The sequence below is a fragment of the Peromyscus leucopus genome, chromosome 5, assembly GCF_004664715.2.
Source record: "Peromyscus leucopus breed LL Stock chromosome 5, UCI_PerLeu_2.1, whole genome shotgun sequence".
NCBI classification, from domain to species: Eukaryota; Metazoa; Chordata; class Mammalia; order Rodentia; family Cricetidae; genus Peromyscus; species Peromyscus leucopus.
Window position 1 is genome coordinate 84318034 of NC_051067.1, and position 65891 is coordinate 84383924.

General features: G+C 46.6%; 1 protein-coding gene across 1 annotated transcript; it reads left to right on the forward strand.

The window, feature by feature from the left end:
• The first annotated feature begins 1257 nt into the window (after positions 1–1257).
• On the forward strand, positions 1258–41278 carry Slc6a2 (solute carrier family 6 member 2). Its single transcript, XM_028871499.2, has 14 exons — positions 1258–1761; positions 11336–11467; positions 13622–13859; positions 22850–22988; positions 29612–29746; positions 30725–30828; positions 31983–32107; positions 33485–33597; positions 34640–34768; positions 35236–35335; positions 36226–36326; positions 36735–36902; positions 37554–37625; positions 38166–41278. The coding sequence occupies exons 1-14, from the start codon at positions 1488–1490 to the stop codon at positions 38187–38189; spliced, it is 1854 nt and encodes a 617-aa protein (XP_028727332.1). The 5' UTR covers positions 1258–1487; the 3' UTR covers positions 38190–41278.
• Positions 41279–65891: the final 24613 nt, after the last annotated feature.

Genomic DNA, 65891 nt, shown 5'->3' on the forward strand with positions numbered 1-65891 from the left:
CCCATACCACACCAGTCTTCTCACCCATCCTATGTGTTTCCTGTTTTCCTCCTGCTTCCGGGACTGAACCAACCAGCTCTATGAAGGTTGTCCCCTTGTGGGAAACTAAAAAAGCTCCCTTTGGCGCTTGGGAGGCATTTGTAAGACAGACGAGTATCAGTGCTCAGCCTTACAGAACAGGGTCACAGCCTCCAAGGAGAACAGGGACATGGCCTCCAAAGCCTGCTAGCCTGCTAGTCACAAACAGAGCCAGGAGTAAAATCCTGGGCCGTGACCTTTCAATAAGCTGAGCTGGCCAAAGAAAACTGCCCAAGGGCCCGGCCCTGCCCAGCCCTACAGCCACCAGTTGCCATACTCATCTTGGAGGGCCAAGTTCCCATTTTGCTGGTGGAGAAAACTCTCATCAAGAAGATTAAGTGGGTGTATGACAGTGCTGGTGTAGCTGGAGTGGTGGCTGCTTCCCCCCCCCCCCCCCCCCCCGCTGCCCCATTCTTTCCAGTCCCACTTTTCTGGGAGTCCGTTGCTCTCTTCTTTTGCTCAGAGATCAGAGCCAGGTGTCTTTGGGAGCCGCGTTCGCTACTCCTGCTGAAGAGAGACACGGAAAGAGTACTTAACCAGGTCTCCACGAGTCCCCGGGAGGGAGTCGGGCTCCCGCCACCTCGGAGCCGGTGGGAGCTGCGCCCCCGCCTCTGCCAGTCCGGGCCACGCTGTCAGTCTGCATTAGCGCTAACAGGCTCCAGACCGAGCGGGCTGGGCGCGGGGCTAATGCAATAGGCGCGTTACCTGGGGCACAGGCTACATTACCAGGTCGGCCTCCTCCGGGCGCGGCCAGAGCCAGCCAGCCCGAGTCCTGCTGGCCGCCCCGCGCCTGCAGAACTCCCGGGGCCCCGCCTGAGTGCCACGCGGCGGAGCTCAGCCCGGGCTGGCGTCTGCGATCCCCGTGCTGCCCACCACGTGAGTGCGCCCTGCGCGCGGGACCGGTAAGTGTGCCGCCTTCCCCGAAGCACATCGCGAGCGGCAGCACCCGCTAGAGTGTCCCGAAGGCTCCCAGGGCTGTTGGGAGCCGTCCCTACTCCCCGGAGCAGGACGGGAGAGGCGAGTCGACTCCGGGCCCCCAACGGCCCGCGAGAAACTTGCCATTTAGGGGTGTGTCGGGGAGAGGGTGGCGCAGAGAATGACCCAGGTAGAGACGACAGGGTCTTTAGCCCGACCCACAGGGCGGCCCGAGGAGGTCCCCACCTATGAGTTCTGTCTCAATCGGATGCACGTCACAACCTCTGTCTCCAAATTTTCCCAACTCATGTGCTCCCTTTTCTAGGAAGCCGGAGTCTGCTCAGCGCACGGATCCCAGCGTCCTGGGTTGCCCTGGGTGGTCTCAGTTAGTGCAAACAGACTGCAAGCCCTGGTGACCACTTTTTTCCCTTTCATACAAGCAGAGCTTCGGTGTGTCCCCAGTGCCTCCGAAGTCCCTCTCTCCGGCCGCACCCATGCTACTGGCGCGAATGAACCCGCAGGTGCAGCCGGAGCTCGGCGGGGCGGACCCGCTGCCTGAGCAGCCCCTGCGGCCCTGCAAAACCGCGGATCTGCTGGTGGTGAAGGAGCGCAACGGGGTCCAGTGCCTCTTGGCGTCCCAGGACGGCGACGCGCAGCCTCGGGAGACTTGGGGCAAGAAGATCGACTTCCTACTCTCTGTGGTCGGCTTCGCAGTGGACCTGGCCAACGTGTGGCGCTTCCCCTATCTCTGCTACAAGAATGGCGGTGGTGAGCGCAGGGTTGGCAGAGGCTTTGGACTTGGGTGGCTGCCTGCTCTCGTGTAGCATCGGCTGGGAAGGGAGCAAGGATACCCATGGAGGAGAAGAGGAGACACACAAACAAATTTAGTGTTCAGGAAAGAACTCTTTAGGGCGCCGGGAAATAGGATCGGAGTGCTCTCCATTAAGGAAATCGAGGCAGGACCTTGGACAGTGTTAGGCACAGGGGCTCCAGGACAGAATAGGGGGCACCTGGTTGGGTGAAGAACTCTTGAGTCAATGCTGCCCCTGCAGCAAAAGGATGTAGATCTTGAAAGGGTTCCCAAAGAGTTTGGGGTGTTCCAGCCAGACATGAGATGAAGGTAATTCCAGCACTGTTAGCCTTGGGGCTCTTTCATTAGGCCAAGTAGAATTACAGCCTTTGGATCCCCAGAGGGCTACAAGGGGAAGTGCACATAGCTCCTGTGAGATTAGGCCACTGGATTCCAAGAGCTGAGCTGGACCTTGAGGCAGGAGGCCTGGGAGACTGGAGTGCCCTCTTCAACTTTACAGGCTCTGACTACATTGTGGAATGGGGTGCAGGTGAGCCTGGAGTAGACATCCAGCAGACAAACTCTTTTGTCCTCTTCTTAATGAACTGCCACTTTACCCATCTGCCCTGGAATGAGAGCACAGAGGTCACATACAGTTAGTTCCATGGAAGCAGCCTCAAGCTCCTTCCTGAAGGGCTTGGAGCCTAAGATGCCCAAGCCACCCCAGTCCCACCCCCTTTACGGAGATGTAAGCTCAGGGGTGCCCTGCACAGAACCTAGGAACATGAGCTTCTAGAGGAACACATTGGGCCACCCCTGATACTACAAGACAAGTCTGACTTGGAATTTACAGGAAGTCAGTTAGAGGCAGGGTGAGAATTTACAGGGGTGTTGCTGGGGGAGCTTGTGGCTTTGTCCCCCCAGAGTGGAAGATGCATAGCTCTTTGTCTCTGGACACTTGCTTTGGGATAAGCAATACCCAGTGTTTGTAAAGAGGGTGTGACCACCAAGGAGAACAGGTGGCCCCAAGATGATCCTGTTGCATACAGAAGCATCAGCTCTCACTGAGAAAGCGAGTCAAAACTAGAGCCAACTGATGAGCAGCCATGTGTTCCCTTCCTGACATGGGTCTGTCTGTCACCATTAGGTACTCCAGATAAGTCAGCTGGGACAAAAGTCCCAAGTGTCAGGAGATGCTGCTTCCTGGTCTCTGGTGGCCCTTGCTACTACTCTTCTGGCTCAGTACTCTGACCCATAGATGCTGGTGGGGGAGAGAGCGAAAGCTAAGAAAGAGGAATACAACCTGAAGGTGAAACTTTTCCATGCTTTGTGGCTGCAGATCTGCCGGGGACTCTGGGCAGACTTGAGCTTTCTGGCCCTTAGGGGCCAATGGTAGCAACAACCAAAAAGGTAGATTTTCTATATTTGCAGCAAGTGGGGAGATAAAGAGTAAATGACAAATTGGGAGCCCTTAGGACAAGTCACATGTCCTTAGTGACTGTCTGAGGCTGCTTGCCCCTAGACACCAGACACTCTGTCATCAATCAACAATATTTCCCTGGGTTAGCTCAGTGTAGGGCATAATGCTAGGCTCCGCAGGGGTCACCTGGATGTATAAGCCACCATTCTGCCTGCTGGGGGCATTGATGCCCAGAAGTCCTCATTGCCATGCTGTGATACGTCCTATCTATTGTTATATGCCCATTGAAACTAAAGCAACACAGATGGCCAACCTGACACATGAACTAAATAGATATTCCAGGGTTCTCATTGACACTATGTCTGCATGGCCACTGTCATGTTGCAGAGAGAACACCTGCTGTGTGCTGGATGATAGATTGGGGTCCTAGGGACAAAGTACAGCAAATTTGTCACAGATGTAGAGTTTTCATTGAAAATGACAGAAGTTCCCTTTCCTGGGTATCCTGGTCGTGGAGTGGCCTATCCTGAGTTGTTCCACAATTTATCTTTTGTGGACCAGTTTTCCAAGCAGGCTGGGGAAAGCTGAGGTCCGTACTCTAGGTTTTTAATCTTCAACAAGGCTCAAATCCTAGGAATGAAGTAGAAGGTTCCTACACACTTGTATTGAACAAATACATTCATAAAAATAACCCAAGTTCTCAGAGATTCATTGCCAATTTCACAAACCATGACAGAAGCACAATGTTGGAGATGTTGTGTGTGTGGCAGGGGGCCGTAGCCTAGACATTGGGAGTCTTAGCTGTCAAGTTATAGGCTCCAGTTTCTAACATGTATGACTTTGGGCAACTCTCCAGGCCTTTGTTTCCTCCTCTGTCCAATAATCTTGTTCATCTAAGAGGACGGCCAAGGACTAAATGCCCTAGTGCATGTGGCGAGCCAGTGTGGCATATGGCGTAGAGAGAGTGAGTGGCTGCTGCTTTTATCAGTGTCATTGGGATGCCATAGGAAAGGGATCAGGGAGTGACTGGTGCCGTAGAGGTTTAAGGAGGGGCTGCTGAGCAGGTGGTAGTGAGGGGCAGTGACTCAGGGGAAGTGAGTTCTGGTTGGAACTCAGCTGCTCCGGGCAGAGAGGACTTGGTCAAACAGTATTTTCGCATCCACCTGGGACAGGCTCCTCAGAAGAGCAACTTCAGCTGGCTAGGGGCAAGCCAGGAGAGATAAGGCTGAGAGGCAAGTCAGGGCTGGGCTGCAGAAGCCTTGGGTGCTAGGCTGAGGGGGAAGGGCCACTACACCAGTGAATTTCCATTGCTGGTTAGGAGGTTGGCATTTGGTCTGGGGATGGGTAGTAGAGCCCTTGGTCTGGAAGAACAAAGCAGTTTGATATTTAGTTCTCCCATCCCTGCTTCCGGGATGGTCGGCTGCCCCTGCAGGCAGGCCTTGATCTCCCCCAAGACCCCTACTGTTCTTTGTGGGCCCATTCTCCTTCAGTAATTCTAAATTCAGCTCCAGGGATGGGCAAGTTTGAATCCCAATCCTGCCACTCACTGTGACCTCAGACATCAAAATTTCTGTTATAAAGTGGCACCATCTTAGATGATCTCCACGATCCATTGCTCCCCAATGCCCCGACTACAGATGGACACAAGCCAGGCCTCATCATCCTGTCCTTTAGCAGCCTGGCTCTGGGTCTTTGTGTTCTTTGGTGCCAGTGTTAACATAGAACTCTCCAAGTCTGAGTGTTTATACTGGCCTAGACTGGAGAATGTTTTGAACTGATGAAGGTTCCAATAGTTTATGCCCCTGGCTAATATTTTATGAATGAATTACTGTCAAAGATCAGCTTGTCTGAACATCTTCCTGAAGACCAGCTGCTGCGGTGACAGGATGTGAGTTCCAGATTGCTCCCTTTGAACCCAAAATTGGGTCTGTGCTGGTTTCTGAGAAGGAACAAATGTGTAGGTGACTGAGTACTCATTTCTGGAGGTGGCCTCTGTAGATTATCCTCTGCGCATGACATTCTGCATTGGGTCTTGTGGCGACTGTGGAGTTTTGGGTTTGAGCATGCCCAGCTTTGAATCAGAGTCTGATATTTGCTAGAGAAGTGGCCTTGTACAACCCATATGGTGTCTCTAAGCGTCAGTTTCCTTGTGCAAAAAAGAAAGCCCTTTCTACAGGGCCAGATAACATCAGACAATATAAAGTACTTGGGATAACGTCACATAACAGGGGCTCAGTAGAAACGAGTCCATTTTGATATTTTTGATGATACTGGTTACGTGCTGAACATAGGTGCAGGATGAAGTCCTAATTCCAAAACAAGTAGAATTTATTCTGAAAAGAAGTTGATGGAGGAGATAAGGTCAAAGAGAACTCCTTAAGCCTGGGGCCATATTGTGGCAGCTTTAGTAGGCAAAAGTTGGGCTTTGTCCATGTCCAGGCAGACTATAGCGTGCCACTGTAGATTGCCCACCTGGACTGTGGGCTTAGCATTCCTGCATGGGGTTCCATGAGGCGCTAGGATTCTACGTTCCCAGTATATTCCCCTCACTGCCCAAATGCCTAGGATCCTCAATACTACTACCGAGAGTGGTGTTTATATAGACATCAGGGATTTACCAACTTGATATCTTCATGTCTAGCTTGGATACAGGGCCATCCACATATGGATCTTGATAGTGTGACACTTATTGTTTAGCTCAGATGCACAAGGAGCCAACCAGCATGGTGCTTGAGCAGTGGAGTCTGTACTCCCCTCCCCCTCGAAGGAGTAAGGTACTGATCTGGGCTTATTATCATCCAAGAGCCCACTACTCGGAGCTAGCCAGAAGGAGCTGAAGGGCTGTTCCCAACCAAGTGGGGTCTAATGGAGAAAAATGCTGTATCTTGTCCTGTAGTCTCAAACCCAATTGCCTAAGTGAGGATTAAATTCTAGGACCAGTGGGGAAGGCCCAGGGCTTTCATTAGTGGCCCCCTCCAGGTGATTCATAGCGGAGACCTGTTTATTCAGCAGAAACTCATTGGCTAATGCCAACCTCTAGTACGGAGATGTTTGGAAGACAATCCCTGCCTCTAAGGAGTTGTAGTCCACTGTAGATAGTCTAGAAGTTCATGATGCATTATACTATATTCCAAGGATGTTCCAAATGGGGAAGGTGAGGTCCTACTCAGTTCTTTGTGGGTCACATTTCCTGTAGTGTACTACAGTTCTGAGCATCAGAGTTGTTCGTCTTAAAGAGACTGGGATGGAGGAGATGGGAACCAGAATCCCCAAAGACAAGTCATATCTTTGGGTGTGCCAGTGCAAAGAGAGGTGCTGCATGAAAAGGAGTAGCCCCCAAACTTGTCTCCCTAAATCCCACCCCCACTGCCTCTGGGAGAAGCTGACTCATTCTGCCAGGGTGGCGTGAGTCTTGTAAGGAGCTGTGCTTGGGTATCAAGGCTCAGGTAAGAGGTCATCTTGAGCCAACACAAAAGTGAGAGAGGGATTGTCCCTCCATCCATCCAAGCCTCAGATACCTGGCTCTGGGTTTTCCTGGGCAAATGACCCCAAACACGTTAAATAATGTGCAAGGCCTTGTTGCCTATAGGGGCCTGGGAACAGAACTCAGACACGGGATAGAAGAGCTCGCCAGCATATACCAGAGACTTCTTATGTGACCAGCGGGGCTGACAATGAGAAGGAGCTAAAGGCCTTGGCCAGCAGAGTTCAATCTAGAGTTCTAAGAGCTGAGAATACCAAATTTGGAGCTTTTACCAGAACTATTGCAAAGGCCTCTTGTCAAAGAAGGAAGAAGATGTGTTTTAATGAGGAGCTGTGCCTGCAGTTGTGATTTTGAGCTATGTCGACAAGAGGCCTGTGTCCCAGGCCTGCAAGAGTTCGGGTAGCTTGCTGAACTTAGATACTAGTCCCCGAGATGCTGCAGGGGGCCGAATCTGGCTATTTTAGGTATTGGCCTAGGCATTGTTGGGCCTGATGGGAGCCTGAGGCAGTGACAGCCCACAGCTGAGCTGCAGGCATCCAGGAAGCTGCTCTTTGCATTTTTACTCCTTGAACACACCAGAGTTTGGCCAGAATGCTGAGGGAAGTCTGTCCTCAGGAGATTGGTCTAGATGACCTTCCTCTCTGGTTGTAGCTTCCAGGGACCACACTCCCTACACCTCATCCTGGTTCCTCAGACTTGGGCCATCATATTCCTCTGGGTGCCCCTTCCTACCCTGGCCCCAACCGCCTTTCCTCAGATCCCCTTTACCTTCCCAGGTGACTATCTAGTGACCTTAGAGGCTGCTGGCTTCTCTTCCTGATGAACCAGTATTTACATGGAAAGTTCCAGAACCTCCTGTGCCAGTGGAGCTCCTCTATAATGGTGGGATATCTGGCAGTGTAAGTGGCCCTGAGAGATGAATCTTTTTTCATTTTTACTAAAATGATGCAAAGGCCCTTTGGCCAGAGTCTCTTTCTCAATGGATACTTCTCTTCCTTGTAAGGTGGTGTGAACATGTGTGTGTGTGTGTGTGTGTGTGTGTGTGTGTGTGTCGCGCGCGCGCGCGCAAAGGTCTAGTCCTAGCATTGCATGAGTATGTATGGGTGTGTGCTGATGTGAAGTCCTATGTTTTGGGGGGACCTCCTATAAGCTGAGCTGAGCTCCGGGGGGGGGGTGTGTGTCCTGCTACAGTTTTCCCAGGTCTGTCTAATGAGCTCTACACTTACACAACACAGGCATTCCAGAGCTGTGACAGGATTCTGGATTTTCAAGGCCTGTGTGAGGCTTGTGGCAATGTACAGCCACACAAGAGACACACAGGGACACAAGGACATGACAGTGATGTCCCTTGCAGACCGGGTGCACTTATAAGCAGCTTTTAACTCCATGATGCTACTGCTAAGCTGGTTATGAAGAGATGTCCTCAGCCCACTGCAGCTACCCTACCTGAAGCCCCTTCCTAACCCTTCAGCCACAGCCCTGTTTCTGCTTTTTGTAAGAGAGCTCACACAGTGTGCTAGTTAATGTTCTCTTTTAGCAGAGATGTTGGGTCATTGGATGTTTTCTGGTTTTCATTCATACTCACCATATATCCATTAAAACATTTAAATTAAAATATAACTTACATGCCGTGTGATGATGACTCACCCCTTTTAATCCTAGCACTACCGAAGCAGAACCAGGTGGATCTCTGTGAGTTCGAGGCCAGCCTGAGCTACAGAGTGAGTTCCAGGAAAGGCACAAAGCTACACAGAGGAAACCTGTCTCAAAAAACATATATTTATATTATTATTTATATTTATTTATATTTATATCACACACTCCATCTATTTCCTCCTCCAACCTCCCATGTGCCCTGTGTCACCGTTCTTGAGTCTTCTGGGATTTGCTTTCCATGAAGCTTCTGTTGGTCACATCAGAGTCACTCACTGTGGAGAGCTGTGGCTCCTGCAGCCCCTTCCATGTCTACACTTGCTCACCTTGCTATGACTTGGAGTCAGCAGCAGGGGAGACGGGCTGCACACTGAGTGATTTACTGCAGTGCTACCATCTGGAAGTTAGAGTTAAGAGCACTGGCTAACGCAGACCTGTGATGAGTTGGCTGGGTCTCTCGCCTCGACCAGGTAGAAGGGAATGTGGGCTGTCTGTTGGCAAATCTTAGAACCAGCATCCAACACTGATATCTGCCTCTTCCCTTCCCCCTTGGGGTACTGACTTCAGTCTTCAGGTCTATCCAACTGTTTAGGACCTAACTTCCTATTCTGCCGATCCAAGCTCCAGGCCCATGGGATGTAGCAAGTGACAGCCAGTGGGACACAGGCCAATCAAGCTTAGAACCTAAGTTGTAAATGTTTACTAGTATGGACAAGCAACTTGATTTTTCTAAGTCTCGGTTTCCTTTCCTGTAAAGCCAGAGTGGTGGTGATTATCTCTCAGGGGTAGTTCTAATAAGTACAACCCGAGTGGCCTGGCACAGACTAGGTTCCCATTAAAGGGCACGTGTGATTTTCACTAAGCCGATGGACTCCGCTCATCAGCACTGTCCTTATCAACACTATCCCAGCCAGCTATGTGAACAAATGCCAGAAGGGCTCTTCCTGTGAGAGAGGGGGCAAGGCAGAAGTTAAATGGAAGAAAGGAGACCTTGATACATGGCATTTCAAAGAATTCCAGCCTGGAGCAGACTTTGGAGTGCTGGGTTAGCCTATGACAAACAGACCAGATAGCTTGGCTTGTCCTCAATCCACAAACACCCCCCCTCCCATATCTTATTCAGACTCATATTTTTTTATTTAAAATATTTTAAATTTATTTATTTTTATTTCACATACATTGGTGTTTTGCCATGGGTGTTGGGTCTCAGGAACTAGAGTTACAAACAGTTGTGAGCTGCCATGTGGGTGCTGAGAATTGAACTGGAAGAGAAGTCAGTGCCCTTAACCACTAAGCCATCTCTCCAGCCCCAGACTCATGTTTTTTATCTGCACTAGAACCCTCTAGAATCTGCAGGGTATGTTGGGAACAGGCCTACGACTCAGAAGCCAGGCATATCTGGGCCCAAATTGTATATCTATAACTCACCAGGTATATAAGCCTGGTCAGCTCACTTGATTTGACCTGACGCCCCAGTCTCCTCTTCTGGAGAGCGATCACAGCACTAATTTGCTGCCAGAGGGGTTCTGGGTTATACAGCTGAACTCAGATACTTGCGACTGCATGATATGTATGATACGAATATGCAGTAGTTTCTGCTAGTCTCCAACCTGGACCTATGTCTAGCTGGAAATCATTTGGGTCTTATAACAACAGGACCAGCACATCGTGCTTTATCCTTGAAAGCCCCAGGCTTTCCATGCAGGAGGCAGACACTGAGTCATTGGGTGAGCTTGCCTTGGATACAGTGTACCTCTGCTCCAGTTCTTTTTAGTGAAGAGCTTCAGTTTCCACTCATAAAATGGAGCTAGCAATGAGCTTAGCTCTGTAGAAATGCCACAAGGATATAGTGAGGTTGCATGGAAGGTGCCCATGCCACAGCAGGGCCTTGGACAGAGTGAGCTGCTGAGCGATGTGTTAAAATCCTCAGTGCCGTCATCTCTACACACTCTCAACGTGGCTCATTTTCCTGGTGTGGATGGGTCAGAGACTGCCACTGTTAGAGCATCTCAGTCAGATGTCCGGGGGAGTCTGGTTTTGTGCTGCCTGTGCTAGGAAAGGAGCTAGCTGCTGTTTTGCTTGGATCCTGTTGGCCTGCCATACATACATCCCTGAGTCATGGCACCAGATAACCCATGAAGCTCGTCAAGGATGTCAGGGCACACAGAGATTTAGCCCTGGCACTGAGACTCCTCTCATTCCACCAGGATTGTCTCCGGTGGCCTAGGACCCCCTTCAGGTTCTACCCCAGGGAATGGGCTTCTTCTGGCCTCTTTGTACCAGCTTTTTCCTCCAGCAGCCTACAGCAGGATACATGTGAGCCCCATGGACAGGAAGGAAGTCGGAAGGAGAATCCTTCTGTCACTTATCAACAATGCCATCAGGAAGCGTTGACTTCTCTCTCTGCCTAGCAATGTCCCCCAGGAGACACACTGACCCTGACTGCATCATTTTCTCATAGGTTGCTGTGGCATTCCAATGGGAAAGCAGTAAAATCAGGATTTGGGAAGCCATGTGAGACCTCTCATGATATTGGTTGTGCTGTCTCTCCGTGTCCGGTCTCCTTCATTTTGCCCGTGAAAGGAAAGGTTGAGCTTGCCTGGAAGGTTCCAGAGTGAAGTTTCATGAAAGGAAAGGTTCTGTGTTTAGACTAGTTTGGTAGAGGCTATATCTTGTGGTGCTTCATGGCAGGTACCATGCACCGAAGTCTATGAGAAGCTGGGGAAACACAGCTCTTCAGCTTTGTTTCACTCAGAATTTCTTTATCTGGCTGTAGATATGCATTATTATGATTATGAACACGATGACTGCCATGTTTGCTGATATATGTATATCAAGTGTTCTTTATAACTCTATTGCCACAAGATGCACCTGCCCTGGGAAACTGCCAGATGAAGCAGATGAACAGGATCCTCACAGCTATTGTAGATTCTTGACTGCAGCCCTTTACGGGGCAGCTATCCTGTAGGTCTAATGCTGTGTCCATGTTTTGCAGGTGCCTTCCTGATCCCATACACGCTGTTCCTCATCATTGCTGGGATGCCACTGTTTTACATGGAGCTGGCTCTGGGCCAGTACAACCGGGAAGGGGCAGCCACGGTGTGGAAGATCTGCCCTTTCTTCAAAGGTAGGGATGATCTGAGGGAAGTCAAATATTTTCTCCAAAGCCTTACTTGGTGCCTTCTGAAGAATCTGCTCCGAAGGGGAGATTTAAGGCAGACCAAGTCTCACATGGGGCTCACAGGCATTGACAAGGTCAAGACTGTCCACCATTTAAATTTACAAAAAGAAATTAGGTTATATCAAGTGTAGCCTTAAACTTGGACTCTAGGCTGGGCCCCACTGTTGAGTGAATGACTACAGAGTATTTTTATATGTGGGAAATACAAAGATAGCAGGGATCTCAGCACACATACCTCTGCTCTCACCTCTTTCTCCAATGGCAGGCATAATAAGTTGATCATGGATGCCTTCAAGTTCAAGCAGAAAGCTGCCTTAGAAAGCTTACAACAGCCATGATGGCTGTAAGATGAACTTGTACTTGAATTTAGAACAGGTCTGTGGGAAGTAACCGTGACAACTGCCAGTCTCCATCCCCTAGACTGTTGGAAGAAGGGTGTGGAGCAAGGCCAGTATCTCTCAAACGCTGGTTAGAAAAATAGTGACACTGAGGACAAATATGTCTCCCATGAGCCTCTTCCTAAGTGGCAAGAGTCTCTTCAGCACCTTGTATATACTCAGTCCATGGTAAGGACAGGTTGACATAACGGTCTTACAAAATACGTGGATTAGCATATTTTCTGTTTAGTTACCTGAAATCCAACTCAATATGGCTTTTAGTACTCTTTATATTTTTACAAATTTTGACTATTTATAAACTTAGCATACAAAGTGATGGCCTTCATTATGGAATTTTCATGTATATGTATATGACTCAAATCAAACCAGTGAAAGCTTCTCGGGGTTCTTTAATGAAGCCATGAATAATATATAATAATATATATATAATGGTATATATATATATATATATATATATATATATATATATATATACACCATTAGACTTTGACTTATTGGCTTATGTTAAAGTCTTGGGTCTGGTCAGGTGCAACTTGATCCAGGCACTCAAACAATACTGTCTGGTCTGGAATCTCTCTGTCTCAGGTCTATTTTCTCCTATATTGACATCATTCCCAGGTGCATTCTTATCAACTGCTAACAAAGACGACAACTAGCAGCTACAAGGTTAAATTCTGCCAAATATAACAGTTGAAAACAACAAACATATGTGCAAACAAAAACAACAATAACAAATCCTTATGTACTTAAGGCTTCACTAAAAAGACCCGGAGAAAGCTTCACTGGTTTGACTTGAGTCCTGTGACTATCTGTTAACCAATCAGTGTAGCTACAGGGAAGCAACACTCTGATTGGCCAAGACTGTATCAAGGAAGCTGGGATTAAATCTCAGCACTAAGAATTAGTGAGGATCATCAGGTGTGGTGGCACATGCCTTTGATACCAGCACTTGGGAGGTAGAGCCACATGGATCTCTGTGAGTTCGAGGCCAGCCTGGTCTACAAAACAAGTTCCAGGACAGCTAGGCTGTTAGACAGAGAAACTCTATTTTGAAAAAAAGAAGAAAAAAGAAAATGCTGAGGATAATCCCTTAAAGCAATGAATGTGTAAGAAAATTTTCTACTCTTAAAAAAAAAAAAAAAAAAAAAAAAAAAAGAGCCACAGCCATAATCCTCCAGGAGCTTCGTAAGTTTTCAGTCAGTGTGTTAACACAGGACACAGTTGGTGGAGGTTGGACCCCGTGAGCACACTGCTGAGAACCTGTCAGGGAGTGCTTGGTTGGAGCTTCCCTAGAAGCAGGTCCTGGGAAAGGATTTACAGATAAGGAGTCACCAGGGAAGGTGGCAGGGTCTTAGGAACATCAGTTGGAGACTGGGAGCCCGTCTCTAGTTAAGGAGCCAGTCCCTGGCCAGTTTCACTGCAGGTAGGGAGAGAGATGTGAAACACACCCTGATTGAGTGATGAGGGAGCTGCAGTGCTTACACCCCAATACCTGATATAATATTAAGGCCCCGGCACCTCTGTTTACCTGATGAGTGGACCAAGAGAGCTGCAGTGGCAAAAGATTATGGGTGTGGCTCTGGCAATCTGATCCAGAAAAAGGGAAGGTGCAGGAGTGTGTTGTGGCTGGAGCCAACTTCCAGGAGTGAGGGGGAGAGCCTTGGGGCTGGGACGAAAGCCTGACCTCTTTGTCCCCACACAGGAGTGGGCTACGCAGTGATCCTCATTGCCCTCTATGTTGGCTTTTACTACAATGTCATCATTGCCTGGTCACTCTACTACCTCTTTGCATCCTTCACCTTGAACCTGCCCTGGACCAACTGCGGCCATGCCTGGAACAGCCCCAACTGCACTGACCCCAAACTCCTCAACGCCTCGGTGCTGGGAGACCATACCAAATACTCCAAATACAAGTTCACACCGGCTGCCGAGTTTTATGAGTAAGTCATGGGTGCCTCACCTGCGTACTCAGGCCTGGACAGGAGCTGTGCCAGGCATTCAGGAGAACTACAGACCAGCTAGGGGCATGGCAGTCAGCATTTGAAAGGTGCAGGCTTGATGCCAAGTTAAGAACAGAAGATACAGGGGTGTATAGAGCACCTGGTGGAGCCTCTGGTATAGGACAGGGGAGTGGAGGCTGGGAGCCAGGATGTCAGCATTTGGACAGGAAGCAAGATGGTATTAAAGATGGTGTGTGGTCTGTAGGACATAAAAGGCACTTTGGAGAGAACTGAAGAACTAAAACTAAGTATGTGGAAGAATGGGAGCTCAAGGGGAGGACAGCTACTCAGAGGAAGTGACTGCAGGAACTGATGACGTCAGCCAAGAACATATCCTGAAGCTAAGTGGTAGATAGTGGCTCCATAACTGGAATCTACAGCTGTCTGGTGTGTGTGTGTGTGTGTGTGTGTGTGTGTGTGTGTGTGTGTGTGTGGTGTGTGTGTGTGTGTGTGTGTGTGTGTGTGTGTGTGGTGTGAGTGTGTGTGTGTGTGTGTGTGTGTGTGTGTGTGTGTGGTGTGAGTGTGTGTGTGGTGTGAGTGTGTGTGTGTGTGGGGTGTGTGTGTGGTATGAGTGTGTGTGTGTGTGTGTGTGTGTGTGTGTGTGTGTGTGTGTGTGATTGGCTGGTAGCAGTGGAGAGAATATTTTTTAAAAACTATAGCATTTCAGTTGGAGTAATTTCAGAAGAAGAAAAGCTGGAAGAACAGTACATGGGGCCCTTCCTCCCCGGCTTCTAATGTTGACACCTTGGGTAGCCGCTTTGTACTATGGAAATCAGAAAAATAATGTTCACATGTTATTAGCTAGTCTACTGAAGACCTCATGTGAATTTCACACTTCCCGACATCATGTTATGATATTTGGTTGTCACATCTGCTTAGTCCCCTCCAATATGGGTGTGTTCTTTGTGCTTTCCTTGGGTTTCTTGACCTTGACACTTCTAGAGAGTACTGGCTAGTGAGTCTATGAAATATATGTCAAGATGGATTTATTTGTTGGTTTCTCACATTCTGATTGAGGTTGTACACTTTTGTCAAGGGCACCATAGAGGCACTGTGGCGCTTTTCTCAGTGAGCCTTGTCTGGAGGACATGATGCCAATCTGTCTTGTTACCTGTGATGTTAACCTTGAACGTGGCAAAGGTGGAAGCTGCCAGCGTCTTCCAGGATAGAGATATTTTTACTTTGGTAATTTTTGCCTTTCAGTGAGGTACTTTAAGGTTATGCAAGTATCATGTTTTTCATACTTTAACCCATAGTGCCTATTATTAATTTTTGCAGGTAAAGATTTCTGTTATAGCGTTTAATTGTCGCTTGCTATTTCCATCATTCCTTCTAGAATAACTGAGTAGAGCCCTCCTGTAAAGACCAGCTTTTCCCCTCATGTATTTAATCCAGTTTACTCACTTGAATCAGCATGGGATCCTGAATATTTATTTGATCTGTGGTTGACTCCTGAGCCATCACTATTCACCCTGTTAGCCTCTTGGTCTCTTCTCTGTTTTCCTAGGTCTTGGTGAAGGGAGTGGCTGACTTGTTTTCTGTCACACAACTTAGTATATTTCTGTCCTCAGAAGACAGCCTCAACTGATCCCTCCAATACCAGCCTCATTTGAACAATACCCTATGTACATGTTGGTGGTTGAGCACAAAGTCCAGACCACAGGCATAGAACAGGACAGCTAGACCCCACTGCACTCCATCCTCAAGGCTCATGTGATCCATTGCAGAAGCCCCACACTCTGCTAAACGAAAACATAGATTATATATGCAGAGGCTTTCAGGTCACTTATGTAGATTTATCTCCCAGGTCATACACAAATCCCAACAGACGAAAGTACAGATACCACCCAAGTCCAACTTGGTGAACCATGAGTTTTATTGGGGTTATTTACAGGGAAGTCAGTAAGGGGTTGGTTACTTATTGGAGCAGAAGTGACTCAAGGACAGTTGTATCACCAAAGCCCACCCCAGCATGGGTGATAGACAGCTCCCCAAAGCTGGGATCCTGGAGCACACTGCACAATCTGCAGGCAGCTCAGCAGGTTGGAGAGCGTCCTTTTCAAGAGACTCTGGTCAAAAGCTTTTCTAGGCATATCCACTGGTTTCTGCTTCTTCCAGGCAGCTGAGCTGGTCTCAGAGTCTTTGCAGCTTCTCTCCTCTGAGAGTCTTCTTGGCAGCTCTGTTCTCAGAGGAACCATCAGTTTTTATTGCTCACTCTGGCATTCAGTGGCCTAGTTGATCTGGTCAGTCTCAAGGACTTCCGGAAACTATTTTGAGTTGTTTACCTTTCTGCTTAGGGACCTTCCCATTAGGATGGAACCTGGTTAGTACTATCTTTTCATTATGACCATTGTGACCTGAAATGTTGCTTGCTCTATGAATGAGGAAATGGGAGCCAATCAGCAAATGCCTCATCCCAGGTCCCCAGTTTTGAAGTGGCATTGGAAGTGAGTTTGTCCCTAGCATGGTCCAAGGACCAAGCTCTTAGTGTGGTGAAGTGAAATCTTGGCTACACATTACAGTCACCTGGGGAGTTTTAAAAGGCTCTGCTGACAGGATCTTACCAGCCTGGGTACATCCAGGACACATGGACTTTTGTTATCAGTCTCTCCCCAGAATCCTACCATCCAGCCATCATTGAAAGCCCCCGGATTAGTCCTTACAGTTCCCTCTCCCTGTGGGGTCTCATGCCATAGAAAATCTAGCACCTCTTTTATTCTTCTCCAGAGGAGCATGGACTCAGACCCCAGAGCTGTAGCAGAGTTTGTGGGCTAAAGTTCTGGGAGTTCTTTCATATTTCATGAGTGTGGTTTGGACAGGGAAACAGTGAAAAATGGAGGCTTGGGGGTACTGCTGATCCATGCTTCCCGGCATGCTCCTCTCACAGAGCAAACAGCATTGTTTTTCTTTAGCTCCTGGCAGTCATTGTTCTTATAAATTAAAGTGGTAAATGAAAGCCCCCCATCTTGGTCTGGTTAGTATTTGATTCCTCCCCTGAGTGGCCAGCATGTCGGCTCCCGCAGAGACGCACAGCAGGAGGGAGAGGAGACCTAGTGCTATTGTTGCTCTGAGCTCCTTCCAGGCCCAGCCACGTGGTGGAGGGAGAACATTCTTGTCTGAGGTTACACAGGGGCCTGGGGGCCTAGGCGAGAGAGCAGAAGGCAGGGAGAATGTCAGAAACCTTCCGCTCTATAGATTTCTCCTTTCCTCTCCTCTGTCTCCTGCTCCCACAAGCCTTCATGACTACCCTGAGCTGCATTCTGAGCGAGCTTTCACATCTGAACCCTACCTTATTCTCCCCATTTGTGGAGATAGAAAATGAGTGGCATGGTCAGACAGCTAAGTAGAGGCCCAGCTTTAGGTCTGAGGCAGAGCTGGGCCTCGGCTGTCTGCCCCAGGGCTCTCGTCTCAGAGGTCTGGCTCAGGAGAGAAGGGGCCTTCAGGAGCGCTTCTCACACCTCCCTTTCCTCGGTCCTGCCTATAAACTTTCCAGAGCATAGCATTGTCATGGGCTGCCTTTGGATTTTCTGTAGTATATTTCCCTTTTATTGAAATACTTCTGCTTTTAAGACAACTCAACTCTGTCTGGAGAGCCAGCAAATGTGAGTCCCCGTGCCAGCGCTGTGGAGGTTGGGTAATTCCTTCTTTTTCCCCAGGCACGCTGGTCAAGTTTGTTGCCATCTTGTACTCATTTAGGCCGACAGACTGAACATATCATTCAAGGGAACACAACTGCTCCTCTCCCCAGACTCTGGGCCTGAAGCCACACAGCTCCACCGCTGAAGGCCACTAAGGTCTTTATCTAAAAAAGACACCTTCAGTGAATGTTTCAGGATAGAAAATTTTTACCCATGACACCGTTGGCGAGGAAGGGAATTCTCCCTCCTCCCCAATACTAACCCTTCACGCTTAAATGTCAAGTGGGAAATGGAGCCATTTTGGCCCGAAGGCTTAGGAAAACCTGGATGGTGCCCTTAGTGATGATTCACATCCATTAAGCTGCCAGAAAAGGAATACAAACCCAAGTTACTTGTGCCAACCCCACAGCCTGGGAGGTTGGCCCTCAATTCTCTTCTCCATGATCAGCTCTGGAATCTGGTTCTTCAAATGCATGTGGGGAAGCATGTTCCATGAGAGCAACTTCAGTTGTGTGACTAGACATTCAGGCATTTTCCCAAGTTTCAGGCAAGCAGGGGTGAGTCTCTGCAGAGAGAGAGAGAGAGAGAGAGAGAGAGAGAGAGAGAGAGAGAGAGAGAGAGCTAACGCATGTGTGTGTGTGTGTGTGTGTGTGTGTGTGTGTGTGTGATTTTTAATAGTCAAATTAGCCAAATGACAATTGACACATTGGACTCATAAAACTATGACATGAAGCAGAATTAAGTATCAAGTAAGGCTAGACTGTTCATTCTATTTTTGGTCACATTCAGCCATTCATTCCACTCTATCCTCACTGCCTCCTTTTCTCCTTTCTTCTCTTCCTATCTCTTCTCTTTCCCTTCCCACCTTCCATCGTTTCTCTCTCTGGAAATAAAGGCTATAAGTCAGGGAACCACTTCTGATTTGAGAATAGCAGGACTCAAAGATTGGCCAGGCTGACAAACTGGGTTGAGAAATGTATTCTAGGATGCAGGAACAGAAGTTTCCCAGACCCTTGCCTAGGGACCGGGGAGCGTCTGAAGAGTATAGACAAGTGTCTTGCTGTTGCCAGGAACAAAAGGCAGGTGTGACGAGGGAGGCATGAACTTGGCAGTGGTGAGCTCTGCAGGCTGCCTCATGCTGTGGGCTTATATACCTTCTATAGATAGACTTCACAACTTGACATGCGTAGTTTAGGGTAGGATGATTCTTTCTGGGGAGCGGGGTGGGGTAGCCACGGTCCTGTATCTTTGGCAGTGTCTGTCCTTGGCCTCTACTCAGTAGATACCAGCACCAGCCTTTTCCCTCTATGTATAATGTGTTAGATCCAGACACAGGAAGTAGTGTCTCGGTGAGAAGCTCTGTTTTAGGTGATAGGGGGCCTCTGAGGATTTGGAGACAAAAGAGTGACAGGGTGAGACCGATGTGCACAGGTGTCATCTCCAAGCAGTAGAGAGTGGATCTAAGAGAGCTAGTGTGAGGCAGAGAGACCAGGATTGAGGGATCCAGTAACCTTTTCAACAGTCTTAGAGGGAGAGGATAAGGGGTCTGATATGGGACAGGCTAGTGAGAACCAGAGCCAGGACTACCAAGGGCCAGACATAGGGACTGTTAGGAGGATATGAGACATGGTGAGCAGTATGAAGCCAAATTGGTTGACCTGGGGCTTCAGAGACTGGCTATTTGGGGGATGCGGGTCTCTGTAGGTCTTGATCACTCACACAGCTTCATTCATCATTCACAAACGATGTCTTCCACCTCTGTGCCCCGCTCATCCTGTGCTCTCCTGGCTGTTGGCAGCCTTGTCAGAAGAGCCTGGCCAGCTCACACTCTTTGTGGAGCCTTGTGAATGCTCTTCAGCTTCTTCTGCAGACACCTGCTACTGCTCCCCGAAGCCTAGCCCCAGATGCGGTAATAGCTACAGCTGCCATTTGTGAAGCATTTCCTGGGCTCAAGGTATGGCCCACATTCTGCAACTGAATCCTCATGAGACTCCTTTGCTGAAGATGTTAGCATGAGCCTCTTGGCATGGGCCCTATCCCGGGTGCTTCATGCAGGCTAGAGTCACCAGCCTCTAGCACACAGCCTGGATCAAAGCAGAGCTACAGAGAGCTTGGGTCTAGGCATGGGATCAGGTTAAACAGGATCCGGGGACAGGGCCCACTGTGGGAGCCTGAAAAGCTTCTGTGACACGTTCTTCTACTTCCTTTCATGTTCATGCAAATACTAGACATCCGATAGGGATGAATGAATTACTAACTGAATGAATGAAGCAGATAGCATTAGCAGTGGTCTTCACACTTTCACAGGCCACTCACAAGTGTTAATTCCTCAGATGGTGGATCTCCAGACTGGGAGTCTACACTCTCAGCAGCACTGAGCCTGATTTTTTGAGCTGGTCTAGTCAAGGTGGTTCAACTTCCCATTACCCTTATCTGTGCGCTCCTCCAAGCACCCCGGCTTCCACAAGAGTTACAAGCTCACTTCTCAGAAGCCTCCCTGAGCCTTCTCTTCCTCAAGTACAGAAAGCCAATTGTATTATACCAGTAAAGTAGACAGTTTCTGGAAGGCTCAAATTGGTCTAGCAGAAGCCTGTCATTTGGGTAGGCCTCTGTTGTAGTAGGTTCAATCTTTGGCTGTCAATCAAAGACATTACTGCCCAAGTACCAACTCCCCAGAGGCTCTGACTTAATTGGTTAAGAGTGAATAGACAGCAGCAGATCTCTTTATGCTATAAAACATCTTTTAAAAGATTGATTTTGTCTGTTTTGGTGGCTCATGGGAGACTGAAGCAGGAAGACTGCCATGGGTTCCAGGCCAGCCTGGGCTACATAGTGAAACAGAACCTCCAACAGCAACAAGAAAGAGAAATATTTATTTTGACATTAGACGATTAATACTAACATGTGAGTTGAGAATCCTGTTCCTGAAGGGGAAAAATGCTCAGAGACAGAGCTGTGCTCACAGTTGGTGCCCCTGGCAGTTTCTGAGTTATATTCAAATTAAAGCCCTTATTCCATAACTCTTTAGGTAAAGGTGGAAGAAGAGAAAGAAAACTAGGGGAGAAGAAGAGGAAAGGAGGGTGAGAAAGGATTGGGGGGACAAAGAGGAAGAGGGTGCTGAGAAAGCAGATACACATATGTATACATAAATATTAGATATAAATATAAATGTTTATATAGATGTATTTTAGACAATTAACTGTCTTTCCATCAAAGATGTATGAAGATTTTGCCACCAGTGTGTCCTTTAGAATGAGTGTTTTATTCTAAGGAAGGATAGCGTAGGAACCTGCTGCTTGCATGTAACACTTCAGTGTGACTTATAACCAGCCTCTCCCTGAAGCTGAACACAGACATTTGCAGAATGACACACAGGGAAGTGAAATTCCTATGTGGGGAAATGATATGTTGCCTTGGGCGGCATGAAGGACCTGGAGAGCTGGGCTTTCCCACAAGGAGAAGGAGGACTTACAGGAAGAACCAGCATGTCGGAGACTCACCTTTCTTTCTTCCCCAGCTCTTCCTAGAGTGGTTCTGGGTCCTCATTTCTAAAACAGAAGACAGACTGCTGGGTTTAACTAGAATAGTTGAGAACATTTGTCTGTTTTGAATACAACACGTAGCTGCCAGACCTGGGCTAAGCCCTGGAAACCCAGGAGCGATTTATCTACCCCTCTCTGCTGGAAGACCTTTGTGTGGAGAACCTGGATATCACACTGTGAAAAACGTGTCTATTCTGAACAGGTACAGACCAATGTCTGTGTCTTGACATTATTTCTGCAGTGCTACAGAATAGCACGTGTGCTGACACTAGGTAGTTAAAGTAATCTAGAGATGATATAGGATGCACAAAAGGAGCTGTGTATGAAATACCCAGTACAATGCCCTTTTATCTAAGGGGCTTGAGCATCTACAGATTTCAGTATCTGTGGAAGGTTGTGGAACCAATCCCCCAGAGATACTGAGAGATAACTGTGCAGTCGGCCTTGGTGTCCCAAGTAGATGCTCTTCTGGCAGATGAGTCAGGAGCCATGGGAACTGAAAGGGTTAAAGATATATGGCAAGGGTTATTGGTGAATCCTTCTGGAGGAAAAGACATTGGAGGCAGCATTGTCGGCCAGCTGTGGCCTTTGAGTGTGGCACTCAGAGGCAGGTAGGTGGAGACCATTCTGGGGGCCCCCTGTAGCTCCGTGATTACTCACAGCATATGCGATTCTTTATTGTGATTTTACACTTAATGCCATTGCCGATGTTGGATATAACCCCATGAAGGCAGGGACTGCATGCCAGGGGCCTCCCAGGTGTGTCTGTGGTCCAGAGAGGCCAGCCTGGAGCCGACCTTTCCAGAGGAATGCATGACATAGGTGTGGTCAAAGGTTCCACTGAGGCACTCTCTGTCCTCCTTGCTGACTTCCTAGGGTGTGGAGCTGTCTGTGAGCCTCTGCACCCTGTGGGACACCCAGTTCCTGGGACCTGAGCTACTACGTTATCTATTTGTCTTAGTTGACTTTGGGTTCTAATTAACAAATGTTCATTTGCTTACTGTCCTGATTTCATCCCCTCACTGTACGTGGTATGCGAGGGTCTCAGGCTTTCAGAATGCTTATTCTGTCTGTTTTTGTTGCTTAAAAATGCATTTTATGGAAGGGTTACATAGCACAAAGAAATGCATATCAAAAAGGGACAGCTCAGTGACTGTCACAAACTGAACACAGCCATGTGACCAGCACCCAGCTCAGGAAAGAGGTCCCTAGGAATGCCCGTGGGTCCTTTCCCAGGTGGCAACCCTCACTTCCAGCCCAGATTGACTTCTGACCATCTAATTTTCCATGTTTCACAGAACTTCATATGCATGAAATCAGACAGAAAATGCTCATTTGATTGTCTGCCATAAGATGTGAAAGGCTCATCTCCACGGGCATAGATGCTTCCTAGTAGGCCACACTCTGTCCATTCTACCATTGGTGGACTTTTCTTTTGGGGGTTATTTTGTGTGTGCGAACACTAATTCTACTAATGGTGGATTTTACTGTTTAGGGGTTGTTGTTGTTGTTGTTGTTGTTGTGTGTGTGTGTGTGTGGCACTGTTCTTTCTCCTACTGAGAACTGCCAGCTTAGAAAGTGAGCTCTGGAGAACATGGGCCTTCCCTGTCCTGTCATGTTCTCAGGGCCAGTAAGTGGCACTCCAGCAGGCCATCCTGGGTGCTGGCCATAGCTGAGTGGCGGGTCCTGTCACCATCATCCCTAGGCACTTGGCCATCCTCCCTGACACTGTCCTCTTTCCTGCTCGCAGGCGGGGCGTTCTTCATCTGCACGAGAGCAGTGGGATCCATGACATCGGCCTGCCCCAGTGGCAGTTGCTGCTCTGTCTGATGGTCGTCATCATCGTCCTGTATTTCAGCCTCTGGAAGGGCGTGAAGACGTCGGGAAAGGTGATGCCTCCATGCCTCTGCAGCTGGGGGGATGGCTTTGGAAATAGGCATCTTGTTTTGTGTTCTCCTAGCTACGACCAGGTGGTTAGTGCACGTCGGTGCGTCTAGGACCCCAGGTTTAGGGCATCCCCTCAGCTCTACCACTGTGTGGACAGATCTGTTACCCTAAACCTGACTCTGCCCAACCGCAGGGTCAAGGGGTGCAAGTAGATCAGGCCTACTCATACTTTCCCTTGAAAGCTTCCATAATAGCAAAGGTCGGGGCTTGGGACATCACCTAAAACCAAGGCTAAAGATTTTTGACCTTTAATTCTCATCTGAAACTGCATGTAAGCATTGCATTGTACTCAGGAAATGGACAATTTGCATTACTATGAGTAAGTCCATGCTGAATTTTTGGGAGAAAGATGTTTTGAAAGATAATTAGATGCATGTTTTTGTTCTAATACAGTGTGGGGCACCCTCCAACTGTCTAGATGCTTAGGAGAACACAAGGTTAGCTAGAGAGTGAAGGTGGCATTCTGAACTTGGATGATGTTGCCTCCTGTGGTCAGCTCCAGGGATGGTGAATACTTACGGAGGCTCCAGCTGATTCTCATCTTGGGGAATAACATGAGGATAAACACCTTACCGGGAATGTATGTTGCCTAGAATTCTACTGTACTTAAAGACAATAGAGCTAGAAAGTGTTCTTTCTAATGTTTTATTTAGATATTGCTTTGGAACAAGCCACACCAAAATATAATGAGTTAAAATGGTAAATATTTTATCATGTCTCATTGTTCTGGGAATGGACTGTGTGATATTGGGCCATGTCTGAAGCCTTGACTGGGACATCCTAGGTGGTCGGGACTGGCTGGGAGCTGAGTTGGAGTTGTCCATCTGAGGGCTTAGGATTGTTTCCACGTAGCTTTTCCGTGTTTCCTGGACATCTCACATCATGACAGCTCACTTCCCGGAGCACACTCCAAGCGGAAGAGACTCACACATGCAGTAATTCTTCCAGTCTCTGCTTACATCATGCTTGCTCTTTGCCCCAGTGTCAAAACCAGTCCAGGATCACTACTGTCCTGATGCTCGGCACACAGCAGGTCTCTAGTAAATGCTTAGTAATGGGCTGAAGGATGGGTGGCTAAGTTTAAGGGACTTTATGAAGTGCTTAGCTCAAATTATTAAGCTTTTATGGGCACCTACTATGTGCTATCCTAGAGGCTAGGACTAACAGTACACAAATAGAGGACAGATTATGCCCTCAGTTGCTTTCATCTGTTTGTGTTCCTGATGGACTTGGAGTCAGCAGAGGTGTCCAGTATTTATCTATATGCAGCCTCCTTCAAATAAATACCAGCAGCCACAAACTACACTTGTTCTTATTATGTAGTTTTTATTTTAAACTTAATTTTACCTTAGAATAATTTCATATTAAGTAGTCCAGCTTTATCTCTTTTTTCAGTTATACCTTAATAAAACTATAAACTGTAGGTCTTGAAACTGTTATTAAGCCAACTTATCAGGTAGTTACATCTAGACAGACAGATGTTGCCACGTGTATGTTTACCTGTACTTTGATGAGATAGACAATATTTCCTACTGTGTGTCATGGTCAAAAAACCTGAGATGCCGCATTTGTGGACAATGGTTACTTTTCCAGCTGAGAAGTTCTACAAAGACCTTGGAGAAGGTGATATTTGTGTTACATCTGTTAGGACAGGCATGGGTAGAAGTGAGGAGGAGGAAAAGTTTCTCACTGGAAGAAACTGTGAGCAAAGCCGCTAAGGTGTGGAAGCCCTAGACAAGCCCTGCTTAGGGTTCTCTGTGTGCTCTTGGTACCAGGAGCAGGCCTCACAGCCCATCCAGAGAGCTGCAGAAGACGGATGTGGGGCCATCAGTATCCTAATATGGCAACCCAGCTAATCCTAATAAGGTCATGAGCAGACCATAAGCTGCCGAGAGGGAGACGTGTTACCTAGAGATCAGCAGGAGAAGGAATGGCTGAGCATGTCCAGTTCCTCTTGCCAAATGTGCTTTCTAAGGTGAGGAGTGTTTCCCCAGGAAAGTGCTCTCCATGTGGGAACAGGAAGAGGGACATGAGTGGCTCTGTGGGGTCAGCTGAAGCCAGGACCCCCATTTGTATAAGTCCCCTAGAATTCTGAAGTTAGAACACAGAGGTCGCAGGTGGTCCTCAGGGGAGGACATTTCTAGAATTGGCTTCACTTGGCACAGTCCGGTGCTGTTTTTAATTGTTTTTATAAACTGGCCGATGAGGAATCCAAGAGTATTGCTTATTTCTTTCCAAGACAGAACACAAGCTTTTCTTAGTCCGCCTCCAGAGTCACAGAGGGGACCTGTGATGACGCATGAGTCAAACATGTGCAAGTGTAGATGACTTGGAAAGATACTGACTGCTTGGCTCTTGGGAAGGTGGGAGTGTAGTCTGAACCAGGGGAGGGGGATACCCCCACCACACACTCCATGACAGCTGTGTTGGCCTGGTGAGCACCTCAGAATAGCAGGCGGTCAGAAGCAGCGTTCACTCACCTCCCCATCACCCGAGTTCCCACCCAATCTTTACACACTGCACTGAGTTTGAGAAATGTCAGAGGCCCCTCTTCCAGCGACATGAGATGAGGTGGCAGAGCTGTCCGGGACCAGCCATTTGTTACCTACTGCACTGCCGGCCTTGGGGCCGTTTGGAAGGTGGGAACATAGAGGCCACGTCCGGAATTCTAGCAAGAGGTGGTGGAATTGAGAAGAGACAGAAAGCCAGACAAACTCAGAGATTAACTGAGTTTTAGAATATTTAGTAGATAAAAAGCTTTTTGCTTGCATCTGCATTTATAGTCAGATCATAATTCTAGCTGTCTTCCTACTTCTGTGTCAGTACAAGCTGATCCTGATTTACTTCACAACTTGACTAAGTTATGAACTGAGTTACACACAACAGAGTCATTTGCATATGGTCCATGCTTACACTAAACTATGTATAGCGTGCTGTCTTCTTAAGCAATGTTAGTGTTATGCCATGCCCTACACATTCTTCTGTATGAAAAATTATCTTCCTTGTTAGTGAAAATGGCCCTGGATCTCAGTTCAAAGACCACAAATCCTATGTCTGGAAAAGTTAATGAAGTTTCACAGAGATACAGTGTGGATATTTTCTTTATTATTTATTTTAATTCTTATTTGTGTGCACATGTGTATGTTTTGTATGTGTGGATGACATATGTGTATTTGGGTGTGTGTGTGTACATGTGAAGCCCAGAGGGAAGACTATGGATTTTCATTCCTATACACTGTGGTTGTTGTTTGTTTGTTTGCTTGCTTGTTTAAGAGAGGGTTTCTCATTGGCCTGGCACTTTGCAAGTAGGCTAGGCTAGCTGGCCATGAACTGTAGGGAGCTTCCTCCCAGTGCTGTGTGTCCAGGGAGATGCTGCTGTTCCATTATTGAAAGTATGCAAGCCTAGCTATGCACCCAGGCATCGGGCCAAGAATGGTCTTGGTCAGGGTGAGTTCCCTGGATTACTACCACTGGTGTCACTCAAGCTCATTAGAAACGGGAGCTCCTACCCAGCCACACCAAATTAGAATCTCTCCAGGAAGGGACAAACATCTGAACTTTACTGGGGTGCCCCTCAGGGTCCTCTTAGATCCACAGTTGGAGAAGTTCTAGTTGGTGTTGTGCTCTGACACTGAGACTATAAATACCCACACCACTGGGAGGAAGCTCTGCCGTCTGGGGCTCTTCCTTTATGAGCCACAATCCTCTTCATTTTTATGATCAGCCATTGGTTTGAGTTTGTTACTGTGGAACTTCAGAAATTATCCATAGACACAGCCAAGTAGACAAGAATTTATGTTTAAGCATGGACAAGGTGGAACAGGCCCTTAATCCCAGCACTCAGAAAACAGAGTTTGAGGTCAGCCTGATCTATTAGAGCAGGTTAGCCAGGGCTACCTAGTGAAACTCTGTCTCAAAACAAAAACAAACAAGCAAAACAAAAATAAAAGATAGTAACAACTAAAACCACAAAAAACCCCAACCCAAAACTGTTTAAAGTGATAGAATGGAGAAAAAGGAATTAGTTGTTCATTTTGTCCTTTATCTCACATTTAAGATGAGGCCTGGGATGGAGATGACAGAGCTCAGAGGGCTCTTCCTTTGCTGTGTGCACAGGGGTACACATGGCTGTGAGGGAGCTGTCCACCATCTTTTGACAAAAGGTTCTAGATGGCTGAAAACACATTTGCCACCAAAAGCTTTAATTTTGAATGTATGATCATGGGGTGGGGGGGGCTGTTCTTCCTTGATGCCTGATGCCCTCACATTGGTCTCCATTATACCTTGGTGCATTCTTTGGGCAAATTAAATCTGTGTTGGAGCCTCAGTCATGGCCAGTGCAGGACCACCTCCAGACTCCTTGGGGGATTCCTTGGAGTTGGAACACTGGGTGCTGTTTCCATGGGAGGAGTGTGGTCACACCCAGCCTGCTGGGTAGGACAGTGCAGCTGGGCCACAGCTGTTGACATGAGTTGTAGGAGACTGTAGCTATTAGAATAAGACTGGATGATGGCTCTTCTTTGTTCCAATTGCCAAGGGATGAGATCCGTTTGTCCCAGTTGGAGAGATTGAATCATCTGAGACCAATGTGAGGCCACCCAGATGCAACAGCTTCACTTTCAAGGGCATGTTTTTCTCCCCACTTGTTATCAAGTTTGTCCCCCATGTTTCTGTACCCACAGCCCTCAAAGAACACAGAAGTTTGTGTTCTCAAAGACATGCACAGAACTGCGGAGTGGCTAACTGGATGCCGTTTAACAGGGGAGCCTTTCTGGTTTCCTCTGAACCAGATGTGCCCCCCCCCCCACTGATGGGCCTACTCTGTTTCCTCACCCATTCTTTTGCCCATATTTTCATCCTTTCTTTGACCAACTCTGTCATTCACTAAGGCTCTGGTTTGTAACCCACCTGCTCTTGCATCTGTTTATCCCTCTGCTCAATCATCTCCTTACTTAGCTACCCATCCATTCATTTAACTAAAAACCCATCCATCCCATCTTCTAACACAACCTTTCTTCTATATGAATGTTCACTCATTCACCTAACAGACATTTCAAAGGACCCATATAGACCAGGAATAAGGAAATAAGGGAGGTGAATTCCAGTTTCTAAACACATATATAGAAAATGTGTAAATTTGTCACTAATATATCAATCTTTGTTTTGAGCCCATATCTTTCCAGGCTGGCAAAGAACTTTACCCTTAGTCATGTCTTCCATATTCCCTCTAGGGTTGCGTATGGACTCTTTAGGGGCAGAGTGCTGTAGGGGGAACCCACCTGTTCCTTAAGCTATATGCCCACTCATGTTTCAGCGGTGCTTTCCTTGGCCCCAGCTCAGTGTTCTGTTCAGGGCCCAACTTCTCCACAAAGAAAAATGCTACAGCCCACAGCTGCATCAAGAGTGAAGGCATTTAACCTTGGCTGCCCATTGACCTCTGTTGGGAAAAATATTGGAGCTGAGGCTGTACCTTAGGCCATTTGAACCAGAAGTCCCAAGAATGGGAACTCTCCTCTACATTCTTGTATATAACTCTCCCCCCCACACACACACACCCCGAGTACTGTAGTGTATAGCCAAGAGCATGAAGGGTCAGAGACAATACCAACCCTCCTAGTCATGTCTTTCTTTCTCTGTCCCTGCAAGCTGGGCTGGGTGTGGCTATCTGCTTCAATTCTATAGGTAATCTCTTTCCTTTTGTGTTTCTGCAAAGATAATTTGTCTTGGTCTCGATCTGCTCCTACTGAGGTGGAGAATTTTTTCTGTTTTCTATCCATTCCCATACACCACAGACTTGAGAGAAGGCACTTAAATGTGAATAAAGACAAAGAGAGAAGCTAAGTGTTTTGCACATATCTGTAATCCAGCACTTGGGAGACTGAGACAGGAGGATTGTGAGTTTGAGGGATTCTGGGCCACAAGTGAGCTGATGTCTCATAAAAAAGATGCATCTCAGTGGGAGAGCACTTGCTTGACATGTGGAAGGCTCTGGGTTCTATCCTCAACACTGAAGGAAATACAAGCACATATACACAAGAAGAGAAAGTGTAAAAGGAGATGGCAAAGGAGGGGAAGGAAGATGAGAGAGAAGAGAGGGAGAGAGACCGGACGTTTTGATAGTCTGCCTCTAAGCTGAGGGCAGCAGCCAGTGCCTGTGGTGTGACGGAGGCAAGCCTGACAGGGATTGGGTGGTGTGCTCAGTTCCATAGGAAGTAGCCTGAAGGGGCTGGGAAAGGCAGCTTTGTGGACAAAGAGGTCTTGGGGCTTTGAGAAGCCAGTTTTCGTCCCTGGTGACCGCCATTTCTGTCTGAGCCTTATTCTCTAAGTGACTGACTCAATCAGCTCTGAGCTTCTTCAGGGAGCCCTGCATCTGTTCCTTGTCCTGTCCCTGGAGTCTGGCCAAGGACCTGGCCCTGAGATGAAGATGGTGCCTCAAACACTAGGAGAAGGAAGCTGGTGGGGGGGATGTTTGGCTTTCTGGGAAAAGACCCAGTATCCTTGACCTAGTACCTCCCTGGGTCACAGGCAGAGCAAGACTCTCACATCCAGTTTGTCGATTGCTCAGGTCGTGTGGATCACAGCCACCCTGCCTTACTTTGTGCTATTTGTGCTCCTGGTCCATGGTGTCACACTGCCTGGTGCCTCCAATGGCATCAACGCCTACCTGCACATTGACTTCTACCGCCTCAAAGAGGCCACGGTGAGTGCCCAGTGGCCACCTAGCATTGGGCCAGGTAGTGGGAGGCTTCTTAGGGGCAGGTGGTGATGGGTACGGTAGCAGGCTTAAGAAGGGTACGTTTCAATATGCTTTTTTCTTGGTTCAGTGTCCAGCTTGCCACTATGCTATAAAACAAGGACCAAGAAGCAACCTCTTCCTTGTGTAATGCTTAGAAAGATGATAGACCATAGGTCATGGGTCACCTTGAAACTTATGAAGCACAGCAGGCTTCCATATGGTCTCCACCTGTTCAGCTACCCTCGTTCACCCAGATACGTAGAAACTGAGTCCTTAGTGTAGTGTCAGTGAGTGGATCCACCTTTCCCCATTGTAATGGAAGGTTGAGGAAATCCAGAATAATACAAGTAGAGATGTGGCAGGCATCATCACATTCAAATGCCTTAGTTTAGGTGTTCTTGATGTATTTATTATATATATTTACATATACATATGTATGGGCAAGCATGATGCTGGAGAAGTGAGACTGACTAGGGCTAAACCATGACGCAGAGATTGGAGAAGGACTCACACCTTTAGTCCACCAGCCATATGCTTTTGTCACCAGGGAGAGGAGATTGGAAAGCCAACTCCATTGTCTCCACAGGCCCCCACTGGTTACCTGTGTCTGCAGCTGGAAGACACATTATCTTCTGAGGATGCCATTTTCATAACTCCTGAGATGGCCAGAACCCTTTGGTCTTGCCCTGATTACATTCTAGCCTAGAAATTTTAGTTTATTAACTTTCTTGAAAATCTGGATGTTAAATGGATCCACTGGGCTCCCCCTGGGACATGATTACTCTGGTACCCAAGGCCAGGAGATGCTAGGGAAATTCAAGTCTGTTATTGTACTGCCTACGTCTGCTTCAGACCACATTTTCTGGTCTATGGCACTCTCTGGGAGGCAGTCCAGTTCTGTAGGAAGTAGAGATGGTGATGACTTTTGTTCACTGGTTTCAGGTATGGATTGATGCTGCAACTCAGATATTTTTTTCCCTGGGGGCTGGATTTGGAGTCTTGATTGCATTTGCCAGTTACAATAAATTTGACAACAACTGTTACAGGTAAGCACCCTATTAGAACTTGCCAATGCTTTGAGTCCTGGGGTTGGTCCTTATAAGAATGGACAGAGGGCTTTATCTGGACAGGAAGTCAGATAAATGGTCTTCTGTGGACCATCCTGGTCATTCTGGGAATCCCAATGTGGTCTATGGGGTTCAAGGAGCATACTTCACTAGAAGACAACTCTTGGGAAAGTTGAGGTCACCAGCAATAGGAGCCTATGGGGAAGGATTACTGGGACAGAGGAACATGGCATGGCTTCCAGAGAGGATGGAGCTGCCTGACTCTGTCCATCAGATACTCTGTGAAGCAGGGGCAGAATGAACAGGCTAGTGAGGGCTAGCTGGGTCAGAAGTAAGACTTCAGGGTAGATGGGACACAGAGGAGATCATCTCCAGTTTGGACCAGTAAGCACCTAATGCTACTTCCTGCAGACCCTGTGCTATGAGGGACTTCAGAGCTGGGGCAGACTTAGGCTTACCTCTCCCACTCCATTTAACAATCAAGGCAGGATCACTGTCTTTGATTCAAGAAAGAACGGAATGGATATGCCGCCAAGAGAGGTTTTAGGGAAGTCAGGAAATGGAATGGTCATCCCCTTAGTAGGGCGCCGCCATTAAGAGCCTGGAAGTGAACTTGATGAGCAAGCCTGGGAGGACAGTTGAGGTTATTATGGTAGGCAGGTGTGGAACAGATGGCGTGTGTGCTAAGGAATGGTGTGGACAAAGACAGGGAGGCAGCGTGTCAGTGGATCAGCGAGTTGCTTTGCTTTGTTTGTTCCAAGAGTGTCCACTAGAAGTCATGAGGAATAAGCCAAGAAGGAAGGGTGGATCATCTTAGCAACGCTCTGAAATGACAACAGAGGGAGCTAGGAGACATAGTAAGCCACGGAGAGTTTACTTAAGGAGAGAGGAACTCTTATCCCCAAGCCTTTGGTTAGCTCTTTGCTGACACACTGCCCCAGCAGGTACTAACTCAGTGGTGGTGAGGCCCTGGGGTCCATGTGACGTGACAGCAGGGAAATGGAAAGGAGGGGTGGCCTTTGAGACTGGATGAGACTGAAGATTCCATAGACGACCAGTGGCTTGTGAGCAGAGTGTGAGTGGAGCGAGGTGGACTTGAATTGTCACTAGCAGCCTCTCTCTCTCTCTCCCAGGGATGCCCTGCTGACCAGTACCATCAACTGTGTTACCAGCTTTATTTCTGGCTTTGCCATCTTCTCCATCCTTGGTTACATGGCCCATGAGCATAAGGTCAAGATTGAGGATGTTGCCACTGAAGGTGGGTCTCCAGCTGAAGGAAGAAAGACTGAGCTGGCTTCATCGTGCCTCCATGGTTGGAGGACTGTGAAGGTCCTGGCTGTGGAGGTTTTTGGACTTCCAACTGTTGGATTTTCTCCTAGGGCCATCATTGAACATTCCTGGCAACCATGGGCCCTAACTAGATAACAAAAACATTCCTCTATGGGCCTAAGAGGAACACATTTTGGGCTGCTCATTTTGCACCAGCCTTTGTACTAATTAACTAATAATTAGTATCAAATCTATTCCAGTTTTGAAGTCCTTATAGCTCTGGGTCTGCAGGAGGTAGCATTAGGTGCTCATACTGGGTGATTTATACACAAAAGATGTTTACTTAGCTTCCCTCTCTGGAAGCCAGAGCATGGAGATCAGTTGTCCAGTAGGCTTCTGGTGTAGGCATACGCTATTTATCTTATCATAGAGAAGTAGAAATGCCTGTGTGTCAAGAGTCATGCTTGTAGACAGCCTCTCCATGAGAGCCCACAACTCTTAGGGAGTAAGAACTCCTAAAATGGGGTTACTCTCACTAACATCTAGTTACATCTTTAAGCTCCTCAACCTCTTCACATTACTGTACTGGGGAGCAAGCCTGAGCATGAATTTCAGTGGGGACAAACTAGGTTCCAAACATAGCAGCATACCTTCACTTCTCACAAAGCTGCGAGGTCAGTAGATTCTCTCTAAAGTCGAGTGATTTGGGTTTAAGCTACGCATGAGTTTCTGAGAATCAGAGTTAATTCCTACAGAGTAGAGAGTGGGGTTTACCACATGTGGCTTGTAGTTGTTCAGGCCACATGCCACTCTCTCTGCCTGGTTGTTCGATGCAGAGGTTGTGTTCATCTGCTTTGTATTACTATTAACAAAATCCCTGAGACAATTGACTTACGAAGTGGACGGGGTTACTTGACTCACAGTTTTGGAAGTTTTAGTCAATGACTGTTTGGCACTCTTGCTTTGGGGCCTATGTTGGGCCCACATGGTGGAACAACCTGTTCACCTAATGGCCAAGTTATAAAAGGGATAGGGGAAGAGGAGCTTGGGTCCCAATATCTCCTACAAGGGTGCATCCTCAATAAATAAAAGACTACATTGGACTTTGTGTCTTGAAGTTCCCATCACTTTGAAACTGCACCAGCTGGGGATCAGGACTTGGACACAGGGCTGCTTGGGGGACATTACAGATCTGGACAATAGCACAGCTGCTATACTGTGGTTCCATCTCTCATGCCCAGATCCTGAGTCTGTGCTGCACACACATAAGTGATCAAGGGTCCTGAGGCTGGGCTGGAGCTCTCCTGCCCTGTGAGGTCCTCATTGAAGATCCCAACCATTGATCAGACCCTAATGTTTCTTACAGGAGCTGGCCTTGTGTTCATCCTGTATCCAGAAGCCATCTCCACTCTGTCGGGATCCACGTTCTGGGCTGTCCTGTTCTTCTTGATGCTCCTGGCTCTGGGTCTGGACAGCTCAGTGAGTGATGGCTCCCAGAACACCCTTCTCCACCACTGTAATCCATACCAGTACTCAGCCTGCAGGGCTGCTGCTGTCTGGGGTCTGTTTCCAAGGGCCTTATTTTAATCTAGACAATGAAGTGAGTCGTCCTTCAAAATGATAGGCTAGGTCAAAGCCAGGAACCTACAGTAACTCCACATTGTACAGGGCCTCGGACCAGCCAGCCCAACACTGCTTTTGTGGATGGGGAGCCAGAATTCTTCCCACAGGACATGAATAGAATGTCCTGTGACCCAGCACTTTCCCATATCATTATATTTTATTACTGACAACCAACCCAAACATTTTGGACCCTGTTAGGTTACTAGATCTCTGGTTTTTATTATTATTATTATTCAGTTATGTGCAAAGTTAAGTTCCTGACATCTTTTTAATGTGTGTTTCCACCCGAAATACCTTAGGGAGGGGCTGGCCAGCAGATCTCACTGTTTGCTTTTTACTTGGTGGATCTGCCAGAGCAGTTGTTGCAAAGGGTTCTGAGGTTGATTCCAGACCTTAGGGTAGAGTACTGAGGTTGATTGACAATGACTGCCAAGGGCAGTGGAGAGGAGCAAGGGACATGTGTGACTATTGTCTGCCACCACAGAGTCTGTACTTAAAGTGACCACTTTGGTGATTAGAAAAGCAGTAAGGAACCCTTGTCATATGCTGTGGTATGAAGTTCCCACTCTGGAGAAGTCCTTTAGCTGATGTTTCCAGAAGGTTCTATTTGTATGTAGATATTTCATCTGGGCAATATATCCCTTCACTCTCTATTTCCCATCAGTACCCACTCAGGCTGAGTGAGTCAGGGGTCAGGGACCTGTTGCAGAGGCAGGCAAGAGTTAACTCTTCCCTGTCCCATATAACTTGGGCTTGGTTGAGATTGGGACAGAAAAAGGGGGGAAAACGCTTGGGAGGAAGGCAGGGCCTGCCAATTTCTGAAGACCCTCATGTAACTGAGGCTGATACTAAACTACAGGAGTCCTTCATTCCCGCCCTCCCTCCTGGTTCTCTACAGATGGGAGGCATGGAAGCAGTTATCACTGGACTGGCTGACGACTTCCAGGTCCTGAAGCGGCACCGGAAACTCTTCACATTTGGTGTCACCATAAGTACCTTCCTTCTGGCCATGTTTTGCATAACCAAGGTGAGGCTGGCCACGGGGCAATCTTGGGCTTTCTAGGACTATGTTTCAGAATCTAGACATTCTCAGCCTTGGTACCGGGCTGGGTTGGGTGGGGCTGAGCACAGGGGTTCTGCTATCCTGAACCCTTTGTTCTCACACTCAGAGGAGATCACTGTTGCCTCCTGCTACCTCTGGGGCTGATGATTTCCAAGCACTGTTATTTACTGCCAATTGACTTAGGACCTGCAGCAGTTCTTTGGAAACTTATTGTGATGTTTATCAAGTGTAACTCTTTCAGCCAGTGGCTCCCTGAGCCCTTGGTTAGAATGCAGACACATTTATTTAGCTGTACGACCCTGCCACCCACGCTTGTGAACAGGGCTCTGAGCATGTGTGAATGGGGATAGGTAGGGTTTGTAGGGTAGGTAGGATAGTCGGTGACTGTTTATAGCCAAGGTCGGCTCAAGCCCTTTCTCTCTGTGCCCCAGGGAGGAATTTACGTACTGACTCTGCTGGACACCTTCGCAGCAGGCACCTCCATTCTGTTTGCAGTGCTTATGGAAGCGATCGGAGTCTCCTGGTTTTATGGTGAGTGAGGCTGTCATAAGCCTTGGTCCCCAGAGCTTGTGGAGTCTGCTTTACCTGGAGAGGGGAAAGAGCTTTTCCTCCAGGACAGCCACCTGGATCTCCAGAAGTGAGCAGAGACCTAAAAGACACCCGGTGCCAACAGCTGAAAGAGAACCCTTAGCGAGCTGCAGACCCCCAGTCACCGAACCTGACGGTGCAATTGTCAGACTGAACAAACAAAACAGGATGCCTGCTGAACTCGAACTTCAGATGAACGATGAACACATATTTTTAGATCAGCATGACCCAAATACTGCATAGACTCTCCTGATGCCGATTTTTTTTCATTACGGGTCTGAAATTCAAACTTAAACAAATATCCTGTATCTTATCCACTAAACTCATTCTGGAGCTGAGCTGAGAAAGAAACTGCCACATGTGTTATCATTGTACATTTCCCCTTTATGTGAGAGTAATAGGTTAATCTTCTTCTTACTCTTTCTGGACAAGGTTGCAGTCTGATGATCTCTTTCAAATTATGGTTGGGGGGGGATGTCCATGTGTGTGCACGTATGAATAGACAAGCTGTTTTCACAGAAAGACTAAGCAAGAGGAAAGAGCCAGGCTGGGGTCGAGGCCTGGCTCCTCAGTCTGGGTCAAGTCCTCCCTTCTCTGAGCTCTGGCGGAATTCCCCCTTTTAAGATAATCAGAGTGGCACATGAAAGGTGACGCTCCCAGAGTTTGTCCTCTCCTTTCTTCACCATTAGCCTGCCGGGCCTTCCGCATTCTGGGGTGTCAGTCTCTTGCCACTGACCCTGCATTCTGCCAGGACCTCATGGAATGGCGTTAGGGGAGACCCCGGTCCTGCGTCTGTGGGCTCTCTGTGACAGCCTTGCCCTATGTGCTCACAGGTGTGGACAGGTTCAGCAATGACATCCAGCAGATGATGGGCTTCAAGCCAGGCCTGTACTGGAGACTGTGTTGGAAGTTCGTCAGCCCTGCCTTCCTCCTGGTGGGTAGGGTGTGGTTGGGGTACCACCGTGGGGGTGGGGTGGGCGTATTTATTCCCTAGGGGAGGAGGTGCTGGAATCTAGAAGCCTGGTTGTCCGTGCAGGCGGGGATCCTTAGCAGGGGTGGGGGATAATCTACCTTAGTGAGTGTCCAGCCAGGTTCCTCCCCACCCTCACCCCTTCCGTGCTGTGCTGGCTACAAAGTCACGTGTTCCCCCCCACCCCTGTCTTTGCCATCACTTACCTCTTCTTGAACACTTTGAACACCTCTTCTTTCTTTCTCCCTTCCCCCTGTGGTCATTTCATTTCGTTTCTCTCTCGGCCATTCTCTTCCCCCTTCCCTCCTCTCTCTTTTCGCTGTTTCTCCATCCCGACTCCATCTTTCCTCCCTGCCCCACCCTTTCCTCCAGTTTGTCGTGGTGGTCAGTATCATCAACTTCAAGCCGCTCACCTATGATGACTACGTCTATCCTCCCTGGGCCAACTGGGTCGGGTGGGGCATTGCCCTCTCATCCATGACCCTGGTACCTGCCTATGTCATCTACAAGTTCTTCAGCATTCGGGGCTCCCTTTGGGAGGTGAGCTCCGGGATGGCTACTGTGGGGTAAGGGGGGAGGCGGCATTCATATTGGGGTGAGAGAGAGATAAGAGAATACTTAGGGTCAGCATACCCACCTCATTTACCAAGTGATGACCCATCCTGAGTCTCAGTTTCCACATCTGTAACCTGAAAATAATACTGTGTACCTTGGAAGGGAAAAACACTTGGGTGCTAAGTAAAGAACCTGGCCCATGGGAGGTGCTTCCTGCATGCTGCCCATCAGTACCATGGCTGTTTCTACTGCTCACAGGAGAAGGCAAAGCTCAGCCATGCCTGTCCCCCTTTAAGGTGTATTATGTTCCCAGATATCCCATCTCTCCTTGTCTGAGCCCACTACCATTTTTCTAATCATAATATGATCAGCCTAAACCATAGGATTCTGACATGATTCCTTTCCCTTTACATGTATGCATCGTGTACACACACACACACACACACACACACACACACACACACACACACACAGCAGAGGTGCCTTTTACATTATGACTTTTATTTTGCCATACAAACCAGTGGTGGTAGTCTTTCCAAGTGTCCTTACTTTGTAAGGCAAAGACCTCACATCTGAACTGCTTTGGACACATCTGAGGTCTGGGCCAGTGAGACTCTATCCCTCCCTTCTTCACAGAGAGTGGCCTATGGCATCACGCCGGAGAATGAGCACCACCTGGTGGCCCAGAGAGACGTGAGACAGTTCCAGGTAGATGCAGAGCTGACCTTGGGGTGTGGGGCAGGACAGGGTGGGTCCTGGTTGTTCTCTGTGGGGTGCCCTAGCAGGATCACAGCTGGGAAAACCTGGGTGGTGACCAGCTTCAGCTTAGGGGCTAAGGTGATGGGTGCCCAGTCAGCCTCCTGATGCTGATGCTGTTTCCTAGTCCCGGGATGCCGAGGGATCCCGAGTGCTAGAATGTTCCTAGTTTTATTCTGCCCCTGAGATGTCACATCTGTGTCACCAAACTAAGCTGAGCATTTTAGAATCTTGAAAGCATAGATAGCTGCAGGGCATTAGTAATGAGTTCCTGGCTCCAGGGGTGAGGGTGGTGCCTGCTGAGCTCCCTCTTTTGGGTGGTTCCTTCACATCCAGCATCAGCACCATTTAAGGACTGTGCTCTGAGGTCTGTGCTGGGAAGGAGGCTGTTTGCTTTGCTTTGTCTTTGCTTCTTGCTGCCCCAACCAGCTGGCCCCTGGTCCTCCACGTCCCCACTGACTCTGTCTTCAACTACTCTATTTTTCATCACAGTTGCGGCATTGGCTGGCTATCTGAACCTGGCCCTGAGGAGGAGGAACCCACGGGCCAACATCCGGGCCAAGGGCATCCTCTTCACCCCCAAGTGGACACCGCCTTGGGATTCCTATCCTGGAAGAACCTTTCCCATCCCTCTTGTTTTCCCAGTTACTAATGATTCCGTGACTCTGGTTTTGTTCACCTTCTGTTCATTGGGCCTGGAGGCAGTGAGTGTGGAGAACTGGTGAGCCTCGAGGAAGAAGATGGAAGGAGGGAATGGGACATGGCTTCTGGAACTCTGGCTTGAGGACAATCTCACTGCACACCTGAGCTGAGGTTCATGGCTCAGGCAGATCCTTTTCCCGAATGTGCTTGCACTTCAAATCATAGAAGAAACTTGTGATTCATTGAGGCTGAGAGAAGATTGACATTTGGTTAGAGATCAAAAGCTCAACCAAAGCCTGATGGGGTCTGTGTGGGAGCCAATGTTACCCCTCTATTTCCACCCAGTCACCACTCTGGTGTCTGAGCCTCTGTGTGGGAGCTGGGGTTTATTTGCGGCTAAAGTGTGGCTGGTCGATGTTTTAGGGGTTTTGAGAAGAAACCCCCTGACTTAGTTTTCTAGTTAATCTGAGATTGGGTTTGGGATGTTCTAGAACATTACTCTAGCTTCTGGTGTTTGGATAGTCCCAAACCATGATGTTAGGGGAGATTGTGGCTAGACCACCAGTGAGGAAGTTGCACAAAGTCAGATATTCCAGAAAGATGGTAGAGACAGCTGGATGAATCACCCCTGCCAAGGCCACACCTTGGTCATGTTCTGTTCATATATGGATGGTTCCTGACACCTTCCTAGGGATTGAGGCAGGGCCCCTGTGAAGTCAGAAATGTGAGCCCATAACAGAGATCTCTGTCCCGTGGGGCCAGGTGGGCACCCGAGGGAGGGTAACCTGGTAGGCTGCCATGGTTCTTTATGGTCCACAGACACTTCCTAAGCCTCCCTGGCCCAGGACCCAGCAGATAGGGAGGGGTCCTGAGTCATGGGGTCTCTTGGCTCTGAAAATGGCCTGCTTCACACTGACTAGATTTGGCACCTTGGAGGGCATGATGGGCCCTACCACAGCACAGCACAGCCCCTCACGCCCAGGGAGGTTTTTCTGACTGGAGGGAACAAGTTGGTGGGGTCAGGAAATTTCTAGGTTCACCTAGTGCCCTCTGGTGGTTAGTTTTGGTTCATGATGGGAAAGGATGGCTTGGAAACTCGACGGCATCTTCCAGGGATTTATGTTTATGGTTTGAGTCTCTTATGCCCTTATTTGACATCTAGAATCATAGGTTGTCACTGTGATAGTGGACTTCCACTCTACAGGCTTTTATTTTTGGTGATGAAAAGGAAAAAGAAAACTCTAACCCCGAGGAGCCCTGTTCACCCCACCCAGGGCTGTCACCAAACGCAGAGTACACAAAGTCCCACTTAAGAGGAAAGCAGTATTTTTTACAGAAGGGCAGTGTGTTGGGAGAAGAGCAGAGGGGCGTTACTCCTCTCGTCCCCCTGGCTCCCTGAGAGGTCCTTTTCTTCAGTGACAATCGTCACCCTTTGAACAGTGGGTCCTGAGAAGCAAGTCCCCCAGCTGTCACAAGTGCACACACTCAGAAAGCCGGGGTGCCCTGGGTCAGCACTGGCCCACCGTTTTCTCATTGCCATCTGTGTGGTCCCTCTGCCTGCAGACATTGTCCCTGGGGTGAAGCTGAGACGTGGTGCTAGCTGAAAGACCCCCAAACTAAAGCAAAGGTGCTGTTTTGTGGCAGAGTTGGCTCCTGAGACCGGGACAAGGGGTTCTTGGCTCCAAGCCCAGGTGCTCTGATGGGGGAGGAAGGGTGTGGCACCCAGAAAGCCCCATGAAGGTGCTAGGCGGTCAGTGCATCCACCTTCCCACTCACCCTTACCAGATGGGGGCTAATGCTTTATCACATGTAATGCTTGACTTCTTGGTTGTGACTTTTTTTTTTTAAATAGTGGGGTTCACCCAGGACCAGTGTGCTCCTGAGTACTGTATATGACACTTGACACTTTCGATATTTTATCATATTTTTAGAGAATTACTTTCTATGACCTGTGAGATGTTTGCTTAAGAACATTGGTGGTATCTAGCTTTTACCTGTCAGTCTTCATTCTACATTCAAGTGAGACAGAGGGGATACGGGGTACCAACTCACCCCAGATATCCTACTCAACGAAGGTCCCTAACTGCCTTAATTCTCAGAGGGTATTCCTGCCCAGGTGGGAGCCAGTCTAGATTTTCAAGATCTGGTAATGTAAGACTGACATGTTCTTACCAAAGAAATCATTTACAACCCATTAAGCTAGTTCATATATTTGTTTATTTCTTTGGAAAACTGCAGAGGGGAAGTGATCAGAGTGGGTGTTTGGAGTGGTGGAAGTAGCACAGCATTTAGAACTGATTAGCGGTGGGTCTGCAGCCGATTTGCTGTGGCTTGAGAGAGGAGCTTCACATCTTTGGGTTTCAAGGGGGTTTTGTCTCTGAAATCAGGAATTTGACCAGGTAATCAGTCGAAGGGTGCATCCAATTAAAAACAAACCACAACGAAGCGTGACCACATCCTTGCGCTGGGTTACAATGAAGAAAGCATGTCCCCCCATAACTGACCATCTACTGGGCTTGGAAACAGAGATTTCTGGCCTGCAGAGCTTTGGTATTTCTTTATGTCTAGTAGCGCCTCTTATGCAGCTATTTTTTTCCAGTTGATGCCAGAAAGACTTGGTTTCTGAGACGAAGTCAAGTCCAGCCCCCTCGATCTGACACTTGGGTGGTATTGAGAAGGTGAAGGGCATCACTCTGCCTGTGTTTGCAAGTCTGGGTACCCACAGCTCTGCCCACTGGCAGTGCGCTTGGCCCTGGCTGGCGAATGTGAAGTCATGGGGTGCCTGCCCTGGTCCCAGTCTCTTCTTCTGTGTAAATAGGGTTGTTTCCATCTTCTTCATGTCACGGACTGTTCAAGCATCATGCAAATGTCTGCGTCTGCTTTGGATTTATTTTGAAAGTTGTTCTCTTCATGGAAAAAAAATAGGTGTACAGTATAATAAAGGACATTGCCTGTGCTGTCTATTCGATTGTAGAGTTCTGAGTGCTGTTCCATGCATGTGAAGCTATGAGTTATGAAAGCAAGTGACTTTGTCTCTGATGAGCCACCAACTAGTAGAGATTTTGGACTCAGCAGCCCACCTTTCATCCAGAGAGTTGCTCTGAGAACCCATGGAAGAGATGGACAAAAGGGGTTGAGTGTGTGGTGTTAGCTCTAAGGTTGGCTCTCATCTCCTCTCCTCTCCTCTCCCCTCCCCTCCCCTCCCTTTCCCTCCCCTCCCCTCCCCTCCCTTCCCTCCCCTCCCCTCCCTTCCCCTCCCCTCCTCTCCTCTCCCCTTCCTGTCCCCTCTCCTCCTCTCCTCTTCCCTCCTGTCCCCTCCCCTCCTCTCCTCTTCCCTCCTGTCCCCTCCCCTCCCCTCTCCTCTTGCATCCTCTTCCCTCCCTTCCCCCCTCCCCTCCCTGTCTACCTCTCCATTTCCCTCCACTCTCTCCCCTCCCTTCCTCTTCTCTGAACTCTTCTCCCCTCCTCTCCTCTCCTCTGCCCTCCTCTCCTCTCCTCTGCTCTCCTCTCCTCTGCTCTGCTCTCCTCTCCTCTCCTCCCTGCTTTGTTCCTTTCCTTCTGTTTTGCGCTCTGTTCTTCTCTGGTACTTGGAATCAAATCCAAGTCCCAGAGCACACAGCGCACATACTCCCCCCTGCTGAGCTACACCCCTGGCCCGACACACATTTTTGTTTAAATACGAAGTGGATGCCATGAGAGAACATGCCTGGTGTCTAATTTTGTTTTGTTTGTCATTGCTAGGCCTGGGTTTCAAATGATTCAGAACCGCTGCTGGATTGAACTGGATGCACAATTTAGTGCAGATGTGGACTTTTCTGGGCAGAGGGTACTATTCACACTCAAGCCCTTGGAGCTCATGCTGGCTTTGTTTGGGGGAAACTGTGAGCTCAATATGTTTGTTCCCACCTTTTATTGAAAATAGATGTTTTTGTCCCATAACATATCCTGATTGTGGTTTCCCCTCCCTCTACACTTCCAGTTCCTCCCCACCTCCTCTCCCATCCAGATCCACCCCCGTTCTGCCTCTACAGGATAATAATAAAATAAAATATGATAATACAGAACAAAAACTAACACATTGGAATAGGACAAAACAATAAAACATAAGGAAAAGAGACCAAGAGAAGGTACAAGAAACAGACACAGAGGTAGAGACCCACTCATTTGCACACTCAGGAATCCCACAAAAGCACTAACCTGGAAACAATGATATATTACCCAAAGGGCCTACAGGGTAAAAAGAGAGGAAAAGATATAAAACTAAGATAAAAAGAAAAGCTCTGACATGACATTGTGAGACAAGGAGCCCCCAATAATGCTGTTGAGTTTGTTTTCTGTTGGCCATCTACTGCTGGGCATGCAGCTTACCCTTAAGAGTATCTCCAGTGAAACGCCCTTGGAGGAAACCAAATTTTCATTTGCAAATGATTATCAATTGGACATTGCTTCTGGGTTAGGGATGGGAGCATGTGTCCACATCTCCTTTCCACTCCAGCACTCCATCTGCTACAGACCCATGCAGGCCCAGTGCATGCTGCCTTAGTCTCTGTGAATTCAATACTTTGATCATGTTGATTGAGATGGCCTTGTTTTCTTGGTGTCGTAGGGCTCATACTCTTTCTGCTTCCTCTTTAGTGAGGTTTCCTGCACACTGAGAAGAGGAATTTGCTGGAGACATCCCCTTCAGGGTCAAGGTCCCTCACTCTCTGCATAATGTCTGGCTGTGGGTCTCTGTATTTGTTTCCATCTGCTGCAGGAGGAAGCTTCTCTGATGATGGCTGAGCAAGGCATTGATCTACGAGAATAGAAGAATGTCATTAGGAGTCATTTTATTGCTATATTTTATATCTATCTATCTATCTATCTATCTATCTATCTATCTATCTACCTATCTATCTATCACAGTATTATTTGGGTTTACCCTAGGTCCTTGAGCTATCTAGTCTCAGGTTCTTGGTTACCCAAGCATTGTCAGATACGGGTTGCATCTCATGGAGTACCCTAATGATTTGCCTTCAGTCAAATTGGATATTGGTTAGTTACTCACACAGTAGTGGAGTGCTACCAAAGGGTTTGTGGTAGACTTGGTGTTTATGTTTCTCCTTTACTAGTGTATAGAGTGCCTTCCTGTACCAAAGACAGTAGCCAGTATGGGTAAGGTCTCTATGTGGGGATCAGCTTGTCTTCTCCATTTTCAATGAGTTGTGTAGGTGCTGCTGTCAGCAATGGGGCCTTGCCATCAGCTTGTAGAAAGCAACCTATAGTCTCAGCAACAGCATGGATTATTTTGGAGTTCTTGTGGGACTCCTTTGGCTACCATCTCAATTAGATGTAACCTAATCCTGGGGCTGGAAGTTTCATTTTGGGACAAAAGATGGCCAGTTGGGGCTCTGTGTCCCTCATTCTGGTTCTGGACCACCTCAGATTTTTTTTTTTATCATTCTATCCACTTGCCTGTGAATTTCTTGATTTCATTTTTTTTTCTTTTATGACCGAGTAATACTCAATTGCGTAAATGTACCACATTTTCTTTATCCATTCATCTGTTGAAGGACATCTAGGTTATTTCCTATATCTATCCAGAATAGAGAGCAGTCATGAACAGTGTTGAGCAAGTCTCTTTGTGGTAGAAAGAAGCATCCTTTGCATATATGCCCAGGAGTGACATAGCTGGATCTTGAGACAGATCGATTCCCATCTTCTTGAGGAACTGCCATATTGATTTCATAGTGGCTATGCATGTTTACACTCGTTCCAGCAACTGATAAGTGTTCCCTGTATTCCACATCCTCACCAACATGAGCTGTCCCTTGTGTTATTGATCCTAGCCATTCTGGTGAGCGTAAATGAATCTGAAACTAGTTTTGATTTGCACTTCCCTGATGACTAAGGATGTTGAACATTTATTTGTTTCTCAGTGGTTTTAGTCTCCTCTTTTAAGAAATCTCTGTTTAGATCTGTACCTCATTTTTAAATTGGGTTAATTGTTTTCTTGATACATAGTTTTTTTGAGTCCTTTATGTATTTGGATACTAGCCTTCTATCAGATGTGTAGTTGATAAAAACATCTCATTCTGTAGACTGCCACTTTGTCTAAATAATGGTGTCCTTTGCCATACAGAAACTTTCCAGTTTCAGGAGGTCCCATTTATTAATTGTTGATGGTAGTGCCTGTACTCCTGTGCCAATGAGTACAAGGCTATTCCCCAGTGTCTTTTCTATCAGGCAATATGTTTGTTCTTAATGAAAATCATCCAGTAGTCAATCTAGAGGACTTGGTGTCAAATGAGGATTCGGTCAGTGCCTCCTCTTCTGTGATGGCAGATGAGGAGTGAGCACCGGGCCCTGGAGCTGAGTGAGGTTTATTAGCAGGAAGATAAGAAGACTGCTTGCAAGGTTAGCATGCTGATGATCCAGTCACCCTTCATTAGTGCCACCTAGGGAACAAGTCTTCAACACATGAGCCTTTTTGGGGCATTTCACATCAAACGTTCTGCCCCTAGCTGCTTAAGGTTCATGACCATATTGTAATTCAAAATAAATTTAGTCCATCTCCAAGTATTCTCATCATCTCAGCAATTCCAGTACTTCTCAAAAGCTCAAGTCTGGGCTGTTGAGAAGGCTCATTAGGTTATGGGTGCAACATCAAGTCTGATGTCTGAATTCGATCCCCAGAACCGATATGGAGGGATGAGGGAACTGACTCCTGAAAGTTGTTCTCTAACCTTCACACATGTACACACACACACACACACACACACACACACACACACACACACACACACGAACACTAAATATATGAAAAAAGTTTTAAGTCCAAAATCTCTGCTGAGACTCAAAGCAACTTGTAGCTTTTAATTACAAAAAGAACATTTCATAGTTCCAGCATAAAATAGTGGGGCAGGGTAAGAATTTCCATCCCCAAAGAGCAACATGGGGCCCACAAAGCAAGACTAAAACCCAGCAGGACAAACATTAAATCCTCCATTCAGTACCTGGTACATGCTGTTAGGATGTGGGTTTCAGAGACCCTGGGCATCCCAGTCCGTGATGTCACCAGCTGGTGCAAACACAGCCTCTTTCCTGGGCTGGATGACGATGGTTTTCTCAGGCAGTTGCTCCACATTGCTGGGTCCCTACCTCATCTTCAGCATCATTCCCACAGTGTCACTTCTAGGCCCCTCAGAAGGGGATTCTGAGCCTGGTACACAATGCCTGGCTTCCTAGTCCTTTTGTTGGAATTTGAGCAGAATCTTCCGGATTCCCTGACTCTTATATAATGTAAACCTGTAAGATCAGTCTCATGGACAATGCCAAGGTGTGCTAATGGTTCAAGCAGCGGCAGTGCTGCCTGGACATTCCAAGTGTCTAGATAACTGAATGTGGGAAACTGTTTTCTAAGTGGCTCTGTGTACCCCAAAACTCTTCCCACAAGGCAAGCAAACTCAGTCTTTCCGCTCCCCTCATTCTAAGATAGAGTCTCATTATGCAACCCAGGCTGACTCTGGCTTTTCTTCTTCTCTCTCCCCCCTCTTCTTCTTTGGCTCCTCTTCCTCTTCCTCTTCCTCCTCCTCCTTTTTCTCTTTTTCCTCTTCTTTGTCTTGAGATGGCCTCAGCATGGGCTGACTCTGAAATCATAGACTCACATACTTCTTACCCCAGCTCCCCAAATTCTAGGATTACAGGTCTGTGTTGCCGCTCCCAGAAGCAAAGCCTTTCAGATGAGCTTTTGCCTTTCTTTATACGCTTGGATCCAGAATGGACAGTATTCATCCATACTTGAGACTTCTCTAAGATGTCTTTTCCCTCCCCTTCCTTCAAGATTTCTCTCATTCTCCTCCTCATTCCCCCCCCTTTTTCCTTATGGATTTTTGAGAGGCTCTGATATATAGCTCAGGATGATTCAGAACTTGCAAGACTCTGGGCTCAGACTCTCAAGTGCTAGGCTCGCAGGAATGAACTACCACACTTAACTGTGGCATCTCTTTATGGGCACTAATATCTTTAGGAAGCACACTTCTCTTGACCTAAGTTTAAACAAGTCCCTTCTCTGGGCACACTGTAAGCTTTCCAAATCCTCCTGCTCTGCTTTTTGCTCTTGGTTCACACTGCAGATCTGGCTAAAGGCAGCCAGTAATACACATGCTAGCTGTATTGTCTGGAAATTAATCAGGTGGTCACCTTTAAATGCAGGCTTCCACAAATTCGCTGGGCATGGAACAAATACAGGCAAAGCTATTGTCAGAATGCAGCATGAGGAGATTCTAGTTCGGTTCCTGATAGAATCCCGTCTCTCTCTGGATTGTACTCATAGCAATGCCCATTTCTGATTTCAGCTCTCTGTGGTAGCCAGCTTTCCACAGTTATAATAGAATACCTGAGAAAAGCAACTCAAAGGAGGAAGACTTATTTTACTTCATCATTTCAGACAATGGCCACTGTTTTTAGGCCAGCGGGAATGCTGATGCATCTTTGTAGTGGAAAGGGAGGAAACCTGCTTGTCTCACGGCAGCCACAAAGCCTGGAGAGGTGGGAAGGATGTAAGAACAAGATGTACCAGGAATGCATGCTTCCTGTCAATCACTTCTTTTAACTGGCCTCTGTCTCCTAGACCATTCAGCTATGAATTTACCAATATAATAATCCGTTAGTGAGATTAGCACTCTTATGACCTAATCACCTTTCCATAGCATCACGATCTGAGGACCAAGCCTTCAATGAGCCAGCCTCTTCTGGGGACACATTTCATACCCAAGCCAGTCCCTAGATCTTCACCCTCATTTCATCAGGCCATAGCAGGAAACCTTGTAATTGTGGAGCTACGGGTCTCTTGTCTGGTCTCTGGCATACATTGATATGACCCTGCAGTTCACTTCAAAGGCATCCTAGCTGGATTGTTGGGTTTCATGTGGCTAGAACAGTGTCTGTGCTCATGTTCCTTCAATTCTCTTTTGGATGGTACCTTTGGCTTGGGTAACCAAATCCTAGTCCTTCTGGATCCACAGACATGTGACATGAGGTTGAGCTTCAAGGTATACCTGGGCTTTGCCTCCTTCTAGGACCCTACTATCCCACAAGTTCTCCACTATCAGCCCCTGCTAGCCTTGCTGGCAAGGGAGATACTCCCTGTGCCAGTGCTGATATCCACTGCCACCAAAAAGTGAGACTACTTAAGCAGCCAGCTGAGATCTATAGTGATATTATCAGCTACCAGCTTCATCAGTTTCAGGCCTGGGAGAGGGTGGGCTGGGCTAAAGCATCAGGACATGAGGGTAAGTAAAGGCTGGGCTGCAGGAAACACAGTAAGGCCACACTTGTCTCCAGAAAAGGTCCCAGTGATGCCATGACCTGGAAATACTAGGAGCACAGATATATGGAGTCTTCAGCTGAGGGCAGCTAGCTACTAGATGAAGAACATCCTTTGCACAGCTCCAGGCCAGGCTGAGCAAGCTGCATTATTTCCTGTCTCGACCTCCCTGGATGATGCACTACAAGCTGTAATCTGTAAAACCTTTCCCACCCCAAGTTGTTTTTTGGTCATGGCATTTTATCACAGCATTAGAAAAATTAACTAATACACGTAGTCAGCTCAGGAACAGCTTACCTGCTTGCTGCTTACTCTGAGCTTGTTCCTAGGACCCCACTGAATTTTTCATATTGTGTCACACCTGATTTTCCTTGTAGTTGCCACTAAATTTCAGCCCTTCTCTCTACAGCCACTCCATAGGCCCCTGTCCCTGGGGAGGACACTTCAGGCACACCCACTCAGAGTCTGCAGCTTTGGTTTCTCAAGTGAGCTGCAGAGTTAGGTCAAGGCATATTGGGGACCCAACAAGAGACCCACAGCTTCACAACTACAATTACAGAGCCCTGCTCCTTAAGTTTTGGAACTGGAGGGGGAGCATGACACAAGGGTGCCTGAGTTCATTTGAAGCCTCAGTTAGGAGAAGGAGCTTAGGTCCAGTCACATTAGCCCCTGGCTCCCAGGACAGACAGCCCAGGAGCATCAATAGCTTGGACAAGGCCAAGGGACAGGCAGGACAAGCAGGTGGCTTATGTGTACTGGTTATTGTTCTGTTTTACAAATACTAATTCATTGAATCTGCCTCAGAGCTTCAGGACAGGGAGAGAAGAAGGGGATTGCAGTGGTCCAACGAGCAAATGGAGAAAATAACTTACAAGTGTTGTCCTGGGATTTGAGCCCAGGAGGCGTGGCCCCATTCTGTGCCTTTAAGATTTCTGATGTGCCACGTTTCCTGGCACTAGCCACAGTATGAACATGAATTCTCATCTAGTTCCAACACTGTCTTCAGTTACAAATACATCATGTATGCATATGTAAATAAGGTTATTGATTTGCATAAATCTGTAAGTTGTATACACATTATATACAATTTATAAGTTTATATTGTGTGTATATGCATGCATGTTTTAATAGACATGTAAATATACATATATTCTAAGTGTCTACAGTGTATTAGAAAGCAAATAATTCATGTCAAATCACATAATTAGAGAGATCAGCTTGAAACAAGGGCTCCAACTTCACAGGAAAAATGATTATACTAGTTTTCCCTAATCTATCCCAATTACATGTTCTGTGAGTCTTTATTCAGATGGATATTCTGTCTAGGTTCATTACCAGAAAGCCCCTCTCTCTCTCTCTCTCTCTCTCTCTCTCTCTCTCTCTCTCTCTCTCTCACACACACACACACACACACACACACACACAAACACACACACTGATGTACATAGTTGTAAATAGTATGCATGCATACATAATAGGACAGAAAATGACTATAACAGAAATGTAGCTATAATTTCTCAACAAAAGAGATTCCCTCAATCTCTTGTAACAATCTCTTGTAACAGTGTCTTCTAACAATGTCTTGTAACAATGTGATGATTAGTGTGGACTTGGCAGAATCCTGAACAGCTTAGGAGACAAGCCTCTAGGCACATCTGTGAGGGATTATGAAGACTCACCTGTTTTTCAATAGATCAGATTTAACTGGACAGTTTCTTATTTGCATACAATATACTGTGATCACATTTCCCTCCCTCATGATCTTCTCTTATCCCTTTTCCACCCCTGCCAAGGTCCCACTTCTTCCTAGTCCCTTGCCCTCTACCCGCATGCACAGGTGGTCACAGCCACAGTGTGTCCCTGATGACAACAGCTGTGTTTCATGCAGAGACAGCATTCTCTAGTGCTCCCTTCTGTTCGGCTTTTACTGTCTTTCCACTCCGTCTTCTGCAATATTTCCTGGGCCTCACGGTGGGTGAGATGATGTTACACCTAGGGCTGAGTGTTCGGCAGTCCCTTATTCTCAGTTCTCTGATGCTGAGTCTCTGCTTTGCATGCGTAGGTAATGAGGGGCCCTTTGTAAAGCACCAGGACTTACAGACCACAGAAAAGGACCCTTATATTTACTCTACCTTTTGGGACCAATTACTCCTGGGCTCTAGGAAATTCAGGGATCAGGTCTCAAAGGTCTTGCCAGGTCTTGCAGACACCCCTGGGGTGCACTTACAGAGGCCCCTCTGACCTGTTGAGTGGATATGTCAGCTCAGTGAGATGTCTGTTCTTTATAGCTCCCTCTCCACTTCCCTGACAATAAAGAGAGCTGGTTAAAATATAAACAATCACTAGGTGGCACCAAACACACTCCCAAGCTAAGCAGCAGCTGAAGGAAGTCTAGAGTTGTCTGGAGTCTTTTTTTTTTTTTTTTCTGGATTCTTCTCAGAGCTTATTTGAGTGTAGAAAATCAGCTAGTGTCTTATCTACACACAAAAGATCAATTGATTTCATATTATTGTTCCTTGGGTGCAATCATTCATTCATTTATTCACTGATGAGAATCCCAGTCTGTACAGGCCATTCTCAATCTGTGGGTCGTGACCTCTCTTGGGAGTTGAACAAACTTTTCACAGGGGTCACCTAAGGCCATCAGAAAACACAGATATTTACATTACTGTTAGTAACAGTAGCAAAATTGTAGTTATATGAAGTAGCAACTAAAATAATTTTATGGTTGGGGGTCACCACAACATGAGGGACTGGATTAAGGAGGGGTCGAAGCGCTAGGAAAGTTGAGAACCACTGGACTAGTGAACACAAAGGATAAATAAACCTAGCCTTGGGGTCCTCAACCTGAGAGGGCAGTAAATGGCTCATGGCAGGGAAACACTATTGAGAACCCACTGCATCCTCATGTAAATCCTTTAGTGTTTCCTATTGAGAACCCACTGCATCCTCATGTAAATCCTTTAGTGTTTCCTATTGAGAACCCACTGCATCCTCATGTAAATCCTTTAGTGTTTCCTATTGCCTTTAAGGTGATTCAGAGTTTTCTCTCTCATCCCATCTCCTTACTCCAGTCCCAATTCTCAGACTCCCTGGGACCATGCCCGTTCTCCTTCCTTGCTCAGAGTTCACAATATTGACAGTATAATGTGACCGAAAGCGATGCTTAAAATGATGGGTGGGCAAGTGCAGGTCCAGCAGCCTGGACTGTGTCTCCGTCCTCCCAGAACAGGAAGTCCCTCCACAGCTCAGCCCACTATGTCCTGATGTCTCTGTCTATAAAACCAAGTGAAGGCTATTTTCTGGGGTCTCTCAGATGTGGTACAAGTAGGGGCACACATAGATAAGACTTCCCCAGACAGGGGCCCTATGGAGCCTGTTCACCACAAATTCTGGACTTCCGTTGTCTCTGCACTTGTCCGTGACAAAACTGCTGCATGGAATTCATTCCGAGAGCCTTTTGTCCCACTGGAGAGGGACAGATTGGTGTCAGGGCAGCACGGAATTGCTTCAGTCACACCCTGAACTTGAGACTGGCATCTGGCATGGAGGCAGCCTTTGAAGACTGCTCTCCATCGGAGTGGTGGTGGCACACGCCTTTAATCCCAGCACTCGAGAGGCAGAGGCAGGTAGATCTCTGAGTTTGAAGCCAGACATGGATACACAGAGAAACCCTGTTTTAAAAAAGCCAACCAGCCAACCGAACGAACAAACAAACAAACAGTACTGCCCTCCAAACATGTGGGATCTGATGCTGCCTTCTGGCTGATCTTGTCAGGACTGAATTGTAGCGCACTCAACATGGTCTGTTGGAGGATCGCTGTGTGGGGAAATCCACACATCTGGTGGTAGCTGCAAATAGGAACACAGAGAGGAGAAACACTTGACTTTTCCTTATTTTGGATCAACCTAGGCAAAGGAGAGCCCCTTTGTAGAGAAATTCTGATCAGAGTTTCCTGAGCACTTTAGAGTTTCCAGAAAACACCCCTGAGAGACCCAGAAGTAGATTCACCCTGTCTTGAGACTGGACAGTTGGTAGGTCACTGAGATTTGAGACTTTCTCATCGACCTGGCCTGTTCACAGTTATAACTGCAGATGCCAGATGAGGTGAGGATCATCTTAATGCTCTCCCTGGTGTCAGCACAGGCACAATCCCAGGATGGGGAAGTTGCAGGGAACCCCAAGCCCCAGGATCCTTTCCAGGAAGCAAGTGCCGCTGTCTGCCAACTGGCCACCAGAGGGCAGCAAAGTGCTGTCAGCAGGACGGGCGCCTTGGAAATCTGAGCAAGGCAAAATTGCTTTGCTCTCAAGGACTCAAGCTATGCATGGAAGGAATTCTAGAGTCATATCCAAGCTCTGTCCCTGGGCCCAGCGCTGTGGTTGTGGGACCTCTGTGGTCGCAGGGATGTGCTTTTAGAATACCTCCATAGCTGCTTTAATGCCTCATTGTTGCTGTCTTAAAATGTATAATTTTTAAATTTATTTATTTTATTTTTTTTTTTTTTGAGCTGAGGATCGAACCCAGCTTGTGCTTCTAGCAAGCGCTCTGCCACTGAGCTAAATCCCCAACCCCAATTTTTAAATTTATAATAAAAATTAAAATACTACCACCACCACCACCACCACCACCACCACTAGTTTTCCAACTTTATATTTTGCTCATGGCTGGGCCTGTCACTTACCAGGAAAGTTTTCTTGCGCCTTGCGTTGTCTTTCATAGGAGGTAAGTAGCTACTCATTTCTTAGCCTTGCTCTGAAGATTGCTTGAATTAATGTGAACTTTTTTTTTTAACACATTAAAAAAACTCATAACATTTACTTCCTGTTATTATTATGGGGCTCAAAGGAATAGTACAAGGCCCTCAGAAGGTCCATTTGGCTGGGCAGCTCCAGTCAACCCATTTGGTCCCATGGCTATGTGCTTGCTAGGGGTGATAAAGAGAGCTCTGAAATAGCCTGTGGATTACGGTCTAACCAGAAACCCTCTAGACACAGGTAGCTTGCCTTCATTCTTGCTTCTGATGCTGCCCTAACGAGGACTCAGCCCATGACCCCTAGGAGGAGCAACAGTGATCACCATCAAGACTTATAAACAGAGGCCCATGCCTGCATTTCTGCGGCGTAGTACCTGCCCTCCTTCCGCCCGAGGATCAGCCTAATAAACCTGCCTGTCCCCAGGCTCCAAATCTGTCAGAAGATTAAAGAAGTGAACACACTGTAGTTTGTCGTGAAGAAGCTGTGTGTGTAAGGGGTATGACCAGATGGAGGGGTCTCCTACTTCCATCACATCCAGTGATGGAAGAAGGCTAGGTGGAGGCAAGGGACGGAGGCTTCTTCCTGGTACCCTGAAGAATCTATCTATGAGGAGCTGAAGTATCTATGAGGAGCCAGTGTGTGTTGTCCATGAACTTCATGCAGGCTGGGCTCTGCGTAAATCAAGGGTACAGTCATTTTCTTCACTGCAGAATCCTTGCCTGCTCTCCTGCTTGAGAGAGCTGTACAGAGTCCCAGATCCTGGTGAGATGAACAGATAAACAACAACAACTAAACTCCAACCAGAGAACTTAATGATAAACGAATAAGTAGGGCTGGAAAGACGGATTAGTGGGTAAAGTGCTTGTTGTTCAGGCATGAGACCCTGACTTCAGATCCCCGCCATCCACGTCAAAGCCACTTGTGGTGACATCTGTATGTAACTGTCTCTCCCGGGGATGTGTGTGGCGACAGACACAAGTCTGGAGCTTGCTGGCCAGCCAGTGTAGGCAAAGTGGTAGATCTAGGTTCCATGACAGACTTGTGTCAAAAAATAAGGTAGAGCAAGAAAGAGGAAGACACCAACACCAACCACCTGCCTCCACTCCACGTGTGCATACAGAAGCTGACATTCTTGAATCCAGGTTTGTCCTTGGTCCACAAGAATCAGAATCAGGGCATGGCCCATCTTCAAAGTTGCCCGTGGTACTGCGGTGAGGAACTTCTCAGTGATGTCTCAGTCTCTTGCAGACTTTGGCTTCTGAAGTCTTTCTTGTATTTTCTTATCTCCAGATATATAAATGAATATATATAATCTATACACATATAATACATATGCAAACAATATAATATATATTTTAAAAAATTTTTTTTTCTGTCTCTCTGTCCTTCTATCCCTTCCCTTCCCTTCCTTTCCTCCCCTTTTCTTGTTATCTCTATTATGGGTACTGACTTGGTTGGGATGAGAACCCAGCTCAGCAGCATATTCTCCTAATTGGTCAGCACGGATAGAACTTGCAGAGCCCAGGGACTCCCAGATGCTCTGCGAGGAGAAATGTGTGTTTGCGTGTCTGTGTCACACCCTGAAGCCACGAAAGAAATGAAGCAGTTGTGACCATGGGGTGGGACAGGCAGGAGAATGTCATGTCCACATGTTGTGGGGTCAGGCTGAGCTTGCCCAGTGTGGCTAAAGAACCCCATGAGGGAGAAGGGACTCCGTGTGGCTCCATTGGCTTTGGCAATGACTTCTGGGTCAGTGCCTTTCCTTTTTTGCCTTACCATGTAGTGGTGACTCAGTGGCCTTCTAGCTTTAGCATGGCAAGGGACACTATTAGTTCTCTGCCCAACCCCCGTTCACTGTTCCTACACACTAGGATGCTTTCTCTCCAAGCACCTGGAATGGTCATCTGCAGTGTCTCATGGGACAGGGCACAGGGCTGCAAAGAAGCCACCTATGAGCAAGGACTAGAGGTTGGTGTACAAACACCCCCTTCTGAGCTCTCCTGGAGGAACAACGCTGAGTCTCTCTTATGCCACCTCCTGTTGGTCCCCAGTGGGAGTGGCTCAGTTTCCACTAAGAAGTCTCTTTCCACAGTTGCACGAGCTGATTCCCATCGTGGTCTCTTTCCCACTCCTTTCCCAGTGCTTCTGCAACTATCGCCCATCCACCCCAGTATGACTGCACTCAGGACTTACTCTTGAGGGGATCCAGCCCCCAAACATTGATCTGGGCCTCTGAGATTCCATTAGCTGTTGTAAATGCACTGGATTGTAGTACCCTCTTGGTGAGTTGACCCGTTGATATCTATATACCCCTCTTTTCCTTTGTAACTCTGTTTCATGGAATATTAATAGAACCACCCAATTTTGCCATTTGAGTATCTGGGTTATGTAGTATATCTTTCTCCTATTTTAAATCTAAATATACACATATAAATGTGTGTGTGTGTGTGTGTGTGTGTGTGTGTGTGTGTGTGATTACATTTATATTTTACAGGGTTTTCTTACATACACTATTGAGGTCCAGGGCAGGCCTCTCACTCAAATCCAACAAGGCCTGAAAGGAAAGATTTAAGATTTTTTTTGGTTGGGGTGGGGCCAGGGTAAGCTTATGAGGCTCAGATCTTCCTCTGGCACCAAGGGAGGAAGTGCCCAGGCTTTCTAATCAGCTTCTCCAGATAAGGGGCAAGAGGGGAAGGCGACGGGTGAGGCTTAAAATCTACCAGCAGCCAAAGGTCGGAAAGCAGAGCCACATTCCACATTTTACAGCATGGAGTTGGGTCTTGCTTTTAAAATCTGGTCTGACAAATCCCCTGGTTAATACACTTAGGCATTTTAATTTCATGTAATTATTGGTATGAGTGGATTAAGATCTGTCAGCACCCCTTTCTGATTATTGCTGTGTTGCTCTGTTTTTCCTGTCTTGCTACTTGCCTTTGGATTGAGAGTTTTTGACTCATTTTATCCCCACTATTGGGCCTGTCTTCAAACCTCTTGAAATAGGCTTTCCAGTTGACTATGAGTACACAGCACACGCCTATGTTTAAGCACATTATACTTTCAAATAACACAATACTCTCAGCAGCAATGACAATGAGACTTTCTTTTTGTTTCTCTTTTCTGGTGAATATTGTGTATACCAATAGGTACTCCTGTCTGCCGTCTTCATGACTGGGGGCAGAGGAGATGCTAATGTCTTCCTGTCCACCATGATAATCTTTCAAACATCTGTCCCACGACCTTGACTGAATCATGCTCCAAAATGTGCCCAAGATCTTTCCTTCTGGAATCACCCTTAAACTGAGCATGCTTAGCCATGTGCTTCTTACTCAAGCATGAGCCATGTGCTTCTTACTCAAGCATGCTCAGTGATGTGCTTCTATATTGAGTATGTTGAGGAAGTGCTTATCTCTAAAGAGATTCCTATATAAATAAGTATGGGTTCCTTGAATAAAATCCCCACCTTTCCAGGAGGGCACTACTTTGGAAATGACTCCCAAGATCTCCTTGTCTTCTGCAGGTGAAAAGACCTTTCTCCATCATTGAGTTCTAGATGATGCTTGGTTTTAGCTCTGCACTCAGTAAACTGACATTCATTGCATTCAGATATAGTACCAATTACAGCAAGCATAAGGACCTCATAATAATAGTTCACATTCCTAGCTCCCATCACCAGTGGCATTTTTCTAAAGATTTATTTATTTTTATTTTATGTGTATGCATGTATGTGTACCACATGCACATCTGGTGCCCATGGAGGTCAGAAGAAGGAGTTGGATCCTCTGGAACTGGAGTGAACTGGCCTGTGGGTGCTGGGATCATTTCATTATAGATAATATTAACTTGTATTTCTTAATTATAAATTACATTTTAAGAAGAGCTGCATGAATACAATACCCCAAACAAAGAGTAGAAATATACATACAGTATAACAAAATTTAAATTTGTATTAATATACAAAAATCCATACTAATGTAAAATATTTAAGACTAATAGTTGGGGTTTTCCTCTCCTTTGGTTTAAAAGTAGATTAAATAATCTACCCTTTTATCCTATCATTTCTATTCTTCCCCTTTTCCTTTTCAGAAAAAGATCCCTAAGATCTAATCTTCTTTGTTTAGTTTGCTTTTGATCATTATCAATAACAATTTGCAACCAACTCCCCTTAGATGATAACAAACATTATAACCAGTATTCTGGGAATATGGGCATCATTCTCTAGATACTTCCTGTTTTGGGGGGCTTTGGTAATATTTGGACCCTGAGAAAATTTAGGATAATTGTTAAGTTTTGACTGTAGTATTCTGTGAGGCTGAATTATTTCAGTCAAAAGACTTGAAGCTGCTCTGGATGCTGATTACTGGAGCAATCCATTTTTATTGGTGTCTGGTCCCTTGTTCTGAAAATACGCAAAATTTTAAAGGTAACATATATATCTGTATTAATAAAGTATAGACTACATTGTACACAATTCTGCCAAAGATAATATTTTGTATTATGTTTAAGCAGGTAAAATATATGTTACATGTTTTGTAGTTTTTCTATAGTTATTTATTTATGTCTGTAGCCAGGATTTTCAGGGGGTCCTCCTTGATCAAACCCAATCATCTTTAACCTTGAATGAATCCACAGCATCTCATTTTCTGTGGAAATAAAAACATAATCTCTTCCCCAAAGTAAAGTATCTTTTGATTTCCATTTTGAAGTCTTGACATTTGAAAAATATATATGTTGGTTTTAATCCAGCAGTTTTCATAAACCAATGTGTTTTAGCAACTGTCCTTCCTTTATTATCAATCAGAAAATCTAAAGACAGCACAATAACATACAGAATCCAGACTTTCTGCGTATTTTTTATCTTTATGTGGCTTATTTTTTATTACTCTATTCCTTTTTAAGAAATTTGCTTTATTATTTTTAAAACTTTATTTTTAAATATGTCTGTATATATGCTTTCTCTTCTCTCTCCCAAGCCTGGGTATGATTTTAAACATACTGTAACACGTTTAGAAGGGTTTTTTTGTCTGATTCTGTTTTTATTGCATATCTGTAATCTTTTTCTGACCTCATGAGCCTTTAGACTGATAAGTGGCATGCCTCTGTTTTGGCAGCTGGTTCCATCCCATAGAGAGCTGCCAGGAGACCCTTTTCTGTACTGTGGCCAGCATGAGAGACTGCAAGAACCTGCCATGTGGCTTAGCTCATGATGCATTGGCTGCTCAGGCCCCTAGGGCAATGGCCAGGAGATGTGTCCCTGTACTGTGACCAACATAAGAGGTATGAGACTAGGAAGCAACACTTGGCTCCTTTTCTGTGTGTCTAGAACCCTTTTCCCAGCTCTCAAGTTTTATGTGGATGTAGTTGCTGAACATTTGGGCATCATTTGTTAGCAGAAGTTTCTGTCTCACAAGTCATTCCCAAATAACCACACAGAGACTTAATATTAATTATAAATGCTTGGCCAATAGCTCAGGCTTGTTATTAGCTAACTCTTACATTTAAATTAACCCATATTTCATATCTATGCTTTGCCATGTGGCTCGATAACTTTTCTCAGTATGGCATGCCCATCTTGCTTCTCTCTGTGTCTGCTGGCAACTCCTCTTACCCAACCCTTCTTCATCCCAGCTTTCTCTGTTTGGAGCTCCTGCCTAATCCTATCCTGTCCAGCTATCGGCCAGTCAGCTTCTTTACTAAGCCAATCATGGTGACATATATTCACATATGGAAAGGAATATTCCACATATGCCTGACAATTAGTCCTCACACATGTTTTTCTGCTGTCTTCGAAAATTCTGTTATGGAGTTATAATTCCAAGTTGAAGCCCCCAGGCCTCCTGGAGATTGAGTCTAGGTTTTCGTATATGTCAGGTAAGCACTCTATCACTGAGGTATAGCCTCAAAACTCTTGCTTATTTGTTTATCCATTTCTTTGATGTGAGACAAGTTGTCCAGACTTGCCTTAAACTGCTGCCTCAGCCTCTCATGTAGCTGTCATTACAGCCTGTGTCACTGGGCCTAATGAAATCTTTCCTCTCAGCCCTACAAAGTGGGTGAGTTAGTATTTTGTGAGTTGCTTAGTATCAACTTAAAAACACAACTCTCACCTCAAAAGGGATAAAAAAAATTAGCACATTCTGGAGCCAAATGTGAGTGACCATGGCCTGAGAACACAGATCCAGGTTATCTTAAATTCTGTGTTCCAACCTGGTAGCAATTTGATGGAAGTTTTGTGGCATCAGAACAAAGAAAGCCATAACCAAGGCACTTTTTATTTTTTTTTAATTTCATACACTGTGTTTAGATCATATTTTCCCTCCTCCCCAAGTCCTCCCATATCCTTCCCACTTCCCTACCTCTGCATCTTCATGTTTTCTCTTTCTTTCTGGAAAACTACCAAAACCAAACCAAAAGACAAAGGAAACAAAACAAAACAAAATATACACACAACCTCCCCCAAACAAATAAAACAAAACAACAAAACCCAAACCACTACCACCACAACAACAAAAGCACACACAAAAGAATCATGGGTCCCTGTTGGTGCTGGCCAACTACCTCCGAGTGTAAGGCCTGCCCCGGAGTGTGGTTGATAAACACAGTGACTCTCCATTGAAGAAAATTAATTTTTCTTCTCCCTGTAGCTATCAATTAATTTCAAATAGCATTTTACTTAGTAGTGTGCCTTTGTACCCACTTCCCCTTCACTGTGCTGGGATTTTGTAATGTTGTGGGGATGTTGTGCATGCTGTCACAGCCTCTGTGAGTTCACATGTCAAGGCAGTTTAAAGATAGATTGGTGGAAACATCAGTGAGTTACAGCATAAAGGAAAAATCTCAGTTATAGGCCTCAGCCATGACCTGACCATGTAGACCGTTAGCTTCTTAGTTGGTGGAAACTAGGGCTCTGTTGCTGTTTTCTAAAGGATTTACCCAGTGGCCCCAAAAGATGTTAAGCCACATACAGAGGGGGTAATAAATAAATCAAGGGAGTCTAAAGTTTGGCCCAAGATAACTTGGCTCTCGACTTGTAACATTCCAACCTCTCCACATCACTGAAGTTCTTATCTGTCAATCAGCATTGTAGAAAGCTTAGTGTAAGCTGTGGTTCTTTCTAGGAACTTTTACTCACAATACAAATCTGTCATAAGTATCCTCCATGATACAGGTACAGGAAGGACTTTCTGAATAGGATTCTCTCCACTCAGGAACTAATGACAACAATTGACAAGTGAGACCTCATAAAACTAAACAGCTTTTGTACAGCAAAGAACAGTCAGTCTAGTGCAAAGGAAACGCATAGAGTCCACAAGACTCTTTGCCAACTGTACATAGATGACTAATGTCTAGAATATACAAAGAACTCAAAAAAACAAAGGATTAAGAAAACAAATGACCATTTTAAAAAGGGCCATGGATCCAAACAGAGAATTCCCAAGAGAATCAAAATTGGCTAAGAAATACTTTTTAAAAAAGGTGTTCAGTATCCTTAGCAATCAGAGAAATGCAAATGAAAACTGTCTGGTTATTTGGCCTTACCCCAGTGAGAATGGCTAAGATCAAGGAAACAACGGTAAGTGCTGGTGGGAATGTGGGGAAGTGAGGACCCTTATTCACTGCTGGTGGGTGAAGGCAGACAGGTGCAGCCACCATGGGAATCATTGTGGAGAACTCTCAAAAAGTTAAAAACAGGTCTACCTAATGACCCAGCTATACCAGTCCCTGGCACATATCCAGAGGTCTCAGCATCCTATTCCACGGACACTTACTCAGCTATGTCTGTGGTTGCTCTAGTCACAGTAGCTAGGAAATGGAAACACTGTAGATACCCTTCAACTGATGAATGGACACTGAAGATGTGCTACAGATACATAGTGAAATACTACACAACAGTGGGAATAATGAAATTTTCAGGCAAATGGATGGAACTAGAAAATACTGAGTGAAGTAACCCGGACCCAGAAATGTCGAATGTCACTTGTCCTCTCTTATGTGTAGGTCCTAGCTCCAAGTCTTTAGTGGTGAGTATTTAACCTGGAGTATCTGGGAGTAACTTCAGAAGCCAGAAAAAGCGGCAATGGGCCACGGGGGAGGGATCTCTAGAGGGAGGGATAGCAGGATGAATGTGCTATGAACGGGAAAAGGAAAAAATCAAGGGGAGGGGAGATGATACAAGGGGAGGAGGAGGGAGGGGAGGTAATAGTAGTAAGGATTTTGAAAAGGCCATGGGGCAACATTATTTTATAAGCTTACTTAAACACACACATATCATACACCTATTAAGTGTAATTGCATTTAATATGTTATTCTAGATGTAATTCATTTAATCTATATCATATTCAATATTTTAATGATCCCCCACAAAAGCCATAGACTATTTAAAATCCCAGTGCTGAGCATGGGAACCCTTCTAGATGTTAGTCTTGGAAAGGCATTCCAAGAGATTCTTAAAACAACATAGGCTATGGCCATTGCCCTTATTTGCCTCCCGGAAGCTGTGGGTAAGACCCGATTGCTGGGGACATTTTGGACTTTAGACTCGGAAGCACTGAGCTGGATCTGACCCCGAAGCTCCCTCCCTAGTATTCCCCTAATGCTCACAAGGAACTGTGCAAGCTACCAAGGGAGAAAATTGATCAGTAGTCCTACCCAGCCGTCTATGAACCACAGCAATAACTGGTCCAGAAAGACAGCCCCCAAGTGCAATGTAAAACCTTGTATCTTGGGAAGTAGCCAACAGCTGTCTCATTGGACTTAAGGCCACTAAACAGGAGGGAATTCATGTCTGGTTCTGCAAACCTGGCCAGCTACCCATGACTGGAGAGGTCATAGACCCCAGAGAAGAGCCCACTACTGCCATTTTCTTAAACCAATATAGTTTCTGACCGTATTCTAAACATGTATCTTTATATCCACAGCTAAGTATAGCTCTCACCCTCCTCAACGATGCTTCTTCTTTCTTTTTTTTTAAACAGAGACCCATAAACAGCCAAAATGCAGAGGCTGATTGTGGGGTGCCCTGGCACAGCCGTATGCACACCCTAGAGTAGACTCGGGTATTATCACAGAAGAGGGGTCAGAAAGACTACGAGTGAGAGGCCCAGGACACTTTCTGCTGGCTGGTGCATTCTAGACACGACCGGGACGCTGCATTCACGAAATCTCAATGGTCACTTAGAAAGACCTGCCCAGTGACAACACCAGGTGACATGCCAGGCTGGATGGGGGACATCTCACAAGGCCCCGCCCCTACATGATCAATGGCTGCCGAGAGAGAACCAGTTTTCTGCAGGGAAAAGGCCCCTGACAGGTTATCTACTATCAAATGGTCAGTCCTAAACACATGCATGTAAGAAGAACACTAAAAGAGCCCAGTGGGTTTTAGGTTATAATATTAATATATACAAACATATTGCCTTAATCAGGGTTATTATTACTGTGATGAAGCGCCATGACCAAAAGCAAGTTGGGGAGGGAAGGGTTTGTTTTGTTTATTTTGCCTATGATTCCACAGCATTCTTCATCAAAGGAAGTCAGGACAGGACTTCAGATGGGGCGGAAACCTGAAGACAGGAGCTGAAGTTGAAGGTGGCCGTGGAGGAGTGCTGCTTGCTGGCTTGCTTCTTATGGCTTGTTCAGCTTAGAATTTCTTACAGAAACTAGCCCAGGGATGGCACCACCCACAAGGAGCTGGGTCCCCCTCTCTCGATAGCTACTTAAGAAAATGTGTTACAGGCCTGCCCACAGCCTGGTCTTAGGAAGTCACTTTCTAAGTTGAGGGTCCCTCCTCTCAAATGACTCTAGCCTGTGTCATATTGATATAAAAGTAGTCAGGACACATATATGTAGCAATAATAATTAAAGAAGGAGTCATGAACTTGAGAGGGAGGAGGCATGAGAGGACACAGAGGGGAAAGAGAGAGGAGTGGAAATGAAGCAAGTAAATAATTCATGTACAGAATTAAATAAAAAGAATTTGCCACAACCCCTTCTTTGGTACTCTGCATTTCTGGCTCTTTCATCTGGCTGCTTTCACTATCACCTGTCCACGTAAGCTTTTTAAATGATTCTTTTAATCCTCCAACCCCAGGCCCTAGTTCCAACAGTGGTGAGGTTCACCCTGCATTTGCTTCTGATGCTTAATTTGTCTCTTGTTAATGGGTGCTTTCTTGCTTTTCTGGGTTCTCAATGTTGCATTAAATGTTTTGCATCATGTTTAAGAGTGTGGAAATGGGATCAACCTGTATGAATGGAAACAGACATGCCTTCTTCTTGGGAGGACAAAGGCCCTTGAACTCACAGGTAGAACTAGGGAAACCAGGAATGCTAAACACATAGGACTGACTTAGAAAAGACACAGAAAAAGATGTATAATCTATTTTCCCCCAAGAAGGCTGGGAATGGAGGTGGCTAATAGCCTAGGTAACCTCTGCACTGTTTGTAAGGCCAGGGCACAGCTGGTTTCCCCAAGCTCACTTAAACCAGAACCAGGTGGCTAATAGTCTATGTGACCTTTGAGCTATCTGTATGGCCAACAGATCCCTTCGAGCTGTCTGTATGGCCAACAGCTCTCTCAAGCTCCCACAACCAGGGCCAGGGGTAGCTAGTAGTCTAGATGACCTCTGTGCCAGCTGCATGACAGAGACCACACCATATCCTCCCCTAGACCTGTAAGATAATACATGTAGCCTATCTTTAGAACCCATCCTCATAAAAGAAGTGACATGCACTTTGAGACGAGTTTCAATGTAATTATGCCCCATTGTGCACATGGAATTGTGTTATGCTAAGAAACTTTTTTCCTGGATTATACTTAAACATGCCTAAAATAAACTGCCCAGTGTCAGACTTGAGAAGTTTGAACCAACGCCAGCTACTGAGTTGTGTTAAGCTGGATTTCCTTCTTGTCTCATTTGGATTGTTACACCGCTGGCTGTGGCATTTGTAGAGACACCCCCCCCATTCTGCTCAGCTGATTGTATGTGCATATGCGTTTGTGCTATGTTACTCTATCCCTATTGCCTTGGGTATCTGAAGTGCAAGTTGATTCACATTTTCTAGTATCGCCCCATGCTCTACGTGTTTTAGTGTGCTTGTATGAGGGCTGGTTTCTGAAAGGTTTTTCTTAACGCATTGTTCCACCTTCACCTTGAGGCTGCCCTGTGCATATGCCTTTCACACTCTCTACCTACTCAGTGGTAGCATCAGTTTTTATTGTCTGGTCCAACTTCAACCTTAGAAGGGCCTTGGAGACAGGACCCTCTCAGGGACCATACCCCTCTGCAACATTGAAATATCTTTAATGACCTTGACCCAGGACAGTTCTCTCTTTCCCACTAAGAGTAATAGAGTTGGAGTGTTGCTCTCTACAAGATAGTTGAAGGGTTTTCTTCTTCTGTCATGGGCTTCATGCCTACACCCTGGAGTATCCACCCAACAAAGGTCTATGGAGAAGAATTTCTAAGATGTCAACTCTTCCTTGGATCTGTGGTCCTATGACATTATTGTAGTTCCTGACTCCTTTCCTATTTTATGGTATAAAACTTAATCACTAGAGCTATGTGCGCTGACTAGTTTTATGTCAATTTGACACAAGCTAGAGTTATCTGAAAGAGGGAACCTCAACTGAGGAACTGCCTCCACAAGATCTGTCTGTAGAGCATTTTCTTCATTAGTAGTTGATGTGGGAGAGCCTAGCCCATTGTGGATTTTACCACCCCGAGCAAGTGGTCCTGGGTGCTATAAGAAAGCAGGCTGAGCAAGCCATGGAGAGTAAGCCAGTCAGCAGCACTCCTCCATGGCCCCTATGTCATCTCCTGCTCCAGGTTCCTGCCCTGTTCCTGTCTTGACTTCCTTGATGATGAACAGTAATATGGAAGTGTAAGCCAAATAAATTTCCCCAACTTGCTTTTTGGTCATGGTGTTTCATTGCAGCAACAGAAACCCCAGGATACTATATTTTTGTAGTTTTTAGTATGATTTACAGACAAAGACAGGATTAGAGGGTGGTATTTAGGGCTCCATGGCCTAGTCTCCTGGGGGAAGGAAGTAGGATTAATGGTTGAGTGAATCACTTATGGGCAGTGGTTTAAGAATTCATGACTAATGAAGAAGCAGATGATCAGGGTTTGAATAGCTTTGAGGTAGCTGAATATGTTTAAGGTCTTGGGATTCTATGATTCCTGGGATGTGGTGTTGCTCAAGGATTTATATTTCGCCCCACCCACCCACCTCTCTGGCTCCTATTAGCTGTTTTCAAGTTCCCTTCTGTGCCTGGTTTTAAGTTCCTTTATCTACAACATCAAGAACTCATAAAAGAGATTCTATATATAGCCCCATCCCTAGCATGATGGATCCCGTATTCTACCCCATAGTGGGAATGTAAGGCATTCTATCTGTCCTCCAGATTGCCTGTCCTCCCTTTGACTTCTGGGCAATCACTGGCCCTGTAACTTCAGCCCTTCAGGGAAGGAGGTTCTGATTTGGGTGGTAATACAGCTTTTTGTGCTGTTAGGATAGAGTGAGGCTCCTGGGAGTGAACATATCCCAGAGAATCCAGAAGTCTCTTCTCAGATTTTTCTTGAGATCCTTTTGGAATTATACTTTAGGAAACTACTGCATTGGTCAGTGCTTGGATGGGAAGTTATTCCCGATACAGAAAGGTTCAGAACAGTTTTAGAAGAAATAGCCTCCAGGGCTATGTTCAGGAAGGGACTGAGGAACTATGGAAGGGTCACAGAACCAAAGCAAGGGTGCCACAGTCACCACAGCATCTCTCTAGCTTCCTCTTCTTAGGCAGGAGGTTAGCTCTGGCAGGGACTTACCAAAGGTCCCTAAAGTAGCACATAAAGGACGATAGGGACCTTTCTCAAGACTCTGAAACAAGTTATAAAGGTAACGGTGGTGGTCACCTGGTCACTCAGGACAGATCAGTTCAGGATTCCTCAAGAATAGAACATGAAGAAAAATAGATGGTCATGGTCTCTGGCTGAATCAGGGACTTCCTCACTAGGGAACCATGGGCTGAGTGCTGTAGCCTGTACCCAAATGAACTCTAAGTCCCCATACATACTCTTCTGTCTTATATATTTACAGACTGAATTCTGGCAAAATGAGCTTCCAAGAAGAAACCACCTTCTTCCTGGAAGTGCCCACCCTAGAGGAAGCAAAAGGAGAAGTGGACAGAGGGGAGATATAAGCCCTCTGTCTGCTGGGATTGGGGTCATTGTTGATTAGCTCAACTCACAATTTTCCTAGAGTATATTTTTGTTTCTTTGTTTGTTGTAATTAAACTCTTGACTACATGATCTACTACCAGTGTCTTGTCTGACTTAATCTCACTGGGGAACATAAGAACAGAGATTGGTGCTGAGGTCAAGACTAGAGTGCTATGGGATGTTCTGTATGTTAAACTGTGTTGCTCTGATTGGTTAATAAATAAAACACCGATTGGCCAGTAGCCAGGCAGGAAGTATAGGTGGGACAAAGAGAGAGGAGAATTCTGGGAAGTGGAAGG

Bases quoted from the DNA above. Each gene is read 5' to 3' on its own strand.
- Slc6a2 (XM_028871499.2), top strand. From the start codon at position 1,488: ATGCTACTGGCGCGAATGAACCCGCAGGTGCAGCCGGAGCTCGGCGGG. The intron at 1,762-11,335 runs GTGAGCGCAGGG...CATGTTTTGCAG, and splicing joins CTGCTACAAGAATGGCGGTG to GTGCCTTCCTGATCCCATAC. The intron at 11,468-13,621 runs GTAGGGATGATC...GTCCCCACACAG, and splicing joins GATCTGCCCTTTCTTCAAAG to GAGTGGGCTACGCAGTGATC.